Consider the following 72,089-nt stretch of genomic DNA (forward strand, 5'->3'; position numbering starts at 1 on the left):
CAGAAACTATATGAAGTTAGAATGAAATATCTAACTAAATATCTTAAGTATTTGAGAGGTCTTGCAAGCCTGTACGTCTTAATAGAGAAGTAAATATGATATTTGATGGTTGCTTTTTATAAAAAATAGTGAATACTTTTTTACTTAAGTATACAAAGACTGGTTAGTTTGGAAAATCTATTCGGGGCCTTTCTTTTTTCCTACTTCACAACCCAAAAACATGAAAGAAAAACACCCTGTGTTGCTCACATAGTGTTATTTGGGTAGAAATTCTTTCTCCTCATTTTTTTTTTCTTTACGGCAATAGGAAGATAACATGTTCATAATGATGGCTTTTGGTAATGTTAAATTGCATGTTTTATAGCCGTTTAGTCATGACAAGGGATTAACTGAGACCTTTTTAGGTATCTGCATTTGGTTTCTTCCTTTTTTGGTCGGTTGGGTTCTGAAGAATTAGATAAAAGAAGCATTTTGCTTTTTATTTTTTGTAAACTTTATTTATTGGAGAAATAGGGATGGGCATTGCTGGAGTTATGCTACTTTCAAAGGACTGCATTTGATGGTCTATTGTGAGGATAGAGCCTTGTAAATCTTGAGCAATAATATCCGGCACTGCTATTAACGAGATTTGAGCATCTACCAGTAATGGAAGAAGCAAAATTGACCTGCAAGCACATAAAATACAAGGAATACGTACAACCACGGATGTAAATGAAATATTAGAATGAACTGGTTTAGACTGATTGGATCAAAAGCACACCCTCTCTAATCACCCTCCAAAGGTTTATGAATGGCTTTAAATTGTGAACCTCTGACTAGGAAATGAATCGCATTGCTACACAGTTATAGTTCTCTTTTTTTCTTTTTAGTTAGTAGTTCAAAATCTCTTATATTTCTGCATCCATACAGGAAATAGTTTTTGTTTCATTTATTTAAACCTATTTTTACTCGACTAATTTGTTTGGTTTAATTCTTTTGTAGCTTGATTGAGCTGCACGACTATGAAGCTTAAACAATTAGTGATGGCAATTTTCTAGAAGCACTGAAATTAATGAACTTTACTCGAGATGGGTTCAAAGTGAACTACATGAGGTAACATGCTCGAATTAAAAATTATCAACAGTTGGTTTTGTTATATGCCTAATTAACAATTTATGGACTTGACTATTTACATCTGGGATAGATAATATTGTCAAAATTCACAGTGAAAGCACGCTTTTCTTTGTGTTTCACATTTTTTGCTAAATAGATAAAAGTGAAAGAATTTTTGTTATGCAGTTCACCTTTCTCTGTTTCTCTGATTTGAATGATGAAATGATAATATGCACGTATTTTCAACTTTTAGCTTCCACTATTTGAAATTTTCTGCGCTTTTCCTTTTGGTTTAGCTTGATGTTCTATTTTTCATTCATGTTGTGTTGGTAAAAAGGTGGCATGAATGATAGGTATCTCCATGATTTATAGGCCAAAATGTATAAGCTATTTTTTGCCTTTCTATTCTTTATTTATTTATCTACCATTCATGTTTTGAGGAAAAATTGGCTGGCAAGACGTATTATTCAAATATATGATGGTTGCTCAAAATGGATATGCTGTTTATTTGCTTTCGATTCTTTATTTATTCGTTGAGGATTAATGTTTGAGAAAAAGTTTGAGTGGCAAGAAGTCCTTGTTCAAATATAATGATAGCTCAAACTTAGGAGTATGGAATGTGCTCTTGATGGCTTTATTTTTTTCATTGGTACTTTAGTAGTTTCTTGAAATTTTGCAACAAAAACTGCTGACGCATTATCAATGGTTTAACTAGATTGTCATTCTAGTCGTGGTTGTTAAATTCAAATATGATTCTTTTTTGATAGGATTTGAATGATGTTTAGATGGTGGAAACTTGGAAGCTAATGAAGTTTTGTCATGAATGCTGGATACTTTCCCTTCTCTCTACTATCTTTAGCAAATAGTCATTATTTACTTCCAGAGTCACTTACTATAGTATAGATATCAAATTTTGTGATAGTTCTTTTTAATTTTTCAGCACTATTGCATAGTTCCAACAGAATTGGCTGACTGCTCGAGACGCTGATCAAGTAAAGACTAGAGGCATTTCTCTAGATATAGCTGCAAGAGAGCACTTTTCGATGAATGTATCTTAAATTGTGACTTATTTCTTTTTCACAATTAATGACATGCATAGTGCATTGGGAGAGCCTACCTCAATTATATGTGTTATTATACTCTTCAACTTTATTAGTATTATTATTTTTTAACTCTTATCTGTTTTGGTTTACACCTAAATTAATCACAACTGAAATGTCGACACAATGCTTCAATTATCAACCACACACAGAAAATTATATAAAAATGATTTTTAATTGGAAAATGCAGCCATTGAGGGCTCTGGGTATATTAACCTTGCAACCTCAGTTCTGGGTACACTAACCTTGCAAACTCACACCGCGCGTTGTGCGCGGTGATCCCCTCCTAGTATCATATCAATAGAACAAAGCATCTCGGCAACGAGGAAACGACGACACTGATGTCTGGACATATATTGGGGTACATAATTAGTTCGACGGTACATTTGGCATGTTCATGACGTACCGGTGGTTGAAAGCTTTTTTATTTTACAATTTAACAAGCCTTGCAGTCTATTTGAAAGCATAGGAGAGAGAGAGAGGAAAAATAAAAAAAAAAGAGTGTAGAAATTTCTTACTCTTTCTTTTTTCTAGACGCAATAAATTTTAAGCTATAAAACTTCTACTGCATATTAGGGGGAGGGGCGATCCAAGGAAGTCAAGAGAAAAATTGGGGGATTGAATCATCGTTGATCCAGATTGGTGCTTACGCGTTCACTGGCAAAATTTTTTTCAAAAAATTCTGAATCTAAAATGTAGGTAAAGGGATGGATTTGATCCCTTGATCAACATTCAATTAGAATCTTAAGATTCACCGGATAACCAACTACTCTAATAAGAAATTTCTTACTCTCTGGAGATTATTGAAGAAAGCCAACAAAAAAAAAAAAAGAGAAATCGAATCATTTGGGACGATTTTAAGTTAAAAGACAATTTCATGTTTCTGAAAGCAGAGAGAAATAACACTGGAAGAAAAGATTTGAAAATGCGCAACTGACCTTCCAGAAAGCCAAATAGCAAAGTTTTAACGACAAACGATTCTCGGCAGATATCTTTCTATCCTACACTTCCAAACTAGGCCTCAATCCAATGCATGTCACTCGCAAATTTTAATGTATGAAAATATTTAGTGAGTTTGTTTGGACAACAAGAATTTGGAATAAAAATTTCAGATTTTGTTTTGCTTGCATCAGACACACAATTTCCAATCACCTTTTTATCTCATATACATCACATCACAAAAAGTGCTACAGTAACTGGATCAAATAAATCATCCAAATAAATTCTTATCCAAACAAACTCAGTGTGTTTTTAACATTTTGTTACATTAATAATGCCTATATTTATTATATTAAACCGTTAGTGTCTATATCTATTGAATTTGTTTCTATATCCTAAGGTGTGGGGACAGAAGAAACTCCTGATCATGAAGTCATATGGCTGGCAATGGGTGACGTCACATAATTGGTCATTCAAAACGAATAAACGCAATCCAAGGAAGGGTTAGCCACAAATCCACGTTCTGCGGTAGTAGGTGCACCTGAGAAAGTCGGTATTAATTTTCCGTTTCTTTATTCCTATAAATCTAAATTGGTACCCTCTGACTTCTTCTCCTCGGCGTTCCCTTGTTATTTATTTATTTATATATCTTTTCACCGGCGGATCCTTTCATAGCTGATGCTTGAACGTAAGCTTGAAACGCCAAGGCCCTAATTTACAATTTGTGAACGAACAATGAAATAAAGGTTTTGGATAAGTAAGATTCATTATTATAAAGATATATTCATCGAGACAAATCACGCAAAAAACATTTTTTCTTCTTTTCATAAGTATCAACAGCAATTTCCTACTTATTTATTGATACTCGAATCCATAACCTAACCTATCAATTACCGGTGAAATATCTTAACAACTAGACTACGTTTCATTGTCACGTAATGTAATAACTTGACATACTACTACTTGAAAGAAGGATAACTACTAGTTTTTTTTTTTTCCATTGGATCACAAAAGAATGCCATATTAACAAGTTTGGATTGAACAACTATTTTTGTTCTTTTTTAATCTTTTTATAAATACAACGGGAAAAATAAACAATGCAATTACTTTATGAGTTTGTTTAACGAGTGTTCATCGAATTTTAACTAAGATAAAAATATACGAATAAATACCTTGAAAAAGTGAAGCTCAATCGGAAAGCATATAATTGTAATAGAGGATAATAATTGTTAGTATGTGCATGCATATAGCAGATAAAATCTGATTTAGGTGTATCAATAAGTCCCCACTAGACACATTTAGAAAAACTCTTACCCTAGCATTTGTGACATAAAAGTATTTTCAAGTAGAATGATCCTATTTAATGTTAACGATTTGATATATGTATGGTAAAAAATTTATTGAGAAATGTATTCAAGGAAAAGTATAAATTTCTTGGGGAAAAATGTTCCAAACAAGGGGTAAAAAGGTGATTGACAATTAACATGCTTTATGCATCTGGTGATGCTATGATTGTATGAAAATGAAATATTTGTTGCACTTGGAAAACAAACACTCCAATAATCTACTGTGTGGATGCGGTCGTTTACCGGAGGCAAAACATTGACAGAGCAAACACTTGTACTTGTTTTGGCAAAATACGGTACTGTGAGTTCTGCCGTGATTGTAGTTATTACCTGCTTCAATAGAGAAACTTTTATTTTTCTTTAAGGATCCGAATCTGTGATTTTCATTAATAGTGAAAGTATAGGAACCAAAGCGTCCGGCTTTGAAATTGTATCTGATATGATATACTAATTAGATGATCAAAGAAGGTATCTAAAATGTTCAGATCTGAATACGATAGGGAGCCAGACTAAGTTATAGTACGAAAATAGGCGCGTGAAACATGTTACGGCAGCAAATGATCGAGCATTCTACACTTGAATGTAATTTCCAAAGTTCTGCATCAACAATATGTATTTGACCAGAAGGAAGAAAGAAAAATGTGGAGAAATTTAGTGGCGAGCTTCTGTTTAATGACCTAATGCTGCTGCTACTGTTATTTGTCTTCTTCTATTTCTATTTCCAGGAAGGAAAATGTGGAGGAATTGAGTATGAAAATTCTACAATGACTATTGCTTATTGTGAATAGAAACTTGCAAGATTAAAAAGTGAAATTTACTTGTTTAAAAAGCTGCATGTGAAATTATGATATTTTATTAAAAAAAAAACTGAATGTGAGAACGAGATTTTGAATGAACAGAATTGAGTTAGACACTTAATAAATAATAAATAAAGATGGGCAATATAATAAAGGGTTAAATGCAAAAAACCCTCCACAAACTATATACCCAGTTGCAGTTTACCCCATAAACTATAATAATAGGCAATTTGCCCCCTTGAATGATATGTTTGGACAACACTACCCCTACTATCTTAAATCATTCTTCTTTTTTTCTCTATTAGATTTTTTAATTTTTTCCTTTTATTTATTTTCTCCATCTCTCGTGGAACTAGCCAACGTCTCTCTCCGATGTGAAAAGACTTACATCAAAATTTTTAATATTTTTTAAACCGCTTTTTTAATTTGTTTATTTGTTAAATTCATTCTTAATAATTTGTCATAAACTCTTTATTATTACAAAATATATGAAGCTTATATTGTAAAGTGTATTAATCTAGTAATTCAACAATTTAAGTACCTATAAACTAATTAGGAGTTCACAGTTACTCAACTACTTATAATAAAAGTAACATATTATATATCACATAAAAAAGAAAAGTTAGCAATTGTTATTGTAGTGAAATAAAAAATAAGAATAAGCAACAATAGTAGTTCATTTTTTTTTGTTATTGATACTACTAATAATTGATTAATCAATTTCTCTATTTTGTTGTTATATATTTGAAAAGTTCAATTTCTTAAATGACATTGACTTCAACATTTGGACAAAAAATCTTGTATTCCATAGATTTTTTTTTTATAAAATATTGACATACAAAATTAAGAAATAAACAAATTTTGACTAATCTAGTCTACTTATTTAAACAATGTTTAAAGAAAAAAAGGAAGAATTTAAAAAGAAAATGATAAGGAAAAAAGAAAAATAACAATGCTTAAATAAAAGGGGTAGATTTGTCCAAACATATCATTCATGGGGGCAACATGCCTATTATTATAGTTTAGGGGGTAAATTGTAATTGGGTATTTAGTTTATGGGGTTTTTTGCATTTAACCATATAATAAATAGCACTAGTACAAGACAATTCTCGAAACAAAAAAATATTTAGAATAAGAGTAGCTATGTCCAAAATCCAAAATCAACTATGTCGCTATTATTCATTTCTTGTGGCGGCTGGGGAGTTTGACTTTCTCTGTCTCCTTTGCTGCCTCATTTTTTTTTAACCTTCTTCTATCGTTAATTAATTGCTCAGGCAGGAGGGCCGTCGTTAATTAATTTATGAATAAATGGGAAAGAGTTTTCAAAAGGTCTTAACCAATTTTCAACGAAAACTGAACAAATAGATTGACAAGAACTTGGGCAGACAATCAGATAGTTTGCAATTTGGCTGAGAAATAAATACAATTTTTGGAGGGAAAAAGGTACAGTTTCGGAAAATAAAATGTTAAGTCATGACGACCAAGTGTGTTCAAAAAGGATATTACTTGTATATATATTTTTACAATAATCACTATAATATTTTTTATAATATGATATATTTTAAATAAAAAGATAGTTCAAAAAATAAAATTAATTTAAAAATATATTTGTGATACAAATAAATATTAATTTTTAATGGCCAGTTCAAACCTCTTTTGAATTGAAAAGGATAATTGATTTCACTATCTTCATGTTGCATCAGAACTTCTCAATATTACTGTTGGGTTTGGATTTTATCCCACCAGTCGTATCGGATTTGAATTTTATCCCACCAATCGTTATTTGGGATAAAACCCAAATCCAATAAAATAAATGATTAGTGGGATAAATCCCAAATTCGATACGGTTGATGGGATAAAACCAAGCCCAACACCTATCCCAATACCACATCTGAGTTTCCTATATTACCCTCCAAGGTCAACTTCGGGCAAAGGACCAATCATTGTATAGTAAGGGAGATTTTGGTAATTAACACTAAATTTGATACGGCATTAAAATTTGACAGTTTTCTTTTCTTTCATGTCGATTCTCCATGCAACATATTCTACGTTTCTGCTTTTTCTTCAATACCATGAGCATTTTCTTTTCTTTTCTTTTCTTTTCATGGACAGGGATCTAGTCCCTCTTCTCCTTCTCAACCAATTGTGTCATTTTGTATATATATATTGGAAGATATATTTGATCCGAGTGTAAGATAAATGTTTCACAATATGTTGAAAATGAAAAGATTTAAATTCTGTTCATATTCATTAGTGATTTTAAATGTAAATTTGAACTCTCTCATGAAAAGTTGTGTTATATATAACCGTACCCATTAGACTACTTCAATTCGTGTTATAAAATTTTCCTCTAAACCGCTAAAATTAAGTAGAACGTATTTTCTGGGTGATGTAATGAACGGATCGAGTCCAACCCCACATATGAACGACTGCAAAAATAAACCAATAAAATTTTTTACTCTTTTGACATCTACAGAACTTCTTTAATAATACACGCTATACAAATCTTTAAGGCATGAATTTTTTTTGTCGAGTCAATTCCGATAACTTCCACTTTCAAAAAACAAAAAAAAAAAAAAAAAAAACCCCACTTTCTCTTGGACCTTACATCTCTCTTTCACAGTGTTCAAGTGCAGTTGTATATGTTAACAAAGACACTGATTAAAGCAAAGAACAGCTCTAGCAAATTTTTGGTTTTGAGTTCCTTGCGATCAGTCGAGTTCCGCTTCTGAAATAGCATATATAGCCGCAGGGCCCCTTTCAACTTTTCATCATTCGGATGCTTCCACATATACATAATTATTCTTGTCACCTTCTGAAATTATTTTCTAGCTGCTGAAAACACGAGTCCTGTCCTGCTCTACGCTTGCACGGCATTGAAAATTTTACAATTTTGTAATTTAAGTTATTTAACGCGAAGAAGAATGCTGCCTCTTTTCCCGCGACGGATGGGAAATGGTGTTTGGTTGAAACAAACGTAGACAATTACGAAAATAACAGTTGATGCCATATGTCAGAATTAGAGAGTTTTGTGATGTAGGAGAGTGTGTAGGTTTCAACTCTGCTGTGGTGGAGGCCGGTATCCACTTATATGCAAGTGGAGAGACATTTGATTAGCTTTTAAATTCTGTTTCAACCTCGGGGGCTTGGTCTGGCGGTTGAAATTGTTGAAAATGGAGCCTTATGTCCCTGATTCAAACCTTGCTGCTAGCAAATTGTGGAGGGTAAGGAATAGTCTGCGGAGTTCACTCCCTGCGGGACACCCATAAAAAAAACGTATTATATTTATGGCCCTCCACCATACCAATACTAGGATTTCAACTTATCAAGTTGTACTTTTTTAAGTTCTAACTAGGGGTGGCAATCGGGTCGGGTTCGGGTTAAGGCTTAAGTATAACAAAGAACCTGCTGACCCGAACCCGACCCGCCAACCCGAAACGGGTCAGGGAACCTGACACGAACCCGAAAATTTCGGGTTGGCGGGTCGACCCGAAATGATCCGAAATTTAATTTTAATTTATTAATTTATCACTGTAATTTCTAATAAAATCAATTTTTCACAAAATTAATTACATCATCAAGTAATAAAAATTTAAATAAATAATTTCAAACCAAATCTAAAATAAATTAAACACCATAAAAGTGTTTTATCCCAAACCAAATATAAAATAAATTAAAACAGCATAAAAGTAAAAAATAACATAATATATTATTTGTCCAAATATAATAATTTTAACTTTACACAAGTTAAATAAATTCATTTAGGATTAAGTAATTAATGTCTTTGGAAAAAAAAATGATTTAGTTTAGTTAGATAAAATAATTTTTATGTTTATTAAATTAGTTTTAATTCATAAACGGGTCACATCGGGTCATATCAGGTCACCACGGGTTGATCCGAAATTGACCTGTTTTCTTTTCGGATTCATCAGGTTCGACCCGATTCTGACCCGAAGTCTCGAAACCTCAACCAAAACCCATTAATTTCGTGTTAGGTTCGTGTCGTGTTTTCGGGTCGTGTCAGGAATTGCCACCCCTAGTTCTAACCTAATTCTGGTTAAAGGATAAGCCGGGAACACAAATTTTCTTTTTCTTTTTTTTTAGTTAATTAGAATTAGAGAAACACAAATAAATTTAATTGGTAGGTTAAACATATTATCTCACTTGCTATGACGAGTATTCCATTTTCTTCAAACAGCAGACGAAAATATTTTCAGTACCTTTGAATCTTCCATTGTGCGGGAAAAAGCTTTTGACTATGGCCGGCATATTCTTGCCAGTTGACTTTTGGATCTAGACAAATGCTGCCGTCTTACGTGGGGATTCATGGCATTTGTGCTTCTGGAACTTCAAGACTCAAAACATTAGAATTGGTCTTTCTGTGGTGACAATTTACTATTTTTTAAACATGTTTACACCGTAATTACACGTCCTTAGTGACTTTTTTTTTTTTGGTCTGAGATTACAAGGAGATTGCAGCTCGTGTGCGTATGTATGTATAGGTTTGGGTAGATACAATTGGTTTTAGGTCCAATTTATATGATTATTGTATTTTGCTCTATAATTTGATGTATACACATAAATTATTTTACGGTAAAATACCAAAAAACCCCCGTGATTTTCCAAATGTATACTTTACCTCCCTATGATTTGGAAACCTACAATTTAACTCCCTACCATTTCAACTAAAGCGAAATCTAACAGAAAACATCTAAATTAACGTTTGAACAAAAAATGCCAAAATTGCCCCTCTATAAGTCAATTCCTCAGAAGAATGTTTCATGCACTTGAGAATGGGTAAAATACCAAAAATCTCTATGTAGTTTGCCAAATGTACACTTTACCTTCCTATAGTTTGGAAACACACGGGGTATCGCTGGCAAGTGAAAATATTATCGCAATCACAACTCTCAGCAGAAGCGCGTGGCACTCAAATACCGTTATTGTAGATGTTTTCTATCAGTTGAAATGACAGGGAGTTAAATTATAGGTTTCCAAATCATATGGAGGTAAATTGTACATTTGATAAATCATAGAAGAGTTTTTGGTATTTTATTCATTATTTTATTATATTTTATAACATACAACAAAAATTACATGATCGTACTTCAAACACACCAAACTTAGGTGAGTTTATATCAAATTACGAAGAGTGTACGATAAACTTGTTAGACAAAGTCGTACACTTATATCTAACGTTTAAACAACGAAATTTATTCCCACGTGAAGATATGTCTGACACATCCTTTTTATGCTATCAAATGCTATGCGATTGTACATGCCTGCGGTAAAATAGCAGGGAAACTATCGGTAGATTGTGAGTTAAACGTTACGGGTATTCAATTCCTGATGAGTGGATGTCCAAAGTGGTAGGGACGTAGGATTAACCTGTTTTGGTTCAACAGAAACCTTATACAAATAGTAGGGCAGTACTTATTTAGGACGTGTTACATATGATGATGAAATAATTTTTCCCACAATGATGTGTACCTAGTTAGATAAAAGTTATGTCTTAGAATTATGTCAAACGATACAATAACTCAAAATTTGATTTTAAGTGCTTCCTTGATTCATACAAAATGGTGAAGTTGGAAAAAAAAAAAGCATCACTTTCTCATTTATTTGTTGTTGAAATTAAAAAGCTTTTTGTAGACAATTAGACAGTGCATTACTTGGTAGGAAAAAATTCAAGCGAGTTCGACTCCTATTATCATAATGAGTCAAATCATGCCTTTGAAACTAAAGTCACTTATAGGAGTTTTTAGAATTCATTCATCAATAAAATGCTTACACCGACAACAAGATTCGAATGCACAACCCTTTACAAGGAAGCAGTCGGTCCTTATCTCGACTTATAGCCCGTTTGACAAGTAAATTTTTTAAATGTTTGTTTAAATTTTTACTATAATTGATTATAGAAGTTTTTTAAAAAATTTTTGAAATGTGTTTTTTTAAATATTTTAAAGTATATAGTTTAAAAACTTTAAAATATTTTTTGAGATTACTATAGCTAAAATTTTTAAAAAATTTATAGCAGATAAATTTGATAAAAAACTTGTTTGACAAACAAGGCCTGTATTGGCGGCAATGGTCCTTTTTCCTTCCTTGCCAAAGGCTTGTGAGCCCTCGTCAATTCGGTCTGATTCTGCCACGTTTCCGCATTTATGGCATGAACATTTGAGGCCTTACACTTTGCGTAATTATTTTGGCAAACTAATTGTAACACTAGTCGTTATTGAAAAAAGAAACCACAAAAAAAAAGCCAATTAGACAACTGCCCCCCCCTGCTATAAATTATAGTCACTCCGGCACCGATTCCACTCCATCACCCAACCCACTCAATCAAACCAAACCAAACCAAACCTCCCACTCTCAGTTGATTCCAACACAAACGCGCCCTCCACACCGTCATGGATCTTCTCCTGCTAGAGAAGACCCTTTTGGGACTGTTTGCAGCCAGCATAGTTGCCATCGTTGTTTCTAAATTACGGGGCAAGAAATTCAAGCTGCCTCCAGGCCCAATCCCAGTTCCCATTTTCGGAAACTGGTTACAAGTTGGTGATGATTTGAACCACCGCAACCTCGCTGACTACGCCAAGAAATTTGGAGAAATCTTCCTTCTGAGAATGGGCCAGCGCAATCTTGTGGTGGTATCATCCCCTGAACTTGCCAAAGATGCCTTGCACACCCAGGGGGTGGAGTTCGGCTCCCGCACCAGAAATGTGGTGTTTGATATATTCACCGGCAAAGGCCAGGATATGGTCTTCACCGTCTACGGCGAGCATTGGAGGAAGATGAGAAGGATTATGACTGTCCCCTTTTTCACTAACAAAGTTGTTCAGCAGTATAGACACGGTTGGGAGGCAGAGGTTGCCCGTGTCGTGGAGGATGTTAAGAAGAACCCTGAATCCTCCACCAATGGGATTGTCTTGAGGAGGAGGTTGCAGCTCATGATGTACAATAATATGTACCGAATCATGTTTGATTACCGATTTGAGAGCGAGGATGATCCTCTGTTTAACAAGCTTAAGGCTTTGAACGGAGAGAGGAGTAGGCTGGCTCAGAGCTTCGAATATAATTACGGTGATTTCATTCCCATCTTGAGGCCTTTCTTGAGGGGTTACTTGAAGATCTGTAAGGAGGTTAAGGAGAGGAGACTGCAGCTGTTCAAGGATCACTTCGTTGACGAAAGGAAGTAAGTTTTAGTTTCTGAACTTTTCTCTTCATACATTACTTATCTGAAACTCCATTGATCTAATGTGTAGTTCGATTAACATAAGTAGCACTTTTTTTTTTTTTTTTTTTTTTTTAAAAAAGTCTCCTAGATTAACTAAGGATATATTATTATTATTTGGAATAATTAATGTAGAGTATTATTTGGATAGAGTATATATATAATTGATGCAGTATTTAGGGAAACCCTTTTCTGGAGATGTGCTAATAAATAAAGAAAAGTTTAGGAGTTTCTGGATTCTGACCTGTGAAAGCATCTTAGGAATGATTTGTATTATTTTTTTTTCAACAAACAGAAATGAAGTATGATTATTAGTTTTCCATTTTTTTTCGTTCTGCCTTGTTTTGCAGCCCAAACTGGAATCAAATGAATAGTCATAGTCTTAATAGCTTGGCTTCTTACTTTGTATTTTTGGGTTGCAGGAAGCTTGCAAGCACAACAAGCATGGACAGCAACAGCCTAAAATGTGCCATAGATCATATTCTTGAAGCACAGCAGAAGGGAGAGATTAACGAGGACAATGTCCTTTACATTGTGGAAAACATCAATGTTGCCGGTAGGTTAACTTCTCACTTCATTGACTTTTTCATCGATGTTACCCAGCCCCAGTTTGGATCTTTTTATGAACTGTTTTCTTTGGATAAGCGCCCTTTCATCTTAGATTAGATGGCCATTAATACTTTAGTAACGATAGTTATGGTAACGAAACAGTTTTTTTACTGATGTAACAGGTTGTTGTACTTTTAGCGACCATTTGATTACTTGATGGACTTATCCACATAAATAGGATAACACTTAAAGATAAGAAAGTAAGTTTTCCATATAAAATAGTAAGTTAACCGTAATAAATTAGTAACTTTTATACTTCAAAAGGTAAATTGGAATAATTATTAAACTTACTTTTTAAATAAATAAATTACTACTTTATATCAAGTAATAGTAAATTTTTATACATAAATAGTAATTCTTACTGATAACATGGTAAATTTGATTAATAATCAAAACTTACTGATTTATAGGACACATGTACTATTTTACTGCTTAATGCTTAATGCTTACTGATTTATCCTTTTCTTCTTTTAATGCTTAATCTAATTCCTATCTAAGGCCTCTTTTGAGAAGCTCTGCGCGGCGGCTCTCCTTCCGCAGAGGAAGAAGAAGCAGAGAGCCTCTGCTGCGCTCCAGCCCTCCAGTAAAATAGAAGCCTCTGCCCTGCTCTCTTCTTTTGAAATTACCAAAATAGGCAAAAGTCTTCCTTTGCCAATAATGCCCCTAGGATAAGCTCTGTTATTTGGGCTCTTTCCTTGTTAAATTGGCACTTGTTATCATATTTTTGTTCTACTCCCTGAAATAAATGCAAAATATCAAAAGTGAGTAGAATCTAGCAATTAATCCACATTACGCCAGATAATAGGGGAAATTAATAATAAAATAAATGATAAAATTGCAACCTATCATTTACTTTAAAACATATTTCAAACTAGTATTAGGAAATTTATTTGAAAGAACAATAAGATGTTGTATTAATGATTAATGCTTAGTACCTTAGTTAGTAAGTACTCATAATATACCTGTATAATACATGATTATAGGTATAATTTAAACAATTTTTTATTATACATTTTAAAATACTATGAAAAATAGTTTGACTTTTCACATAATCTTGTAAAATATGTAATAAAATTTTGTCGTATTATAAGTTTTTAATCATTTTCAATTTTTGAAAAATTTGAAAGTTTGGATAAGAATAACAACAAATCTTCCTAGTTATATATAGAATATCACTTGTTTATATATCACAATTTTTATAATTTAACACCTATGAATATAATAAGATGATAAAGTTTTAATAAATTTACATCTGGGACACAAGAAATAATATGAGTTAAAGCCCAAACAAAATGAGAAATAATATAACAATAAAAATGACAAAATTAGTATAACAATTAACATAAGAAAATCAGTAAGATTTGGACTTTTTTCCTTGGGAGATTGTTCATAAAAATGGGATCCAACAATTATAAATGAAAATCACATGCATATATAATCTATTGTATAATTTAAATTAAATTTAGTTCACGTATAAAATGGTCCTAAAATAATTAGTACACTGTGATACAATGTTATTTTAACAACAAATTTTTTTTTTACTAAAAGTCTCAAATATCCATGACATATGTATGAGGGATATTTTACCATATTTGTATCTCACATCTAATCATTAAAGTTAATTTGAGGAAAAATATTTTTGACAATAGAATTATTTTGAATTTAGTTAACAAGTTGATATTTTTTAAACAATAAAAGTGAAATATTTTGGGAACTTAGTTGTTTATTTTCCCATAATTAAAAATTGGTATAGTTTAGCAATTGTTGCCATTGACTTTTCATTATGTAGACTAATTTTTATCAATGCAAATTTAATTTTATTAACAAGAATTGAAGTTCCATTGATCCGAGGATTGGCATTCTATTGCTATTATTTTATATGTAAATTTTTAACCTAAGATAAATAATAGCCACTTAAAAAAAAGAAATTGGTGCTCAATTGATTGTGGTGTAAAATATTAGTATACAATTAACTAGAGCTTGAAATGGAGTTAAATTTATTTAGTATTTTACTGCTAACAACTTTGACCCCATTTAATGGTTAAAGAAAAAATAAAAGAGACGTAGAGATTGGGATTGGTTCCCTAGTGTGAAAAAGGAAAGTTCCTCAAAAGTAATGCTGCATGAAATTCTGGATGCATATGAAATTAGAAATGTGATAACTTTGCAATTCATTCTCATTCATGATGAATTTCTTCCATTCTATATAGAATTGTAATTTTTTTCATTTAGCACGAAAATATTCTTTTTTTGTCATATTGATGGCTTTTGCTTTTAAGATTATCTATATGTCAGTGGTTAGTATTATTGACAAGGTTAGAGGTCATGGAAAACGTTACTAAGTTTAGGAGAAATTATGTATTGTAAAAATGGTTTAATAATTTTCTACTAAACATAACTATTGCATACAAAAGGAAAAGATATTTGATTTTATTTTGCTTTGATTAGAAGAACTTGTACCAGTAATAAAGGCAATTTCAATTTCACAATCAACGTACACATGATTGAAGTAATTTTTTAGTCAACTAGACTAATATATGCCATAAAGTAGTAAGATTTAGTCATTTGTGAATTGATGATTTTAACAGTTTACATAACATTCATCTATAAAAAATTATGATTATTATAAAATGACGTTTTATAATAATTTACATACCATTTTCCAATAAAAAAAGAGTTTGATAGAAAAAATATGGATACAAATCCGTAATGTTAATGATACAAAGTATATCTGAAAGTCACAAAACTTAACATATGGGTAATTTTACTATAATTTTCAACGATTATGCTACGTTAATACAACTTTAATTTTTATACGTGTGGCCCAGAAAATAAATTTACTAAAATTTTACCATTTTACTAAATTCATAGGCATTAATATATGAAAATTGTGATGTATAAGTAAGTGCTATTTTCTATACAACTCGAAAGATTTGTTGTTATTATAATACAACTTTAACTTTGCTTGTGACCCAGTAAATAAATTTCTTAAAACTTTACCATTTTATTATATGCATAGGTATTAATATATGGAAATTGTGATGTATAGATAAGTGCAGTTCTATATATAAGTCGAAAGATTTGTTGTTATTGTCATCCAAACTTTCTAACCCTTCACAAATTCAAAAATAATTCAAAAATTTTAATATGACAAATTATTCTAACATATTTTATAAGGTCATGTGCAAAAAAAAAAAAGTTTTCATAGTATATTTAAAATGCTTAAAGCATATAACATTTATAAATGATACGTACAATTGTGTACCATACATTGACATTACGAGTAATTACTAACTATAATACTAAGTTTCAATCATTAATAAAAAAAATCTTAGCATTATTTCAAATAAACTTCCTAATACTTGTTTCATATAAGTTTTTTTTAAGTAAAATAGTAAATTTATACTACAAATTAGTAGGTTTTGACCACTATCAACAATATTTACTATTAATCTATAAAAACTTACTATTATTTGAACTAAATTTACTCTCAAAAAAGTAAGTTTTGGATATAGAGTAGTAATTTATTTCAAAAAAAAAATAAGTTCCATATTTATTCTAATTTACTTTTTGAGACATAAAAGTTACTAATTTATCAAGTTAATTTACTATTTTTTATGTAAAACTTACTAACCAAATTTTTAGGTACTATCTTATTTAGGTGACCAATCCAATAGGTAATCAAATAGTCACTAAAAGTGTTTTTACCTGTTATATTAGGTAAAAACAGTTTCGTTATTATAACTATCGTTACTTCAGACTTTTCCTAGTTTATATTAGCGGTAGCGCACTAATAGAAGCATCCTACTCAGCCACCAACCACCAAACGTGCAAGTAAATGAAATCCAATGATTATGAACCACTTTTTATTTAAACCTTTTCGGCTGGAGTTGACGAATTGCTGGATAAGTAGCTAAGGTTTGGTATACCTTTTTAGTGTTTCCGCCTGTAAAAGCATGTAGTAGTGGATAAAGATCATGTAAATGAAGCAATCCTGCCACATTTTTATGCCAACATTCACCATTTCTGAAAAAAAAAAAAAGGTTTCTTAGTCAGAAGTAAAAGGTGAACATTCATTTCAGAGTTATGCTTCTCTGTCTGTCTCACTTTGGTAGTCTCGTTTTATTTTTTTAATTCATTCCAAATTATAATACACTTTTTAATTGAAGAATATATTCAACTTTTAACTTCTCTAAATACCTTTTTATTTAACGTACTTTGTTATTAGTTAGTGTAACATACCTTCTTCAATAATTACTTTGATTCATGCCGTGCAACCTTGGACTGGAATCACTACTTTACTAGGAGTGCTTTACAAATCTATAAAGAATTCTGCTCATCTTTATGCCCACAATATGATTTCCTTTTGCCTGAAATGAAATTTGATGAAAGGAGTAGAACATCAAAGCATGATTGAAAAAAGATCAGATGACACTCTTGAGATTTTTACTTTCCCAAACTTGAAACTCTGCGACGACTTTAAAGTACTAAATAACTTTTCATGAACAGCTATTGAGACAACGTTATGGTCAATTGAATGGGGCATTGCGGAATTGGTAAACCACCCACAAGTCCAGAGGAAACTGCGACAAGAGATTGATACCGTGCTTGGACCTGGTGTGCAAGTCACTGAACCCGACACCCTCAAACTACCATACCTTCAGGCTGTGGTCAAGGAGACCCTCCGACTTCGAATGGCAGTTCCTCTTTTGGTGCCTCACATGAACCTCAATGAAGCCATGCTGGGCGGGTATGATATTCCTGCCGAGAGCAAGATTTTGGTCAACGCTTGGTGGCTCGCAAACAACCCAGAGAACTGGAGGAAGCCTGAGGAGTTCAGGCCAGAGAGGTTTTTGGAAGAGGAGTCTAAGGTTGATGCCAATGGCAACGACTTCCGATATCTTCCATTCGGTGTTGGTAGGAGAAGCTGCCCTGGAATCATCCTTGCATTGCCAATCCTTGCTATCACTTTGGGACGCTTGGTGCAGAATTTTGAGCTGTTGCCTCCTCCAGGGCAATCCAAGATTGATACCGCAGAAAAAGGTGGCCAATTCAGTTTGCACATTTTGAAGCATTCCACCATTGTCTTGAAGCCAAGATCCCTCTAGACGTGATTGTAATTGTGTGATAAAATCGGGTTTATTGCAAATTATATTTTAAAATTGTCAGTGTGTGATTTTGAAACTCTTTTACTCTGTAGACATTCGTTCACAATCCTTTTTGTATTCGCAAAGACGTATTTTTACCGTAAATCTGTCGTACAATTCAGGATCTGATATAAGCATTACCGAAGTCAAAGAACAGCATGCCTACAGCCCATTACGTTTTAACTTTCTGAACTTTGTACCGTTTCATGTACTGCATCAACTAAATGACTAAAGATTTGCTGTCCACCAACCAGCCCCCAGCCCAACTATCACCCCCATAAAAAATGAAAATAAAAATTTAAATAGGAAGAAGAAGAAGATGATGATGATGCTGGGAGACGAGGTCTAGGATTTAAGTATTGGTCGTTCTATGGTTTTTTTTTTTCTTTTCTCCTTCGTCCTTTGGGTCCGACATATCATTTCACGCGTCAATATCATTGGACATAATTACGTCCGATATAATTGTGTCCTTATCGGACGGTTCTAAATCATTCTCAGTACCAAACTCTCGACTCATGACACCAACTAGGGGTCTCTTCCAAGTTCGTAAGGAATCATATGATCAACGAGTTTTCTCCTGCCACTCTTTCTCCTTCGGCAGTAAAATGGGCTATTATTGTCACCATCAGCTAGGCCTGTCAATAGGCCGAGTCCGGGTCAAAATTCATTATTTTAGACCCGAAACCGGCATAACATATGGGACCCGGACTCGACCCGTTTATCCGACGGGTCTTCTATTTTATGTTTCGGATCCGGATCCGACGAGTCTCGAGTCCGGGCCGAGTCTACCAGAAAAAAATATCAAAACTTACAATTTCTAATAAAAATGAGAAAAAATATATTTGTAAACTAATTTCTAACTAATACACAAAAAAAATCAAATAAGAAAAGAAATCAAATTGACTTTACTCAAATACATCACCTTAATCAAATTATATTGATAAATATACATATATTTTTTAAATTATTAATCCATTTATATCCGGATCCGGATCTAATATGGGTTGGAATACTATATTCCGTATCCGACCCATTTTTTTGTTTGACAAAACAGATCCGGATCCCGGTTCGGGTAATGGAATTAAATCCCTACCCGTACCCGCAATAATTTCACGGATCCAGTCCGGGTCCGAGTCTAAACCCGGACCGTTGACAGGCCTAGTGATAGAGTGCAAAATTACTATTCAATTTATGATTATTTCCCCTTGATTGTAGCCAAATATTGTATTAATTGATGGATTCTACTTATATTTGGTTAATGATACTCATTATAGGAACTTGATTGTAGCCAAATATTGTTTTAATTGATGGATTCTACTTATATTTGGTTAATGATACTAATTATAGGAAAAGGAGCAAAACGTGATCAAAAGGAACAATTCTCCAGTTAGTTTGGTGGTGACACGATCAGGACCTGCTTTTAAATCTAAAAGACTCGAGAATTTTCTACGCACAGGTTTCCTAATTCGAGTCAACTATGAACAGCTTTTGAAAGATTTGGGAAGACGTTAATTATATTTATTAGCAGTAGTATTACATTAGAAAACATGAAATATTATCTTTTGTATTTTCTTTTTCTAATTAGGCAATGTGCTTTTATTATTAGTAGTAGTTATCAAGTAGAAAATTGAGGGAGAGAAAAAGCCGGCATTTCGCGTGATTAATACTTCGGGAAGCAAGAAACGAGGGGGAGCCATCGTGGCTAGTCCCGTGTCAAGGAGGGGAGCCGCTTAGCTTTCTCTTGGTTTTTCAGTTTCTTTAGTTTTTTTTTTAATCAAAAACTTATGTGGCTGGCTTTGAGAAACATCGTGTGAATTATTCCAATTGGTCATGTGCAACTAAGTTCTCTTTTTTAGTCAAGAAATAACGAAAGATTTGGTTCATCTACATCTATGAGACCTAAGTGTTTTTATCTATTTCTCTTTTTTGTTAGTATTCGTATATTTTCCTATTTAATTTCTCATGGTTGTGTTTGTTGTTTGGATATCATGGGCACCCAATATTTAATTCAACTTAATAAACTGAAGCTAATTAAGATAATTAAATCTGTAATTGTTTAATTATCTTAAATTAGTGGCGACTAATGTGATTGGTGCCATGTTAGAAAGATATACGATCTGATTTAAATAAATCCTGGTAATGTATGTATTTATTGATTAGAACAAGGGTTTTCTAGTTTCTAACGTAATCAAGAAATTAAATTTTATGAGCATACCTAAGGTTGTTTCTTTGTTAGAGAAGTAGTTAACAGGCATACTTTAACTATCGAGACACTAAAGAAAAACTGATTGTTTATCATGTATATGACAACTATAATCTATTTATTAGCAAATAATTTAGATAATTATTGCATCGATGATCAGTTATTTGAACCACTTCCGGAGTTATGTCTTTGGCTAGAGCTTGTTTATTCTTAAGTTGAATTTAATTTGCTTTAGTTTAATTATTTTCAGTCACATTAATTATTTACTTTAGTTTTAATTCTCCAAACCTCTCCCCTCCCCCCCCTCCCAACAACACCAATTAGCTTTTACTTAGAAAGAAATAGATTTTTCTTCTAATTCTTGTGGAGATGACCCTACTTGTTATTATACTCATTTATATCTTTTTGTGAGTAGAAATTTATTATTGCACAGACTCGACTCTTGTCATCTAGCACTTTAAAACATCAGACATTTTGAAGCAAATGTCTTGTTTATGTACAATTTACAAAATTTAAATGGTGAAAATTTGAGGAGTTTGTTTATTATGAAAAATTGGAGATCCCTTGTTATTTGTATTCATCTTTGTTCCTCCATTTCACAATTAGTTTGCATGCATTTTAATGGTGAATTTGTCCACAATTTATAATCAGTTAATAAAACATTTTGTAATGACATCGAAAATACACTTTGAGGGTAATTGAGGCAACTCTCTTTTAAATAAATCATGAAAAAGAAAATGCTACAGCCGATTGACAGTTTGAACTTTGGAGGCACCATATTCACAGCAACAAATCACAAGCTTTGGTTTATCCAGCAGAGACATGAAGAAAAAAGATAGCGCCGAGATGTGATCCAGCTAAGAATCAAATGAATTTCAAACGGCAGTAATACTAATTAGGGGCCAACAAGGTTTATCCAATAAGCTTTCTCGATCGGCTTAGAAAAAAGAGTACTGCTTCAATTTCCTCCAAAGCTCCTACTCGGCGTTTCACTTGAAAGTTTCCAAGTCAGTGCTGGGCTTTTCTTACTGCTTCTTTTCCTTTTTCGAATTGTTTGCTCCTTTTGTGCTCGAATGCCGAGCCTTTGATTTGTGGAAAAATAATTTAGTGAGTAAATTCCAGCACTTGGTTTTCAATGTCAAAGACCTCGAATGTTCTGGTGATTCTTGGAGTAGAAATCAAAGAGGAAAACTATTACTTCGATCCTTAATTAATAAAGGAGAACAATTATCCTGTTTTGTGAGAAATTTTAAGTGGCATGGCACAAATGTTAAAATCCCATGTTTCACCTCAACTTCTAATGACTAGTAACATGTCACGTGCTTGCACCATGATCATATTAGCCTAACATATACCATCATTGAGATACTAAATTCTTTGTTAAATTTTGACTTTAAGCATCAAAATAGAGCAATTCTTTTGGTTTTCAGTTTCTTTAACTAGTTCTTTGAAAAATACTAGTTTAGGTGTACATGTATTGCACGCTGCAGTTGCTATGACTAATAACTTATTCAAAATTCTTTAAACAATTGAACTTTAAGTAAATGAAACAAACCTTCAACGAAGTACTCAAATTCATATATAAATCAAAATGCACTCTTCTAGTAACCACTCCAACACTATATAGTCTTGACAAATAGACCATAGAATTCAAACAGAACAGTAAAATGTAATAAGAAATAAATGGGCTAAGGAGGTTCTGATTTAATGATTAAAGTACTTCAAGAATAAAAGGTCCTAGATTCGATTCTCTGAATTTTTACTTCTCATGTATGAAAATAAAGTATGAACGTAAAAATGAGCTAACCTAGTGTTTCAAAAATAAAAAGAAAAAGAAACCACCTAAAAATACAAAGGATCCTCCGTTAAGAATTTATCTTCATACCCTTTGCAAGGTCATTGAAAACACACATTGAAGATACTTGACGTTAACCTGTTTTTAAATAAAATCATTAGACATTAGAAAATATAGAGGCAAGAATTATTAATGCCGGAAATTTAAGAGGTACTTTGAAGACATCAAAAATACGCTTTGAAGGTACTTGAGGCAGACCCTTTTTGTTAAATAAATCATTAGCATTAGAAAATTAAGAGGCAAGAATTATTAAAAATAGAAATATTAAAAAAATCTACCTAATATCCTTTTAGGATAAATTTTATATACACAGATAGTATATATATACAAGCGAGGCTGAATACTTTTACTGAATGCTACCTTTACTGTGGAAGAAATAAGTACATCAGCAATTCTTTTTGTTCCTTGGATACTTTTTGCGGTGGAAGGTTTTTGCACTGGGTGGAAGCAGTAAGGAACTATTCTTTGCTTTAGCAGAAGCAACAAGACTTTGACAAACTTGTATGCTTTTGCAACAGGGAAGAGGTTGCTACTTGATCCGGGGCCTCACAAATTATGTTTTATACAATTTCGTACAAGTTGATCTTTGGTGTAAATTAGTCGGATTTCGATGTGAATCAGATCCAGTTTAATTTAAATCAGGTGCAGTTCAGTGTATATTAATTTGTTATTATTTGGTATAAATCAGAGACACAAGTCGCCTGTCTGTGTTGTCACCTCCTCCACAGTTTTCCGTCTGCATTGGATTTTGACTCTTGTAATTTTGACTAATACCACATTTCAAAATAGTAATGCAATTCCATCTATATATATGGCTATAAGTGATGTCCTGAATCAAAAAACGATGGAGGAAATTGGACTGCGACGTGGGTTGATAAGAGAATTCTTGCAAAATCTTGTACATTTGGTTACTTGAAACAGGACATTGATAAACATCAAATGAAAACGCGAATCCAACAAACAAGGCTTGATAAGCTGTGATTAAAAATGCCATATCAACTAGAGTTTACTGATACGAATTCAATCATGAAGTTGATGTCAGTTTCATTAAATTAACAGAGTGGGCATTCAAGCAATAGCATTTGCTAATCATTTTGTTCAAGTTCTTTTTGCAGATCATATATGAGTTGACTTCACTGTCCACATTTCTACTTGTTTTTCTCGGCAAAGATGATTCAAGTACCTGCACACTTCCTTTGTGTTTAAATAGATGTCTCTTACTGCACCACAAATGTCCAACAGCCTGAAAGATCCATCCAAGACCTGTTCTTCTCATTTTGCAAGTCTTTCATCAGAGAGAGCTTGTTAACTGAAAGGGAGATCATCCAGACACTAAGACAAGTTGAGGCCATCCAATATTTGGCATGCCAATGGATGTGAACTTGAGGATGGCATCTCTGATGACTTCATCTTTACAGGTATTTCTCAGTAGTCACGATAAGAGGGTGAGATGAAGGAGACAAACTAACCAAACGAGAATGGTTAGAGAATTTTGGATTTGGAGCAGAGGTTGCCATCTTTTTCCCTTATGCAGAATGTAACAAGTAGATATAGAATGTTTCGTCTTAGAAGCATGTAGGTGGTAAAGAAGACAGATGGAATCTCATCCTCTGTTAATTTAACACGAATAGCCAAATATCTGAGGTTTGAGAAATGACAGCAATTGTTGCAGTCAAGCAATAGCAATGAAAGAAGGGGGGGGGAGGGGGGCACACATCCAAAAGAAGGCATAACAATATGATCAGTGTGGAACAAAATTTGCATTAAAAGCTAACTGATTTAATCCTTTTCTTTGGAATACAGGGATAACAACACTTTTCTGTGTCCTACTTGGCCCGACCAGGTACAAAAGGACATCTGGCCAAATTAAAACAGAGAGGTCGGAGCTGCAATCTTTGTGATTTCAAGACCACTTCATTATAAGTAATGTTCATTACTACCGGAGATAGGCTGGAAAATTTCTTTCCAATGCGGTTCAAGAACTAAGTAGAAACTGCTGAAACCAGTCACATTGCTCGAAAATTGGACTGCGACGTGGATTGATAAGAGAATCAGATGCGTGATAATTGTTGATTTCTTGCAAAATCTTGTACATTTGGTTACTTGAAACAGGACATTGATAAACATCAAATGAAAACGCGAATCCAACAAATAAGGCTTGATAAGCTGTGATTAAAAATGCCATATCAACTAGAGTTTACTGATACGAATTCAATCAGGAAGTTGATGTCAGTTTCATTAAATTAACAGAGAATGGGCATCATACTGGGAGGCATGACAATAATATTTAGCTCAGCATAACGACATTCAACACGAACAGCCAAATATCTGAGGAAATGATAGCAATTGTTGCAGTAGTCAAGCAATAGCAATGGAAGGGGGGCTACACATTCAAAAGAAGGCACAGCAATATGATCAGTGTGGAACAAAGTTTGCATTATAAACTAATTCAGAGCCAGCTACAACGTCACAGAAGAGCAGGCAATAGACATGAAACTTCCAATACTAGGCTAATTTGCAAGAAATTCCTGGGAAGCGTTTTGAATGATTTTTTTATATAATTATTTTTCAAATTGTCATTTCCTCTACTTATTTATTTATATATTTGTAAATTCACATGAAAAAATAGATGAATTAAGGTTTGATGCTATGTAAAATATCAGTTTGATGAACTAAGGTTGACCTTGTATGTTCCCATTTAATTCTTGATCATGGTCAATTGATTTCCATAATTTCATCTCTCCGACGTTCCCATCCACCAAGTGGGATCCTCTCTTGAATAGTAATTGGTGCTTCAATTCAGTTTTCTAAATTGCCCTCTGATTTAACATAAATAGAAGGGCTCAAGCTGGCTGATTCTTGTGCTCTGAGTCCTGTCTGAGATTTACAGATACAAAGAGCAATGGAAAAAGTATCAATGGGCACAACTTGTAGTCGACTGCAGAACAGTGAGAAAAAATATGTTGCCTGTTATAGAGCTAAGATACAACTTCAAGAAGGATGCAAGCACCTATCAGGGTTCAGCTAATCCACATCTTTCTGCTGCTTTGAACTACAAGCAGTATGGAAGATATGGCAAATTGAGTTCCAAAAGAAGTAAAATAGCACCTCATTAACATGTCTACAAATTGCTGAATTGGTTGGACAGTTTAACAGCACCAGACAGACAGGGAAGATCTCAGGCTTTGGCCATCCGAGGCAGAGAGCAAAAGGGAATTCCATCCCGGATGTTTTCATCTGATCTGATTGAAACAGGATCTGGTTCAGCAAGGGATCATAGGACTTTCATTACAAATGATAGTAAGACCGAGCTATCAAGGTTAATGTTGATCTCTGAGTGCAAAATCACTGCAAAACGCAAAAACTCAAACTTAAGAGACTCGAGACAGCACGTAGTCAAGAATAAAGCCAGCACATAGTTGCATGACATTTTTGTTGTATTTGAAACACTAAAATAAGAACTTAACATGAAGAGAGGAGCAACCAACAAGTATAGAAGGCAAAATGAGCTTAATAGCCTTCATCATAGCGAATGAAATAATTGCAGCAAGTAGCAGCAGCCAACCAGTATGCTTGGCAGCCTTGACTAACCATAGCAATATGCTTCAAAACTTGCAGCTTAGACTTGATTGTGTTAGAAGATACTATAACAAGTCTGTGCAGCTTCACTGCATGAACAGTACATCTTCCATGGCTGCTCCCAAAAACATTTCCATTATGAGAAGATTTCTCAAGTTTTGGTTGTAATATGTTCAGAATCAAAGTAGTTAAAAGTCAAATTTGAGTAGTAAAAGAAGAGCAATATATCTGAACTTACCGGACTCTTAGAATCAAAAACCAATTTGATGACCAACAGCTCTGGAAAACTCCTGAAATGTTTACGACTAGAAAATCACAACCAAGGAAAAGTGAGACAGAAACCCATCAATTACAAGACTTATCGAACAAATCACTAATCAAATGGTTCAACAAGCTTGATAAATGTGCCTTCAAGAGGCGATTAAACTCTGGAGCAACTATTTACTCCCTCTAGAATCATAAGCTAGGGAGCTGATCACTTTAGCAATCACATCTTACATCCACAAAAGCAGATATATGAAATCAACAAATTAAACTTCTATTGCATATTTCATATTGATGGGTAACTTGTAGGAAATGCAAAGCAAAAATTAATGAATACCAGCTATAAAAATCTAATCTATGTTCATCTCGGGGAGAGACACAAAAATCTGCCTGCTAAGTGCAGGAGGAAGGAGTGCAGTAGAGAATTGCTGGTTTAAAGTCTTATAGAAAAGGTTTCTAGAATTGCTGCATGTGGTGTCGAAGCTAAAATGTCCAATGCATTTTCAACAGTTGAAACTACAGAGAGAGCAATCTTTTCATCCTGGTGGAATCACAAGTTTAAAGAGAGCGCACCGATGTTAGCAATCATGACGCATAAAGGAGAGTAACTGACATGCATGATAAACAATCTAAATTCTTAAATTCCACCCACATTAGTGCATTTGTTTCACTGCTGGTTCATCCAAAACATGATTCAGTTAACCCAAGAAAATCTCGCTCATTTTGGTCACTGAAACAAATATGCAACAAAAGCATGTTTGCCTGCATTTTTAGAGTACTTAGTTGGATGAGGAGCTTTTAGATTGAAAATTTCAGGAAGGCATGTTTGCCTGCATTACAATTAAGATAGAAGAGCAAATTCCATGTCATTTTTTACTAGGAATCTTACAGAAAGAAGGTTTTTTTTTTTTTGTTACGTTTGTTCTAAAACTAATGAGCAGGAAATAAGACTTGATACTAAGTACATCTACTAATCCATTTAAAACAAATTCGCTAACCTTACAATACTTCTTGAAAATTTGCAAGCTCCTCATTGTCAATCTGTTTCTTTAATACAAGCTCTATCGCCAACCATACCCCCCATGATCATTAGCAGAAATTCATGGTAATGATGGCTTTTGATCTTGGAAGACATTACATAAGCTTGGGAAAGAAATTCTGGTGGGCAGTTTGTAGAGGCCAGCTGACACAGATAGAGCATTTTATCAGGTTTTACACACTAGGAAGAAAGAAAAGTGTGCCTGTAGTGTGCCATCCTAATCATTTCTGTCCAACTGAAACAGGATTTGATTCAACAAAGTTTTCAAAAGTTTCAAGCTGTGTAATTCAATCAGTAAGCAAGTAAAATTGTAGATTCTAGTTCACATTTGAGCCTGAAATCATTGCAGAACAGAAAACTCGAGTTGAGACAATATGTGAACAAGAAAGCTAATCAGAAAGTTCAGAAAATTCAACAATAATTTTGTTCTGTCATTCCTACAAAAGGCTAAAATATGTCTTGTTTGTTATGAAACTAAATAGATAAGCAAGTACTAAGTCGTGTTTACAATTACAGTAGTTTGGTTCCAACCATAAAGCAAGTCATTACGGCTCATAAAATGAAAATAATAATGGACAATTTGTAGTGCGGGCAAAGCATTTCACATTGAGGCATTGAGAAACAATAGAGCTCTGGGCCACTGAAGCACAATAGATATCCACATTTAATTGCTACCAAAACACGAGTTAGTTCTAACCTCTAACTCTGAGCAGTATGCTAGAGATGACAATTTGAGTTCTAAAACATGTAAATCAGCTCCTCATTATCATGACTACACATCACTGAATCATTTCGATAGTTTAAAAGAACCATACCCCAATAGATATCTCAGACTTTGACCATCTGAGGCACAGAGGAAAAGAGAATGCCATCCTAGATGTTGCCATTCAGCCGAAGCAGGATCTTGTTCAGCAACGAATTGTAGGACTTTCAAAAAGTAAAGACAGTAGGTAAGAGCCATCGATGAGGTTCCCTGTTGAGGTTTGTGCCCAAAATCACTGCAAAGCACAAAAACTCAAACTGAAGGCGGTGAATAGCATAGAATAAAACTAATGGAAATTTTCAGATAATTGTAGTTTTTCTGTCATTGTAACTGAAGCCTCTATCAAGATGGATTCATTAAGAGAAGCAATTCACAACAAGCAGACTTGAATAACTACCAGAATGCTTCAGAACATTGCACATAGAGTTGTTCAGTTGGAAGATACTCCACCAAGTTTTGTGCAACTTCATTGCTCAAACAGTACAAACCTTCCTTTGCTACCTCAAAAATATCTTCGTGATGACAAGATTTGTTTTTTGTTTCATACGTAATAGATTAGATATTGAAGGGGTTAAAAGTCAAAATTGAGTAGTGAAAGAAGAGAAGCATATCTAAAATTACTAAAATTTTTGAACCAAAACATGAAAGTGATGACCAACAGCTGCGAAAACTCCTCAATTAACCACATTGTCTTCATGGATAAAAAGCCAAAATCAAGGAAAAGTGAGCCAGAAATCCATCATATACGACTCTGATAGACCAATTACTAGTCAAATAGTTCAGATAAGTATGCAAGTTCATTATCAAGAGACAAGAGGTAAAAGTTCAGTCCCCTTAGAATCACAATTTTAAACAGAGTGAGATGACTTTAGCAATAACAACTTAAAATCCACAGAAGCAGAGCATGTAATATAAACAGAACTAGACTGCTAGATAGGCTATTTGTAGGAAATGCAGGCCAAAAGTTATTGCGGTCTAGCCATATAGACGGTGCTGAAGAAGCTTCAAAATTCTAACCTCTGTTCGTGAAGCTATTCTTCTATCAATCCTACAAAAACAAAGCATAGAACAGAATATGAACAGAGATACAGTAAAACATCAAAGCACGAAACAGAACAGGTGCTTGGGGTCATTCTAATTGATAGTTTCAAGAGTATTACTATTATGTTGTAAGGAGTAAATGAAGAGCACCAATATTTTGGACCTAATAAGAAATGCTTATGCCGCAGCTTTGAAAGATAATAAATAGGATGATAAAAAGGGAGAAGAGAGAATTGTGAAGAAAAACCATGGGGACTTTTTAGGTTTTCTCACGAGAAGGTTAATCAGAGGGGGAAGTGAAGAGAAGGGGAGATTGATTGATTGTAAAGCAAATTAAGAAAGAGGTTATTGAAGGCAATCTTACTTGATTGAATTTGATCTGAAGATGAAAGTTGGTTATTAATCAACGTATGCGTAGGTCTTGAATGTGAGAAACTTTGGACCACTGGGAGTCGGGGCCGCTGCTCTCAGGAGTGCATCTTTCTTTTAACAGAGGAGAACCAAAAACCCACAGACGTTTTAGTTTGGTGAGACTTCTCATGGCATCCTCAGAGGGTAGATGTCCAAGCTCTTTGAAACCAAATAACCGCAGCTCTTCAAGAGCAGCGAAGTTTCCGAACCAATCTGGCAGAGCTTTTATACCTCCAAAGTCGTATAGCCATAGTGACGTCAGAGCGGTCAAGCATTGGATCTGAGGTGGCAGGGACTCCATGTGTGGCAACCCACATAAGTCTAATCCACGGGGTGCGGATGACGAAGAGGAGGATATCAATCCAGACCAATCAAACTCATTGTAAATTGAAGAATTTTCATGATCATCACCATCTTCTGAGAAGGGACCAATGCTAAGCTCCCTTAAGCTGGTTAGGAAACCAAATCCTTTGGGCGTCATGCTTGTTTTCAGTTTGGGACACCTGTATAATTCCAGCTCCAAGAGAGAAGGCGTTTGTTGCAAATTGAGCGGAAAGGAGATAAGATTGTCGCAATAAGCCACCCGAAGCTTCTGGAGAGAGGTACAAGAGTGTAGCATGTCACCTGGCAGATTCGTCAACCCATCGAAACGAGCAATCACTAGCTCTTTAAGAGACGCAAAGTTTTGCAGGGGAAGGAGTTCTCTGCATCTGTCGCAGCTATAAAATCGCAAACGCGCTAACTCGGGGAGTGTTATTGCTGACTCGGGGAGTGTTGTTGTTGTTGTTGGCAAATCCATTAACCATCGAGGAAATTGATCGCCCATAAAATTGCAAATTGCCAACTCCTCCAAATTTGGGTGGGCTTGAAGGCCATCTAACACATCTTCGTCGTTGTAGTCGTCGCCTTCTCGATCATCTGCCCACTCAAGTACCAACTCAAATAGATTTGCCTTTTCAGATAGTTTTGCTTCCTCAGCTCCTTCCTTATCCTTTACTAGTTCCAGATTGCATATCCTCAAACTGCCTTTGAGGTTCTTCAAGCTTCCAAACTCTCCAATTCGTCGACCCTTCTCTCGACCCACGTTAAATAACTCTAGTGTCTGAAGGCAAGTCAGCCGTCCCATCTCTAGCGGCATTTGAAATTTTTTATCAAAGGTGTGAAAGTGGAGATGTCTCAAGCTAATCAAATCGCACATCCCCTTCGGAAGAACTTTAAGAAAGTGACTTAGCCTCAGTGTCTGCAAATTATAAAGTTTGCAAACAGATTCCGGCAACGTTTGACTTCTAGAACGCTCAAAGTTGATGTACCTCAAGTGTCTCAGTTTGCCAATTGAGATTGGCAGATTCTGATTTTCTTCACCGGACAAATTCAGAACGTGCAGATTCTTCAACCTCATTAGCATATCATCAGATAAGCTACCCTGACTCAGAAACAATGTATGAAGCAAATTTGATGGACTCTCAAAAAGATTTTTTGTGCCTTCTCCAAATGAGTCTATTACAAGACAACGAACCTGATTACTATTGTCTTCTGAACCAGTCTCCGAATTAATGACTTTAGCAGACTTTGACATTATTGATGTTGCGACGTCGTGCACCATATCATGCATTTTATAATACCTTCTCCCATATTTTCCTATTTCTTCCAGCAAAGAACTCTGCAATAAAATTTCCAAGTAATACTCTCCAATTTCCTCCATTGTTTTGTTCTCGAGACCTGCATGGAGGAAACCTTCTGCCATCCAAAGTTCGATCAGCATATCCCGTTCCATCTCAGTATCCTTGGGAAAAATAGAACAATATGCAAAACATTTCTTAATGGCTGGTGATGGTAGATTATCAAAACTCAACTGAAGTATTTGCATGACACTGTCTTCATCTCCGCTCAAATTTGAAAGCTTATTCATCAAAATCAATTTCCACTCCTTCCTTCGCAATAAACCTCCCATTACACTTGCAGCTAGCGGTAGGCCACCACATTTTTTTATAATTTCCTTTTTCATGACTTGCAGTTGTTCGGGAATTTCTCCACCTGCATTGGCTTTCTCTGTTAGGATAGACCAACAATCATCATCAGATAGCTTTCCTAACACATAAGGATCATGTGTAGCCAAAATGGATGCAGTTTGTTGTTTACGAGTTGTCACAACACACCAATTTCCATTAGTTGCATTCAGGCCCCGTAACAAACGTAAAAGATCATCCCACAAGATTTGGCTTTCGGTCCAGACGTCATCAAGAACAAGAAGATATTTTTTTCCCACAAGTTGTTGTCTAATTTCCTGGACAATGACATCCCTACTGGTCATTTCAACATTTCTTCTCGTGAGTGATTCTAAAATCATTTTCAAAAGCCTTGTCACTTCAAAATTGTCGGACACACAAACCCAAATTTTTTTCTCAAAATGGCTATCAACTTGGCTATTGTTGTATACAGATTGAGCTAAAGTTGTCTTTCCCAATCCGCCCATCCCAAGGATGGGAATTACAGAAACGGCATTTTCTGACAAGCTTAGCAAGATCTCCACCAGCCTTGTTTCATCCTTAGCTCTTCCTACAACATAATGGCCAGCAATAGAATCCGTCTCTCTATTTAGTGTGACTTTAGCACTAGTAGAAGGGGGGAAACTTGCCCTTTGGAATCTGATCAGTCCAAAATCATTGGCTTCTTTATTGATCTTATACAACTTCTTGTTGATGTCCCTGATCTTAGAAGCCATTCTCCGTCGGAAAACAATATTAATGTCAGAGGACAGGATGAAGGAGCGCACCTTGCTCACAAGTTGGCGACGAAGAGCTTCATAATTCAGCTCGTCCAACAAATTCTCGGCATCAAACGCCACGGCTTCTAGCCTCTGGAGCCACAGTTGCACGGCCTTGTCATGCATTTGCTTTTCCTCAGCATCAGCCAAGACAGCTTGGATCATGGCAACAGATCCTTTCAGGGTCTCCAAATCCTCCTTGAATTGGAATAACTTGCCAATCCTTTCATTGGCAAGGGAAAGTGTCTTCTCCAACGCTACCTCTATTGTGGAAGCTATAATTGCATCAGCCATTCTTCTTGTTCCTTGGTACAGTCTTCAGATAAGAATACTCTTTTGCAATGGAAGGTTTTAGCTGTAGTTAGAAGCAGCAAGGAACTGCTTTGATTCCAATGGAAGTGACGAGTTATGCTGGGTCAGATGACAAACTGGGTCATAAACAACAATTTTGCAAACTGGGTCAGATGCTTTTGCAACGGAAGTTGCTTGGCATTTTCAGTTGAAAACAAAATATAGTCATTGCCGGGATTCTACATCTACTTTTGATCCAACATGCCTGGGGCCCCTGGACGTGGAAAATTCCACCGAAGAAGGATAAGAAAATGTGCTGAACAATGAAAGGTCCAAAATAATTTTTAGATAATTCACATTAATGTTAAGTCACAAAATGGTTTGGTGCATTAGCAAACAGAAGGGTACATCTACGGTTACTACGACATGTTTTACGTTAAAGTGGGAGATTTGTAAACCACTTCAGAGCAAACAAACGGTGTTGAGGAAAAAATTATGTTAGTTGCAACGCAATCATAAAAGCTATGATACATTTGTGAAAGCAAGAAACATTTATTAATTTGGTGCAGTCTAATTGGAAACCTAGAAAAAAATAAATGAATGATCCGAAAGGGTGAAAGGTATCATTTTACTCAAATAAAAGTGTGACCGAATAGGGGATTAGTTAAATAAAAAAAATTAGATTAATAATGTAACACTTTTTGTATTTTTATATAATGCATGTGAGACAGGATGGTGGCTGGAAAAATAAAAAAAATAGTGAGTGGAATAAGTATAAACTGTTTTTTCATATATTTATCTAATGATAATAGTGACAGGGTAAAAAAAACAAAGGTGATAACAATGATAAGTGTAGAGAGTTGAGATGGATAACGCACAATTATTTCTTGCAATTGACTGCACCATGCAATCTATATTTTACATTGGGTAAATTTGAAATTGGATGAATAGAATTGATTAGCATGAAAAACTTTTAATGAATAAAACATTTATTGTGCTTTTGTGTATTGTTATTTTTTTCTACATTTAATATCTTAGTGTATACGTCTATTGTGCCAGTACCTGAATTTAAAATTCCTCCTTTCAATTTTAAAATAATACTACTTATCTTACTTATAAACTTCCATAGTTACAGTTGGACTTTTGATGCAAAAAGATGGGGAAAATGGCAATCATAATTGCTACCGAGGCAACCATTTTTTTTTTAATCTAATTTGGTAATTCTTGGGACATAAGGATAGAATTGACTTCATCTAGATTAATAATTCGTTGACAAACTTGGATGCTATTAATTGCCATAGAAGATGCTTGGCAATTTCGATACGTGGCCTTTCTTAGTCAGTGCATGATGCTTACATCTTGGACAAACTTGGATGCAATCTCAAGTGGTCATTAGAATGGTGGTTTGACCCAAGAATGACAAATAGCTATGTTCAACCGCCAAAATGTAAGAGAGAAGGGAAGTGGGATATGAAGCCGAGACAGTCATCAGGCGGACCGACTCTGAGCACTCCTCACACAAAAAAGAATGAAAGGACTGCAATAGACCACATATAATGGGAACAGTAGTAAAGGAAAACAGTACTGTTTTACTAAGTGAGTAGGGAAAAAGATTTTTAAAAAAAAACATATGAGGGGCTAACGGACTCCTTTTAAAAAACCTCAGCTTCCGTTTCAAAAATTTCCCTCAAATTAATGAGGCACGACTATTCTTGTGAAATCTTCAAATGAAATAAACTTTTGATCTCCCTCCAAAACTTATCTTTTGAACATTCCTTCACAATTTCAGAGTATCAACAGAATAATATCCCTGCCCCAAATTGGGAAGTTTCAGATGAGATTCTATTTATAAGTATTGTACAATTAGTTAGTATTTAAGTACTATTTGTTATTAATTTTTCATTGTTAGCTCGATCTGTTTTACAATATATCCAAAACAATAACTTCTATTCTATCGATTGGTTAAAAAAGAAAAAAAATTTACAATCTATTGCTAATTAGTACATACCGATGTTGTACCCCATGTTGGTATTTATTGACTTTCCATTGCTAATGCCTTACAAACTATTTAGTCCATTTTATGATATGTTTAAGGAAATAAAGATTTTTGTTTCACAAATTGGCGAAAACTAATGACATTTGGTTACTTATAAGTTCGTGTTGATTGAACAAAAATTTAACTAGTCATTTACCACTATTATGAAAGTAGTTGCTTTAGGTAAAATTTTAGTTGTCAATATATTACAATCTCAAAAAGTAGAAGTTACCATCAACACATTTGTAACATCCAATCCTAGTATGACTCGTTTCCATTTTTATCAAATCCCAGACTAAAAGTCTTAGAAAAGTTGTTGGGATGTCAATTTTGGCATACTTCTATCATTTAATTGCTCTTTGAACAAATAGCTTTGGGTTGGTTGAGATGTCAATTTTGCATACTTCTATCATTTAATTGCTTTTTGAATAAATATTCTTGGGTTTATTAGATATGATGCATATAAAAATAATATATACATAAAGAGGGATGATGTGTGACTTAAAATGAAGAATGGATTTCTCAAAAAAAAAAAAATGAAGAATGGGGAAGTTTGTTAAGTTTATAAATATAGCAAAGTGCCTCTTTGTTAGATAATTTTATTACTTATAAATATTTCTAAAAATTGAACAAAAAAATTAGCCAAATGTACACAATCATAGTTGGTGACGTTGGCAACATCAATCATGTCATCTCTTAATCCAAAAATAATTTTGAAAAGAATAATAAATTGGTCTTACTAACTATCTTTGAGAATTAGGCTTATTTTGGGAGTTTAGGATAGACAAGAAAGGAAGGAAAACTTAAGTTATGAGAGAGGAGAAGAGAAAAGAAGGGATTGTTATGTTGTTTGAGAGTTTTGAAAATTAGTGGAATGTTTTTGGATATGGAAGTTATTAAATATTTGTTCAAGACCTTTTTAAGGACAAAATAGGCATTTTGAAAAAAATTGACAAGCTTTCTCAAAGTTTCCTTCCATTTCTGTCCAATTTAGGAGGAAAAGTTTTGGCTATTGTTGCACTGCATTTCATCCTTTTGAATCTTCCCATTTCTTTCTTTTATTTCTTACTAAAAACTAAAGGAAAGCTAACTCTCTCTTCTTTTCCTTTCATTCCTATCCAAAATCCCAACCCCCAAACGAAGCCTTAGACTAACAGCATAACCAATATTTCATTTGTAAATTAGAAGCAAAATTGATTTTGTTTTCCTCAACTGGCACAACGAGGAAGACCTGCAAAGGCTAGAAGAGCAAAGAGGAGAGTGACACCTGCTAGACAATTTATCATTGCACAGAATAACAATGCAGTTTCTGAATCTTTTGGAAATGTTACTACCATTGGTGACGAAAGAAATCGGTTTTGAGCATATAGAGTCAATTTGGTACAAGTATATTTCTTTGCAAATATCTTTGTTGTTTTTTAAATTTATATTTTTATGGGTTATTGCATTATGATGTAGTTACTGCTAGAAATTATTTTTTATGTGATGGTTTTTTTTAAGCAAATAAAGCTGTTTAGGAATATTTTTATTTAGCAAGTAAAAGGGTAATTTAGAATTTTTAAAAATTTTGTCACACAAATAACAAAGTAAGGTAGGTAAATTATATTTTTAAAACTTTAAAAGTATTAGGTGATATTAAGAGAAATATCAGGGAAGGCTTTGATATCATCCCATATCTCAATGGTTGTTGCATCGACAAAGGACAACCATTTACGTCCAAGATAAAATTGAATTCAGAATTCCCTACTTAGAATTCATCCCATCTTAGCATCCAATCCAATCTTCCGCCAACGTGAATCATAATTTGGTCTTAATTACTGATCCTCAAGAATTAAAATTAGAACATGCATCTTATTTTGTTTGGTTTCCTCAAGTGCTAGCAGCAAGAATTTTTATAGGATCAGCTAATGGTTAGTTTTTTTATTAATACAAACATTCTAAATAAGCTTGTGAAATCAATTGATTTCATATGCAATCCAAATAAGATTATGAACTCCTTATTTGTTTGATTAATTTCATATACTAACGACTGTACTTGCCAAATAATTGATGGTGACCGTAATAAAATTTCTTTGTTAGGGGTCAAAGTTCTTCCTTTCCGCACTGACTACGGTGCATGCTGCTTCTTGGCTAAATAATCCGGCTTTGTGACTTCCAATTTCATATTCATTAACACACAAACACAGAAACTCTCCCTAATTATTAATGAGCGAGAAATTTCACTTGTAGATAATATAGTCCACGTTCTGCCCATCTGAAACTCCCCATATTATTTCTAGGTTCCAAACAATTATTTTCTTTTGTTTTCGAAAGAAAAAGTTTGAGTGATTTCAACTCTGGTTATCACCAGGGCTGAAACATGATAGACTTCTGTATTTATTTATTTTTTTACAAAAAAAAATACGACTAAGAATTAGGCTAACTGACAAGAAAAAAGGCACAGTTGATTGATTTAATTCTAGCCCAGGGCCTGGTTAACCAAGAAAAGTACATAGCGGTTGAATGTTCACCCAATAAAATGAACACTTGAGAATCTGAAAGAAGAAGCAATGATTCTTTTTCTTAAACCTGAATCAATTTTCTATGCTTAGACATGCTTTAACATAAAGCTTCATTTCTTTTAGGATAAATTAACTTTTACCTTCTTATGGTTTGTTGATTTATCACATAACCTCTCTATGATTTAAAAATTTATAATGATATTTGTAGTCGAAAAAGATTTTGTTTTTTATTTTTGTATTTAATTTTTTTATATTTTCCTTCTATCTTTTTGTTTCTTATTTATTTATCTTTTATTTCCCTTCCATCTCTTTTGGATTTAGAGAAAATTAAGATTTTGTTGGCCAGAGTATAGATTTTCAGAATCATCTCTTCTTTTCCCCCAAAAAAAAAATGTGAGAAAGAAAAGGACAAAAGAAAAAAGAAAGGAAAAAAATAGTGAAATGGTGAATTTATCAGTTTATTAGTTTGATTTTGACTTTTTATTATTGACCATTAGTTCTAACTAAAAAACTAAACATGACACGTTAACCTAAACTATGAGGAAATTATATATAGGTTTTTAAACCATAGGAAGATTGTATTGTAAGGCATCAAATCACAAGAGAGAAAGGTAATTTACCCTTTCTTTTATGTGAACTCAGTTTACAATAAAACCAAACTTTTTCTCCAAGAGGCCTTAAGACATTGGCAATTGTAGGTAGCACGCGCAAAAGCAATAGAACATTCAATTCCAGCCATAGATGTACATGGCGGCAAGAGTTGTTGACCTGAGAACAATGAATGTGCTACTGGCTACATGCAATGTCCTGAATCGAAAAATGATGGACGAAACTGGACTGCAAGAATCAGATAAGATGATTGCTGATTTCTTGCAAAATGGCGACCCAAGAAAATCTTGTACATTTGGCTATTTGATTTCTTGCAAAAGCTCAATCAATATTTGTGTTCGTTGTTCTTACTGACCTAAATCAGTAAGCAGACATCAAATCTTTCTGCTCAGTCTACAAGTACCAGAAGTGCCATAGAAACTATATTAGCTTTTGTTCAAAACACTGAAAAAAGAGAAAGTGCTATAAAAATAACGATAATGAGTGGCACCCACAAGCATGAGAGGCAGAGAGCTCTAGAATTGCCATGAAGGCCAACTCTTTGAGACAGCAAGATGCAACAAGTAGAGCTAATCACAACTATTTGACTCTTAAAATCTCAAATCATCGCACTTGAACATAAACTTCAGTAGAATGAGATTACTCGTATTATAAATTATCAGACTACCAATCTCACAACCATTGGGTTTAAGTCCAGATCATAGCTGAAGAGAGTCAACAGAATCCCATCATTTAAGAGACACAATAAGAAAGCCAATAATCAGATAATTCGGAGCAAGATGGTGAATACATTTCCATGAGGTGGAGGTTCAGAGTAAGCATTTCCATCCCAATAGAATCTCAAATTTAAAGAGGTTTAGCTACCTTCAGCAATCATGATGTACAACTAGAAGTAGCAAACATATGAGATGAGCAAAAGCAAAGAATTTTGTACTGTATATGTAAATACAAAAAGTTTTCAGCTTTGACATTGTGCTTGACTGTCCACATCAATAATCTGCTCTTGAACATCCGTATTCCATAATCGAATTTAACATATGGTTAGTGATATTGTTTTCTTCCCTGAACAGCACTTGTAAGTTTGTAGAAAATGTTAGCATTGATTATTACGCTGGAGTATGTTGTCCAGAAGAAACAAAAACTAGAATTAACTCTTAAAGTCTTTGTCCATCATTGCTTATTCATAATTTTCTGTGCTCCATCAAACTTTGATTTAACAATCTATTTCATGAATGTAGACACATTACCATTCTTTTCTAGCAAATGAACTTTTAGCGTGCTTAGTTGGATGAGGAGCTTCTAGATTCAAAATCTAAGGCAGGCATGTTTGCCAGCATTGCAATAAAGATAGAAGAGCAATTTCCATGTCATTTTTGAGCTGGGAATCTTACACAAAGAAAGAGCTTCTTTTTGTTGCCTTTGTTCGAAAAGTAATAAGCAGGATAGAAGACTTGATACTAAGTACAGCTACTTATCCATTTAGAACAAAATCAATAACCTGATGCTATTTCTAGAAAATTTGCAAGCTTCTCACGATCAATGTGTTTCTCTATCACCAACCAAACCTCTCAGGATGATCACCAGAAATTCACGTTAATGATGTCCTTGATCTTGAGAGACTTTACATATGTTGGGGAAAGAAATTTTAGCGAGCAGTTCATAGAGGCCAGCTGAAAAAAATAGAGCATCTTATCAAGTTTTAGACACTAAGAAGAAAGAAAAGTGTACCTGTAGTGTGCCATCCTAGTCATTTCTCTCCAATTGAAACAGGATCTGATTCAACAAAGTTTTCAAAGGTTAAGAGCAGTTGTAGATTCCAGTTGACGTTTGAGCCTGATATCATTGCACAACAGAAAACTCGAACTGGGACAATATGTGGTCAACAAGAAAGCTAATGAGAAAGTTCAGATAATTCAACAATACTTTGGTTCTGTCAATCTCACAAAAGGGTAAAATGTTTGTTTACAGAGTTGTGTTTACAGTTATTCCTATGACCATTACATTAGTTTGGTTCCGACCGCAATGCAACGCAAGTAATTACAACTTAAAAACTTGAAAATAATGATAGGCACTTTTCGTAGCACATGCAAAGCATCCCATATTGAGGCATTGATGCACAATAGAGCTATGGGACAATGAGGCACAATAGAGATCCACATTCAACTACTACCATAACACTGGGTAGATCTAACTCCTAACTACAAGCAGCATGCCAGAGATGACAAATTGAGTTCTAAAACATGTAAATCAGCACCTTATTATCATGACAACAAATGTCTGAATCATTTGCTAGTTTAAAAGCATCAATGAGGTTCCCTGTTGAGCTTTGGGCCTAAAATCACTCCAAAGCACAAAAACTCAAACTCAGGATGGCATATAGCGTAGCATACAACTAAAGGAAAATTTCAATAATTGCAGGTTTTCTGTCATTGTAACCAAAGCCCCAAAAGAAGAAATTTACCATACAAATACTAGCAACCAACAATCATAAAAACAGAGAGAGCTTGAGAGCCTTTATCAAGGTAGGTTCACTAAGAGCAGCAAGTAGCAACAAACAGGCTTGACTAACTACCAGAATGCTCCAAAACATTCCGCTTAGACTTGAATGTTGGAAGACACTCCACCAAGTTTTGTGCAACTTCATTGCTTGAACAGTACACTTCCTTGGCTAACTCAAAAATATCTTCAGGACGACAAGATTTCTTTTGTTTTGTGGATATCAAAGTGGTTAAAAGTCACAATTGAGCAATGAAAGAAGAGAAGCATATCTAAAATTACCAGACTTTTTGAACCAAAACATGAAAGCGATGACCAACAGCTGCGAAATAATCCTTGGTTGACCATAGTCTTCATGGCTAGAAAGTCAAAACCAAGGAAAAGAGACTCAGAAAACCATCATATATGACTCTGATAGAGCAGTTACTAATCAAATGGTTCGGATAAGTATGTAAGCCCATTATCAAGAGAAAAAAGTTCAGAGAAACCATTTCATTCCCGTAGAATCACAAGTTTAAACAGAGTGAGCTGACTTTAGCAACAATAACTTACAATCCACAGAAGCAGACATGTAAAATCAACAAAAATAGACTGCTGGCTGTTTTAAACGTTGATGGGCTATTTATAGGAAATGCAAGCCAAAAGTTATTGAGTTCCAGCCATATAGATCGTCCTGAAGAAGCTTCAAAATTCTAACCTCCGTTTGTCTAAGCAAGAGACCACCAAAATCAGTTTGGACAGTATTGAAGACAGGAGTGTGGTCAGAATTGTAATTTAAGGACATATAGAAAAAGTTCCTCAAATTTTCTACATACCCTATGGAATATAAAACGCATTTGCATTTTAAAGAAAACTCATTTCATCCTGATGCACACCGTGAGTTTAAAGAGAGAGCTAATCTTAGAAATCATAATATACAACTGATTGGCTGACATACATGATAAACAAAGTAAAGTCAAATCTTAATTTCTTTTATATTGTTACTTGATTAGTTGATTTGTTTCATTTTTCTTTTATGCAAAACTTGCTTTGGTCATCCAAGAAATATGAAGACATGTAACCATCGCATATTGATGGTAATTTTTATGAACTACCTATAACTTTGAATCATGATTCTGAAACCTAAGAATGACATTAAACAAAATTGAAAAGAACCACTACATGCAATTCTTCATTTTTGGTTAAACGACTACCAACATAAGATGTAGTACTCAACATCATATAGACCAAGTAATATTGGAATAATAACAAATCTTAAAGTAACAGAATCATTCTAGACATGCCATTTTTAACTGCAAAAAGAGAACATGAAAACTCAGAAAATCATGTTGCATGTAATGGCGCAAAGATACAGCTTCAAGAAAGGTGGCGAGCAACTTGTGGAGGCTGGCTAATGGAGAATAAGCAGTCACAAGACGGACCAATACTTTTCTGCAACTAAGTTGCAGCTAACTTGAGAGACAAGCAGTCTGAGATAGAAAAACAAATTGAGGTCCATAACCAATGAATTACTAACTCATGTCATGACCACAAAAGCTACAGCTGATTTACAGTTTGAATCACCACATTCACAATGTAGATCTCAGGCTTTGGCATTGTTTTCTAACATAAACTGGCATGCAGATGTGAAATCTTTCTGCTCAGTCTACAGATACAAGTAATGTCACAAGAACTATCCTAGTTTGTGCCCGAAACTCTGAAAGATGACCAGTTGAGTAATTTAGAAAAAGAGATGTGGCGGCCAACAAGTATGACAGGCAGAGAAAGCTAAAGAATCTTCATGAGGCGAATTCCCAGAGCAGCAACCAATACATTCTGTAAGGTCATTGAAAACACACTTTGAAGGTACTTGAGGTAGACCTATTTTTAAATAAATCATTAGAAATTAGAAAATATAGAAGCAAGAATTATTAAAGATGGAAATTTAAGATAAATAGGCATTTTTTCCAAGTAAAGTTTGTTACTATCATTTAATAAAACCTTTTGTAATGACATCGAAAATACACTTTGAAGGTAATTGAGGCAACTCTCTTTTAAATAAATCATGAAAAAGAAAATGCTACAGCTGATTGACAGTTTCAACTTTGGAGGCACCATATTCACAACAACAAATCACAAGCTTTGCCAGCCAAGATATGAAGAATAAAAAGACTGTGCCCAAATGTGATCCAGTTAAGAATCAAATCAATTTCAAAAGTAAAGGCAGTAATACTAATTAGGGGCCAACAAGGTTTATCCAATAAACTGGAAACATAATTTATTCGTTTAGGAAGGGACCATCTATACTGAGTAAAATTCCAGCACTTGGTTTTCAATATCAAAGACCTCAAATCTTTTGGTGATTCTTGGAGTAGAAATCAAAGGGAAAAGTGTTGCTTTGATCTTGGAGTACAATTATCCTGATTTGTGAGAAATTTAGGTAGCATGGCACGAATGCTAAAATTCCATGTTCCACCTTAACTTATAATACCTAGTAACATGTCATGCGCTTTGCACGTAATCATACTAATCCAACATATAACATTATTGAGATACTAAATTCTTTGTTAAATTTTGACTTTAAACATCAAAATAGATTAATTCTTTTGGTTTTCAGTTTCGTTAACTAGTTCTTTGAAAAATTCTAGTTTAGGCGTACATATATTGCACGCTGCATTCCACCCCAGTTGCTATGACTAATAACTTATTCAAAATTCTTTAAACAATTGAACTTTAAGTAAATGAAACAAACCTTCAACGAAGAACTCAAACTCATATATAAATCAAAATGCACTCTTCTAGTAACCAATCCAACACTATATAGCCTTGACAATAGACCATAGAATTCAAACAGAATAGTAAAATGAAACAAGAAATAAATAGGCTAAGAAGGTTTTGATTTAATGATTAAATTACTTCAAGAATAAGAGTTCCTAGATTCAATTCTCCGAATTTTTACTTCTCATGTATGAAAATAAAGTATGAACGTAAAAATGAGCTAACCTAATGTTTCAAAAAAAAAAAAAAAGAAATCACCTAAAACTACAAAGGATCTTTGTATACTCTTAAAACTTATGCCTATATTTCTTCTTGTTAATTTGCAACCTAAACCTTTTAACTTTTTGAGTATCTTTCCATTTCAAAAATTGGAGATCCTTGATATTTGTAGTTGTCTTGACCAATTCAATTTCTTTCCTCCATTTCATAATTAGTTTGCATGCATTTTAATGGTGAGTTTATCCACGATTTGTATAGAATACACCTAGGGCTGTCAATCCGTCTTTGAGCTTGGGGTTGCTTGATTAATTTTAAAAAAATCTTAGGTCGAATGAACTTTAGCAAAGAATAATTTGAAATATGCATTTGCAATCCCGTTAAAAATTTATCTTCATACCTTTTGCAAGGTCATTGAAAACACACATTGAAGGAACTTGACGTTATCCTATTTTTAAATAAAATCATTAGACAATAGAAAATATAGAGGCAAGAATTATTAAAGATGAAAATTTAAGAGGTACTTTGAAGACATCAAAAATACACATTGAAAGTACTTGAGGTAAACCCTTTTTTTTAATAAATCATTAGCATTAAAAAATTAAGAGGAAAGAATTATTAAAAATAGAAATATTAAAAAATCTACCGAATTGTCCTTTTAGATAAATTTTGTATACACAGATAGTGTATATACAAGTGGGGTTGACTGCATGCTACCTTCATTGTGGAAGCAATTCTTTTTGTTCCTTGGATACTTTTTTCAGTGGAAGGTTTTAGCTCTGGCTGGAAGCAGCGAGGAACTATTCTTTGCTTTAGCAGAAGCAACAAGACTTTGACAAACTTGTATGCTTTTGCAACAAGGAAGAGGTTGATACTCGATCCGGGGCCTCACAATTTATGTTTTATACAATTTCATACAAGTTAATCTTTGGTGTAAATTAGTCGGATTTCGGTATGAATCAGGTCCAGTTTAATGTAAATCAGGTGCAGTTCATTATATATTAATTTGTTATTATTTGGTATAAATCAGAGACACTTGTATATAAGTTGATTATTATCATTTAGTGTAAGTTAAGATTAATTTGGTGTAAATTGAGAGTAAATTGTTAATTTATACCAATTTATGCGTAATGGAACTTGTGAGGCCCTATTTCCTGCATAGAATTTTCAGTTGAATTCTTCAATACTTGTCGTTGTTCGGGCCTTCATGTGCTTTTGATCCACATGCTGGAGCCTTGGGTTGCATAAAATATGACAATACGACAAAACAGGAAAAAAGAAAGGGAAAATGGCAATCATAATTGCAACTCCGGCAACCATTTTTTTTTTTGGTTAAATACAAAAAAACTCATTATGATTAATTGAATGTTCAAGCTAACTCCCTATGCTTTCGAAATCTATATAAAATCCCCTTATACTTTTGATTAAAATAAAGGGCAAATTACACTTTACCCTCCTGTGGTATAGTTGATTTTCACATAACCTCCCTATAGTTTTAAAAGTTATACGTAACATTTTTATAATTTAGACTAAAGTATCAAAATGACGGAAATAATAACAAAATCTATGAAAATGTCAAAATTACTAAAATATAGAAATATAATATATATGGCACTCTAACCCTGTATGATTTTATATTTAACATATAATCCCGTTATGGTTTAGTACTTTATCATATTACCCCCTCATGGTTTTCAATATATATACATAACTTCCTGTGGTTAATAAATAATTTTCAACTTTATATAGGGGTATTTTTGATATTTTAGCCATCTCTATTATGGATTGCAAATTCCGTCATTTTGATACTTTAATCCAAATCATGAGGGGGTTATCTATAACTTTTGACATCATAGTGAGGTTATGTAAGAAAATACTAAACCACAAGGAGGTAAAGCATAATTTGCTCTAAATTAAAATATTAAGTTTTTTGTTATAGTTAACCGCCGTAAAGGGTAAGTTGGTTATTTGATTATAAGGCAATTTATATTATATAGAATGGGAAAATAGAAATTTTTTTTCTCTTCTTTCCATCCATACGCCTTACAATGTCTCTCTTTTTTGTATTTTTGGTTATTGTATCTCCTTCTCACCACCTGACCTTCCCTTTTCTTTCTCTCTCTTTTTTTTTTTTAACTTTGTCCCTATTCACCTCTGAATCACCCATAAATTAGTACTATTCAAATCCAAAATCTTATGACCCAAAATGATGACGTCTTCAAAATTTTGGAAATGGATGGAGTGGTTGATCTACTCCTTCATTTGTGCATATATGGTATTTCTGTCCATGGTGCCAGCCTATTTATGTCAAGTAATTCCGTGCGGTGGCTGCTTGCGGTGCACAAGAGCGGTTATCTGCTGAAGATGATACAAGAAAAGATGATCATACCTGTGATTTGGTGTTTTACTACATAACCCTTCTATAATTTAAAAACTTAAATATAATTCCTTCATAATTTGGATTAAAGTGTTATCATCATTTTTTTCCATTAAAACTAACGGTCAATAGCAAAAATCAAAGTCAAACTAATAAATAGACAAATTCACATTTTCACTACATTTTTGCCTGAGAACAATGAATGTACTACTGGCTACATGCAATGTCCTGAATCGAAAAATGATGGACGAAACTGGACTGCAAGAATCAGATAAGATGATTGTTGATTTCTTGCAAAATGGAGACTCAAGAAAATCTTGTACATTTGGTTATTTGATTACCTGCAAAAGCTCAATCAATATTTGTTTTCGTTGTTCTTACTGACCTAAATCAGTAAGCAGGCATCAAATCTTTCTGCTCAGTCTACAAGTACCAGAAGTGCCATAGAAACTATATTAGCTTTTGCTCAAAACACTGAAAAAAAGAGCTAGAAAGTGCTATAACAATAACGATAATGAGTGGCAACCACAGGCATGAGAGGCAGAGAGCTCCAGAATTGCCATGAAGGCAAACTCTTTGAGACAGCAAGATGCAACAAGTAGAGCTAATTACAACTATTCGTGAAAGTTCCATGAATATTGTTACTTGATTAGTTGATTTGTTTCACTTCTCTTTTATGCAAAACTTGCTTTGGTCATCCAAGAAATATTGTGCATTTGGTTATTAACTACAAAAACAAGATATTAACTCAAGCTTCCAATGAAGACACATTTTTATAATTTGGGGATTAAAACTGCTTGTGTTAAAATTTGGGTACAAAAACTACATTTTTCTCTACTTATCGTTGCTCGGGCCTTCATCTACTTTTGATCCACATGCTGGAGCCTTGGGTTGTGTAAAATATGACAATCAAGGATTTAAAATACGACAATCAAGGATTTAAAATACGACAAAAAAGGAAAAAAGAAAGGGAAAATGCCAATCATAATTGCAAATCCGGCAACCATTTTCTTTTTGGGTTAAATACAAAAAGCCTCGCTATGATTAACCGAATGTTCAAGTTAACTCCCTATCCTTTTGAAACCTACAAAAAACCCCCTTATGCTTTTGATTAAAATAAATGGCAAATTACACTTTACCCTCCTGTGGTATGGCTAATTTTCACATAACCGTCCTATAGTTTTAAAACCTATGTATAACTTTTTTATAGTTTGGACTAAAGTGTCAAAGAGATGGAAATAATCATTTGTAACAGAATTTATGAAAATGTCAAAATTACCAAAATATAGAAATATAATATGCATGACACTCTAACCCTGTATGGTTTAATATTTTATCATATAACCCCCTTATGGTTTAGTGCTTTACCATATAACCCCTTTATGATTTCAACATCTATACATCACCTCCCTGCGGTTAATAAATAATTTTCAACTTTACATAAGGGTATTTTTAATATTTTAGTTGTCTCTGTTATGGATTGCAAATTCCGTCACCTTGATATTTTAATTCAAATCATGAGTGAGTTATGTATACCTTTTGACACCATAGTAAGGTTATGTAAGAAAACATTAAACTACAAAGGAGATAAAGTGTAATTTGTCCTAAATTAAAATATTAAGTTTTTTGTTATAGTTAACAGTCGTAAAGGGTTAGTTGGTTATTTGATTATAAGGCAATATATAAAATGGGAAAATAGAAAATCTTTTTCTCTTCTTTCCATCCATACGCCTTACAATGTATCTCTTTTTTGTATTTTTTGGTTAAAACATATTGTATCTCCTTCTCACCACTTGACCTTCCCTTTTCTTTTTTTTTTTCTTTTTTTTAACTTTGTTCCTATTCACCTCTGAATCACCCATAAATTAGTACTATTCAAACCCAAAATCTTATGACCCAAAATGATGGCGTCTTCAAAATTTCAGAAATGGATGGAGTGCTTGATCTACTTCTTCATTTGTGCATATATGATATTTCTGTCCGTGGCGCCAGCCTATTTATGTCAAGTAATTCCGTGCGGTGGCTGCTTGCGGTGCACAGGGGCGGTTTTCTGGAGAAGATGATATGAAAAAAGATGATCATACTTTGTGATTTGGTGTTTTACCACATAATCTTTCTATAGTTTAAAAACTTATATATAATCTCTTCATAATTTGGATTAAAGTGTTACCATCATTTTTTTTCCGTTAAAACTAACAGTCAATAGCAAAAATCAAAGTCAAACTAATATATAGACAAATTCACCTTTTCACTACATTTTTTTTCCTTTCTTTCTTTTTTTTCTTTTCTTTTCTTTCTTTCTCTCTCTTTTTTTTGGAAGAGAAGAGATGATTTAAAATCTGTACTTGGCTTATAAAATCTTAATTTTCTCTGGATACAAAAAAAAGGAAGGGAAATGAAAAATAAACAATTAAGAAATAGAAAAGATGGAAGGAAAGTGAAAAAAATAAATTAATAAGAAACCAAAAATGGAAGGGAAATATAAAACAAATAAATAAGAAACAAAAAATACCAAATCTTTATTGACTGCAAATATCATGATAGGCTTTTAGACCAAATCTTTTATGGTATTTTCTACTTATTATTTATCTATTCTTTATTTAAATTTCTTCTTTTTTGTATTTGGATGAAAAAAAACGAAAATAGTGAAAGAGTAAATTTGTCAATGTATTAGTTCGACTTTGATTCTTTTTTTACTATTGATAACTTTGATGGAGAAACTACCGGTGACCCATTAAGTCACACCATGAGAAGGTTATATATAGGTATATTAAGTCAAATCATGAGGGCAAAAGGTAATTTGTCCTAATTATTATTTTGTTTGCTTAAAATCTTTGAGAATTTGGGCAAAGTCCAGAGACCACAAAGTGATAATTTCCATACTACTTATCTGGCTGGTTGGTTCAGTATGGAGGAATATGTGTACTGGATGTCCACCTCAATACTCAGACTTGGTCATACACCATGTAATTGGCCACGAATTGGACTCTTTTCTTTGCATTTTAACTTGTGAAAGTTGTTCAAATATTCTCTCGTACTTTAGGAAGTCTTCTAAAGCATCAATGATACTTGAAAGAAGGAATTTAACAACTCATATCTTAGACCGTATTCTTCTATTAGCCTCCTATCCCATTTATAATTAGTTTTCACACTCAATATGTCTTGGTTATGTTTCATGTGCAAGATTTAAGTGGTGAAAATTTGAGGAGTTTGTTTAACCAAAGTACAATATGCTTTTCCCAGGGAAGCTGCTTGGCTTTTTACTGCAAAATAATTTCCCAGGTCAATGCTGGGATTCCCTTTTTTTTTTTTTTTTTAAGTGGCTTGTTTGTGTTGTCATCCTGCACTTGGTTTTGTGAATTGGATTTTGACTCTTGGCTGGCTTGTTCAAACTTCCAAGTTTCTTAAACACAAGTACCTCCCGGAATAGAGAAAATACCAAATTGAGGGCCGGCTTCTACTTTGTGTATTATCCGCAATCAGGTTTGGTTAGGCAGAGCCAAAGAAGAAGTAAGATTTACAGCAACTAGTAGGCGTTGTTCTGAAGCCGCGGATTAAAACGCATACACAGAGTCATGCCAGTAAAGAGAGAGCATTGGCAATCAAATATCAGAGGGTGAATTACACACAATCCCCTTGTAGTTTTGAATAATACCACATTTCAAAATAAGAAGATTTACTTGTATTGGCCGTCAAAGTCTTAGAGGCATAGAAAAGTAGAAATGCATTCCTTGTTACATATCCTGAGCTAGCAATGAATAGGATTTGAAGCCAAGAGACAAGTTCACATAGAAGTAATTTTACAAATAGATGCTATGTAAAATATCAGTTTGATGAACTAAGGTTGACCTTGTATGTTCCCATTTAATTCTTGATCCTGTTCAATTGATTTCCATAATTTCATCTCTCCAACGTTCCCATCCACCAAGTGGGATCCTCTCTTGAATAGAAATTGGTGCCTCAATTCATCTGATTTAACATAAATAGAAGGGCTCAAGCTGACTGATTCTTGTGCTCCGAGTCCTGTCTGAGATTTACAGATACAAAGAGCAATGGAAAAAGTATCATTGGGCACAACTTGTAGTCGACTGCAGAACAGTGAGAAAAAATATGTTGCCTGTTATAGAGCTAAGATACAACTTCAAGAAGGATGCAAGCACCTATCAGGGTTCAGCTAATCCACATCTTTCTGCTGCTTTGAACTACAAGCAGTATGGAAGATATGGCAAATTGAGTTCCAAAAGAAGTAAAATAGCACCTCATTAACATGTCTACAAATTGCTGAATTGGTTGGACAGTTCAACAGCACCAGACAGACAGGGAAGATCTCAGGCTTTGGGCATCCGAGGCAGAGAGCAAAAGGGAATTCCATGCCGGATGTTTTCATCTGATCTGACTGAATCAGGATCTGGTTCAACAAGGGATCACAGGACTTCATTACAAATGATAGTAAGAGCGAGCTATCAAGGTTAATGTTGATCTTCGAGTGTAAAATCACTGCAAAACACAAAAACTCAAACTTAAGAAACTCAAGACAGCATGTAGTCAAGAATAAAGCCAGCACATAGTTGCATGACATTTTTGTTGTATTTGAAACACTAAAATAAGAACTTACCATGAAGAGATGAGCAATATCAACAAGTATAGGTTGTAGAATGAGCTTCATAGCCATCATCACAGCGGATGAAATAATTGCAGCCAACAAGCATGCTTGGCAGTCTCGACTAACCACAGCGATATGCTTCGAAACTGGCAGCTTAGACTTGATTGTGTTAGAAGATGCTCTGAAAAAACATCTTCCATGGCTGCTCCAAAAAACATCTTCCATTACGAGAAGATTTCTCAAGTTTTAGTTGTAATATATTCAGAATCAAAGTATTTAAAAGTCAAAATTGCGTAGTAAAAGAAGAGTAGTATATCTGAACTTACTGGACTCTTAGAACCAAAAACCAATTTGATGACCAACACTCTGGAAACTCCTGAAATCTTTCAGGCTAGAAAATCACAACCAACGAAAAGTGAGACAGAAACCCATCATTTACAAGACTTATCGAACAAATCACTAATCAAATGGTTCAAGAAGCTTGATAAATGCGCCCTCAAGGGGCCATTAAACTTTGGAGCCACTATTTACTCCCTCTAGAATCATAAGCTAGGGAGCTGATCACTTTAGCAATCACATCTTACATCCACAAAAGCAGATATATAAAATCAACAAAACAAAACTCCTAGTCACTTCAAAACAGAAAACTGGAAATTGCATGACATTCTTGTTTGGTCAATTATTCAGAAAGCTAAATCAATATTTGTTCTTGTTGTTCTTTTCTAACCTAAATCAGCAAGAAGATATCAAATCTTTCTGGTCAGTCTACAAGTACCAGAAGTATCATAGAAACTATATTAGTTTTTGTTCAAAACACTGAAAAAGGAGGAGTTCTATAACAATAATGACAATGAGTGGCAACACAAGCATGAAAGGAAGAGAGCCTCAGAATTGCCATGAAGGCGATCTCTTTGAGACTGCAAGATGCAACAGGCAGAGCTAATTACAACTATTTTACTTAAATCTCATATGACAACTTCAGTAGAGGATAGTCTACCAACTCTCTACCGCTTGAAAAACATCTTAACATCTTAACCCAACATTAAGTAATGGAAGAAGATTGTTGGTATTATAAATTATCAGACCACCAATTTCACAACCAAAGGCAGTGAGAGTAACTCGATTGACCATTGGATTTAGGTCAAGAGATCATAGCTAAAGAAAGATGATAAATATATTGGAGCAATTATGTCGAATCCCATCATTTAAGAGACATAATAAGAATACCAATTATCAGATAATTTCGAGCAAGATGATAAATATATTTAAAAGAGATCAGAGCAAGCATTTCCATCCCGGTAGACTCTCAAGTTTAAAGAGAAATAGCAGTCATGATGGAAATACAAAAGTAAACTGGAAGTAGCAGACATATGAGATGAGCAAAAGTAAACTGCTAGTTTTTATTTTAAAAAAAGAATTTTGCACCGTAGATGTAAATACAAAAAGTTTTTCAGCTTTGGCATCGTGTTAAACTGTCCACACTCCACATCAAATAACTTGCTCTTGAACATCTGTTGAGCTTTTAGCTTTGACAAACTAAATTTCTAAAATTGCCAATTTACTTCGATAATTCACAGCTTATAAGGTAGTACAATTAATGATTGAGATGTCTATTTGCAACCTGCAATCAACTTGCAAAATGATAATTCTTCAGTCCTTACTGTTACATTACTAGACAACATCTTGGAAACAGACGTTTTAAAACTTCAGATATTTTGCAACAAAATCATCTTACCATACAATATTTATCACCTGATATTGGATAGATTTAAAAGAATTTAGTAATGATTTTACTGGAGTATGTTGTCCTGAAGAAACAAAAAATTAGAAATTGACTCCTAAAATCTTTGTCCATCATTGCCTCTCTATAATTTTCTGTGTTCCATCAAACTTTGATTTTGACAATCTATTTCATGAATGTAAACGCATTATCATTCTTTTCTAGCAAATTGATAACCAAATGAACTTTTAGAGTACTTAGTTGGCCGAGGAGCTTTTAGATTGAAAATCTCAGGAAGGCATGTTTGCCTGCATTCCAATAAAGATAGAAGAGCAAATTTCATGTCATTTTTGAGCTAGGAATCTTACAGAGAGAAAGGGTTTCTTTTTGTTGCCTTTGATCTAAAACTAATGAGCAGGAAATAAGGCTTGATACTAAGTACATCTACTAATCCATTTAAAACAAATTCCCTAACGTTACAGTACTTCTTGAAAATTTGGAAGCTTCTCATTGTCAATCTGTTTCTCTAATACAAGCTCTACCGCCAACCAAACCCCCATGCTCATCAGCAGAAATTCACGGTAATGATGGCTCTTGATCTTGAAAGACATTACATAAGTTGGGGAAAGAAATTCAGGTGAGCAGTTTGTAGAGGCCAGCTGACAAAGATAGAGCATTTTATCAGGTTTTAGGCACTAGGAAGAAAGAAAAGTGTGCCTGTAGCGTCCCATCCTAATCATTTCTGTCCAATTGAAACAGGATTTGATTCAACAAAGTTTTCAAAAGTTACAAGCTGTGTAATTCAATCAGTAAGTAAGTGCAATTGTAGATTTCTGTTGACATTTAAGCCTGAGATCATTGCAGAGCAGAAAACTCGAGCTGAGACAATAAGTGAACAAGAAAGCTAATCAGAAAGTTCAGAAAATTCGACAATAGTTTTGTTCTGTCATTCTTACAGAAGGCTAAAATATGTCTTGTTTGTTATGAAACTAAATGGATAAACAAGTACTGAGTCGTGTTTACAATTACAGTGGTTTGGTTCCAACCACAAAGCAAGTAAGCACAATCATAAGCTTGAAAATAATGATAGGCAATTTGCATTTTACATTGAGGCATTGAGGAACAGTAGAGCTATGGGCCGCTGAGGAACGGTAGAGCTATGGGGATTCACATTTAACTGCTACCAAAACACCAGTTAATTCTAACTTCTAACTGTGAGCAGTATGCCACAGATGACAATTTGAACCCTAAAACATGTACATCAGCCCCTCATTATCATGACTAAATATCACTGAATCGTTTGGACAGTTTAAAAGAACCTACCCCAATGGATATCTTAGACTTTGGCCATCTGAGGCACAGAGCGAAAGCGAATGCCATCCTAGATGTCACTATTCAACTGAAGCAGGATCTTGTTCAGCAAAGAATTGCAGGACTTTCAAAAAGTAAAGACAGTAAGAGCCATCGATTAGGTTCCCTGTTAAGCTTTGTGCTAAAATCACAGCAAAGCACAAAAACTCAAACTTAAGACGACTTTCAGGACAGAATAAAGCTAATGGAAATTTTCAGATAATTGCAGGTTTTCTATCATTGTAACTGAAGCCCCAGAAGGCAAAACTTACCATAAAAAAAAAGAAGCAACCAACAATCATAAAAGCAGAGAGAGCTTAAGAGGCTTTATCAAGGTGGATTCATTAAGAGCTGAAAGTCGCAACAAACAGACTTGACCAACTACTGGAATGCTTCAAAATATTCCACTTAGACAAGAATGTTGGAAGATACTCCACCAAGTTTTGTGCAAGATTTCTTTTGTTTTATATGTGATATATTACATATTAAAGTGGTTAAAAGTCAAAATGGAGTAGTGAAAGAAGAGAAGCATATCTAAAATTACCAGAATTTTTGAACCAAAACATGAATTCTTCATGGCTCAAAAGTCAAAATGAAGGAAAAGTGAGTCAGACAACCGTCATATATGACTCTGATAGAGCAATTACTAATCAAATAGTTCAGATAAGTTTGCAAGTTCATTATCAAGATGTCAAAGTTCAGAGAAACCATTTCATCCCCTCAGAATCACAATTTTAAATAGAGTGAGCTGACTTTAGCAATAATAAATTAAAATCCATAGAAACAGACATTTAAAATAAACAAAACTAGACTGCTAGTTGTTTTAAACATTAATAGGATATTTGTAGGAAATGCAGGCCAAAAGTTATTGAGTTCCAGCCATATAGATGTTACTGAAGAAGCTTCAAAATTCTAACCTCTGTTTGTCTAAGCAAGAGACCACAAAAATCAGCTTGGAAAGTTTTGAAGAAAGGAGTGTCATCAGCATTGCTGATCTAAAGACATATAGAAAATGTTTCACAAATTTTCTGCAGATGCTATGAATATAAAATGCAAATGCATTTTCCACGGACAAAAGTGCAGAGAACTCATTTCATCCTGATGCAAATCGTGAGTTTAAAGCTGAGAGCTAATCTTAGAAATAATCTTTTACATTGTTACTTGATTAGTTAATTTGTTTCACTTCTCTTTTATGCAGAACTTGCTTTGGTCACCCAAGAAAATCTTGTGCCTTTGGTTATTCATACACAGACAAGATATTAAGTCAAGCTTCCATTGAAGACATGTAACCATCACCTATTTATGGTAATGTTTATGGAGTACCTATAACTTTCAATCAAGATACAGAAACCTAAGAAAGACGCCAGACAAAATTGAAAAGAACAACTTCATGCAATTCTTCGTTTTTGGTCAAGCGACTACCAACATAAGATTTACTCAACATCATATAGACCCAGTAATTTTGGAATAACTATGAATCTTAAAGTAAGAGCATCATTCTAGACTTACGATTTTTAACTGAAAAAGAGAACAGGCAAGCTCATAAAATCATGTTGTATCTAATGGAGCTAAGATACAACTTCAAGAAGGGTGGTGAGTAGCTTGCAAAGGCCAACTAACAGACAATAAGCAGTCATAAAGACAGACTGACAATTTTCCGCAACTAAATTGCAGCTAATTTGAGAGGCAAGCAGTATGAGACAGAATAGCAAATGAGGTCCATAATTGATGAATTACTACCTCATGTCATGGCCAACAGGTTGAAGGCATCACATTCACACCGTAGATCTCAGGCTTTGGCCATCTCAGTCACTTAGGAGCGAAAGAGAGTGTCATTCTATATGTTTGTCTCCAATTTGAAAATGATGTGGTTGAAGAAGGAATAATGGGATATTGATACGTATGGCAGTAATTAAGCCATTGAGGTCTCCCGTGAGCTGTGAGCATAACACCACTGCAAAATAGAATACTCAAAACTCAAGACAGTGTATAGAAAATCATAAAGCTAACTAGAAAATTCGGGTAATTGCAGGACATTTCTGTTCAACAAATCTTGCAGAAAGCTTAAGAAAAAGAGATATTGTCATTGATTTCAAACCTAAATAGCAGATACAAAATCTTTCTGCTCAGTCTCAGGTACCAAATTCTTATTGCTAGACCTCGTGACTGAAATGGCAGACTGACAGTGTGCAAGCTTCGACAATAAGGATATTTGGCTATTTGAGGCAGCAATATGAAAGAAAAGAGGGCCATCATAAACATTTCTGTCCAAGATACTGGGTTTGCAATTGAATGAGCAATTACTGCTAGTTGTTCTAAACGTTGATAGGTCATTTGTAGGAAATGCAGGCCAAAAGTTATGGTGCTGAAGAAGCTTCAAAATTCAAACCTCTGTTCGTGAAGCTATTCTTCTATCAATCCTACAAAAACAAAGCATAGAACAGAATATGAACAGAGATACAGTAAAACATCAAAGCACGAAACAGAACAGGTGCTTGCGGTCATTCTAATTGATAGTTACAAGAGTATTACTATTATGTTGTAAGGAGTAAATGAAGAGCACCAATATTTTGGACCTAATAAGAAATGCTAATGCCGCAGCTTTGAGAGATAATAAATAGGACGATAAAAAGGGAAAAGAGAAAATTGTGAAAATAACCACGGGTACTTTTTTAGGTTTTCTCACGAGAAGGTTAATCAGAGGGGGAGGTGAAGAGAAGGGGAGATTGATTGATTGTAAAGCAAATTAAGAAAGAGGTTATTGAAGGCAATCTTACATGATTGAATTTGATCCAAAGATGAAAGTTGGTTATTAATCGGTTATGTCTAGGTGTTGAATGTGAGAAACTTTGGACCACTGGGAGTCGGCGCCGCTGCTCTCAGGAGTGCATCTTTCTTTTAACAGAGGAGAACCATAAACCTCCAGACGTTTTAATTTGGTGAGACTTCTCGTGGCATCCTCAGAGGGTAGATGTCCAAGCTCTTTGAAAAACCATAAGTGCAAGTCTTCAAGAGCCGCAAAGTTTCCGAACCAATCTGGCAGAGCTTTTATACCTCCAAATTGATATAGCGTTAGTGACGTCATAGTGGTCAAGTATTGGATCTGAGGTGGCAGGGACTCCATGTATGGCAACCCATATAAGTCTAATTCACGGAGTGCGGATGACGAAGAGGAGGAGGAGGATATCAATCCAGACCAATCAAACTCATTGTAAATTGAAGAATTTTCATGATCATCTGAGAAGGGACCAATTACAAGCTTCCTTAAGCTGGTTAGGATACCAAATCCTCTGGGCGTCATGCTTGTTTTCAGTTTGGGACACCAATATAATCCCAGCTCCAAGAGAGAAGGCGTTTGTCGCAAATCAAGTGGAAAGGAGATAAGATTGTCGCAAGCAAAAACCCGAAGCTCCTGGAGAGAGGTACAAGAGTGTAGCATGTCACCTGGCAGATTCGTAAAGTTGAAGCAATAAAATGCCAAATGAGCTAACTTGGGGAGTGTTGTTGGCAAATCCATTAACCATCGAGGAAATTGATTGCCCATAAAATACCAAATTACCAACTCCTCCAAATTTGAATGGGGTCGAAGGCCATCTAACACATCTTTGTCGTTGTAGTTGTCGCCTTCTCGGTTGTAGGCCCACTCAAGTTGCAGCCTAAATAGATTTGCCTTTTCAGATAGTTTTGCTTCCTCAGCTTCTTCCTTATCCTTTGCTAGTTCCAGATTGCGTATAGTTAAACTGCCTTTGAGGTTCTTCAAGCTTCCAAGCTCTCCAATTCGTCGACCCTTCTCTCGACCCACGTTAAAGAACTCCAGCGTCTGAAGGCAAGTCAGCCGTCCCATCTCTAGCGGCATTTGAAATGCTTTATCCATGATGTAAAGGTGGAGATGTCTCAAGCTAATCAAATCGCGCATCCCCTTCGGAAGAACTTTAAGAAAGTGACTATTTAGCCTCAGTGTCTGCAAATTATAAAGTTTGCAAACAGATTCCGGCAAAGTTTCACTTGTGGAATCCTCAAAGTTAATGTACCTCAAGTGTCTCAGTTTGCCAATTGAGATTGGCAGATTCTGATTTTTTGCACCGGACAAATTCAAAACGTGCAAATTCTTCAACTTCATTAGCATATCATCAGATAAGCTACCCTGACTCAGAAACAATGTATGAAGCAAATTTGATCGACTCTCAAGAAGATTTTTTGCACCTTCTCCAAATGAGTCTATTACAAGACAACGAACCTGATTACTATTGTCTCCTGAACCAGTCTCCGAATTAATGAATTTAGTAGACTTTGACATTATTGATTTTGAGACTTCGTGCACCATATCATGCATTTTATAACATTCCTTCTCCAACCGTCTCTTATTTCTTCCAGCAAAGAACTCTGCAATAAAATTTCCAAGTAATACTCTCCAATTTCCTCCATTGTTTTGTTCTCGAGACCTGCATGGAGGAAACCTTCTGCCATCCAAAGTTCGATCAGCACATCCCCTTCCATCTCAGCATCCTCGGGAAAAATAGAACAATATGCAAAACATTTCTTGACGGCTGGTAATGGCAAATTATCAAAACTAAACTTAAGTATTTGCCTCACATGGTCTCCACCTGCACTCAAAAGCCTATTCTCCAAAATTGATTGCCACTCCTCTTTTCTCTTTAAAGATAATAGACCTCCGATTACACTTGCAGCCAATGGTAGACCGTCACATCTTTTGATTACTCTCTCTTTAATTGCTTTTAGTTCATCAGGTTCTTCTTCCCTTCCAACTACTTTTTCTTTTAGGATAGACCAGCAAAGATCATCAGGTAGCCTTCCTAAGGCATAGGCTTCATCATCCATCCTCAGAACTTTCAACACAATATCTGCCAGTTGACCAATACGAGTAGTGACAAGACACCAGCTTCCATCAGTTGGATTGAGCCCCTTCAAGGTGGTGAAAAAGTCATCCCACAATGCCTGATTATCATCCCACACATCATCAAGGACAAGGAAATATCTTTTTCCCTCTAGTTGATTCTGAATTTTTTCAACGATGACATTCCTATCATCCACTTCAACCTTTTCTCCCGTCAATTGCACTAGTATGAGTTTGAAAAGTTCCACTACTGGAACTTTTTTTGATACGCAAACCCACAACTTTTTCTGAAAGTGCCCATCAATTTGGTGATTGTTGTATATCGATTTAGCCAAAGTTGTTTTGCCTAGACCTCCCATACCAGTTATGGGAAGACAAGAGACAACCTTCTCAGATGGGCTCAACAGCATCTTCACTATCTTTGATTCATCATCGGCTCTTCCAGTCATTGGAACAGCAACCGAGTCGGTCTGCCGATTTCTTCTGTCTCCAGCATCAGCAGCAGCAGGGAGGGCAGCTGTCATCACTAACCTACTGACCAGCTCCAATCTGTTGGCTTCTTCATTTATCTTATTCAACTCAAGGTTGATGTCCCTGACCTTAGAAGCCATTCTCCAACGAAAAGCAAGATTAATGTTAGAGAAGGAGAAGAAGCAGCATACCTTGAGCTTGTGTCGGTTTCGGGACTCCACCTGTTGACGAAGGGATTCATAGTGGAGCTCATCCAACACATTGTCCGCCTCATAAGCCACCTCCTCGAGACTCTTCAACCATTCTTGCACTACCCGGTCCTGGTTTTGTTGTCTTTCCTCAGCATCAGCCAAGAAAGCATTGATCCAGCGGAGAGTACGTGTCATGCTGGCAACATCCTTCTTGAACCCAACTAACATACCAATCCTGTCAGTGGCAAGAGATACTGCCGTCTCCAAGGCAACCTGAATAGTGGCACTGATAACAGGGTCGGCCATTTCTTCTTCCGTGGATATACAGCTCTGAGATCAAGATGGTTTTTTTTTTTGATGGAAGTGTTTTTGCAGCGAGGAACTGGTAATCTTATCTAGGCTAGTATAATTGGTTATGAAGAAAGGAGCATTAATAATTATTGCGCGTAGACGTGGAGTTCTTCTCTGACAAATTTGGAAGCTTTTGCATTGGCATGTTTACAGAGTAACTTTCTCAATAACCATTGTTTTTGTCCACTTACATGCATGTCATTATTGTTAATCCTTGGAAAATGAATTTATGACATACAGTAATTTGGTCTGAATTTTGTTCGGTTTTGGGAAGCAATAATTAATGTTCTCTGTTTTCGCACTAGCTATGATGCATTTTGCTTCTTGGCTTAGTAATCAGGCTTGAGATTTTAAATTACCTTTTGTACTTTAGCGTTTCAAGTACATAACATGATCGGTATGAAATCCCAACTTATGTTTCCTTGTTGCAAATCTTGCCAAAACTTTATAAGAAATGTCTTATCAATTTCTTTGATACCTGAAACACTAGAAATTTCTCATTCCTTATGCGTATTCTTGTTTAATTATTTAATTTGGTTCCTGAAACACAAGAAGTTAGTAAAGAATTTCGATCCAATTTGGTGCAACGTTTCTTTGACAAACTGAATCGGATGCTCCTGCAATGAAAGTGTTTTTTTTTATAGCAACAATAACTTTCCTACAACCTAATCTAATCTATTCTATAGAGAAAGGGAGCCTAATCTATTTTATTCTACATGCCAGAGAGCCTAAAAAGACTATATAAGTGAGTTGGTATACAGACCTAATCCTAATTATATCGTATTTTGACGCTTTTTTTAATTTTTTTTCATTACGTAGAGTTCGAACTCCACATTTACAATCCAAAAAAAAATTAATCTCTTTTTTGTTACCGCTGAGCCAAATCTCCCTTGTTTGTAGCATAGTAGTTGCCGGGATTCTTCATCTGCCTCTGATCCACATGCCACTTGCATGGGGGGGCCATCGGATGTGGAAAATTCCACCCAAGAAGGAAAAGAAACCGAGTTGAATGATGAAGAAAAGAAAATGGCAATCATCATTGAGACTCTAATAAATCTCACTCCTCAGTTCCTGGGACGTGAACGTACAATTAATAATTCCATCTAAATTGCTGATCCTAGGTGGATCAGATTTGAAACATATTAATCATTTGGAGACTCCTTATTTTGTTTGCTTTCTGCAGGGGATTTGAAACACATTAATTTCTTTAAAATCCTCCAATTTCTTTAAAATTCACAGACCCCCAAAGTTCTCCATTTCCATGCTAGCTATATATTTTCTTCTTAGGCTAGTTCAGAATAGCTAGAAATTTACAGTGGATGCTTTTGTCAGCTCTTTAACCACTGGTAGAAAGAAGTGCTGCAGTGGATACCATTATTAATTGCCATGCAGAAGTTTGCATGCCATTATTGACTTGGCCTTTATTGATCAATGCTTAGCTGGGTATTTTACCTTTTTCTGATTGAAAGCTGTCTGGGGCCTTTGGTCGTGGAAAATATCTCAATGGTTTGACCCAAGACTGAGCCCCGCCAAAAAAAAAAAAAAGAAAAAAAACTATGTTCAACGATAAAAATGTAAAGGAGAAAGAGGAAATGACAGCCATAGCTGGTGACTTTGCAACATTAATTGCCTCAGTCATTAATCCTTGAGAAATAGACTAAAAACGTTATTTTGTGGGGGAAAAACTTTAATAAAAAATAATCCTTGGTTCACTTATCAAAAACATGAAGTGGAGTTAGCAATCAGGTTTGGCATATAGCGACATAATTGGGCAATGGTTGGGTGCTTTCTTAGCTTTTACACTTGTGAAATTGCCAAAATAATCACTCATAATTCCACAAGCTTTCTAGCACTTTAAAATTTCAGACATTTTGTTTCAAAATGTCTTGTTTATGTATAGCATGCAAAATTTAAGTGGTGAAAGTTTAAGGAGTTTCTTTATTACCAATTTTTTTTTTTGGAGTGCAATATACAATCAACTGAAGTTAGAAGTGAAATAGACCTTTAGCTCACACTATGATTATACACTTTGACTGAATTGGGATGTTTTGGGAAGGGGGAAATGAGCATGTTCTTGTGGATTTCAATTTTTACAATTGAATTATTTGCCTATGATATGTTCACAAGTTTAATTTAAATCGAGTTGTGATAATAGAAGATTGTCGAAAGAAGACTTCAAAAGGTGGAAATTGATGGGGAATTAACTGGTTATTTGGATACTTGAGTTTTCCCCATTTTTGTATCCGATTCTTTTATAATTAATTTTTCTCGTCCTAAAAAATTTATCTTTTTAGCTAAATTTGAATTATTTTTTCTTATGGTTCTTCTTTCTTCTAACAATATGATAAATTTGTTTAATTTTTTTTATCCCTATGGACTAACTTAGTGTCAAAAAACTTTAACTATTAACTGATAGATTTATTAATATTGCTAGAAATTGAATATTTGTTTATGCATAAATAAATTGCTAAATTTTTCGTCCTTAATTAAGTAGGAATATGTAACTATGTTTATGGTTAATATAAAAATTGCAATAATGTAAAAACTATACATACACAAAAGGGTAGAGAGAAGAGCATTGATATTTGGTCGCTTAAAAGTGCAGAGTTATTCTTAACTTTGATGCCTTCCTTTGCAATGGAAATATATATTCCTTGCATGGCATCTTCGCTTTAAGTTTCTTGGATGCTTTGAAATGCAGAGTTATTCTTGGCTTTGATGCCTTCCTTCGCAATGGAAATATATATTCCTTGCTCGGCATCTTCACTTTAAATTTCTTGGATGCTTTGAAATGGAAATTCCTGGCATGGGATTTTCACTTTAACTTTCTTGCTGGGGCGGGGCCTTCATCCTTACATTTGCTGTTTGCTTAACATATATTTCATTCATTCGTTAATCCCTGAAAGATGAACTAATTAGAACATAATTTGGTCTTAACGCACACCTTAATCTGTTAGCTAGAGACGTATATTAAGTGAATAGTCAATACAAAAATCTATTAGGCTTCTAATTATTTGTTAATTCAAATTTTGATATTGTTGATGTTGAGCATCGAGCCTTTTCAACTTTGCATAATCAATGAGTACCCCACATTCTGAACTGTGGTGAATGAAGTTTGGCAAAGAATAACTTCAAATGTGGATTTGCTTCAAACGTTATATTCTGAAATGAAGTTCGGCAAATATAGCACCTGTGGAGCTCCAGTCCTTAAAGTTTTGACAAAAACAAATTTAGTCCTCAAGCACGATTGTAGTCCCTAAAGTTTCTATAAGAACAACTCTGGTCTCTAACGTATCCAATATAAAGTAGATTTAGCATAACTGAATATTTTTACATTATTGACAGAATTTATTCATGTTTCCATTATATTAAATATAAAAAAAAAAAGAAAAAATAGTGGCTAACTCTAAACAACAGTATTAAGGACAAACAACTCATTAGCTAACTAATTAACTGGTAAAAATTTGTTAAAAGTACAAAATTCAAATTAGTTGAATCACTTAATTCATCAATTTAAAACTTACTTTTTCTCTCTATCCCTACCAACCCTAAGAAACGAAAAAAAGCCATTGAATTGCATCTTTGCTTACAAAATTAATTTAATGTACACATGACTGAACGTTACTAAATTCCCATAGTAATTAAAAAAAAGTTAGTCGATTATCCTAAATTTGCTTAAAATTGGAAACATTTTGGGACAAAAATTATTTTTGATCAAACTTTTAGAAGTAAAATAGTTCAAGTGCCAAAAATTGAGGACCATACTTGTTTTTGCTAAAACTTTAGAACTAAAACCGTGCAAGTGCAAAACACTAAGGACAAAAACTACATTTTTTCCAAAAGTTAAAAGAAACTTCAAAAAACTAGAAAAAAATATTAGCAATCGGCGAGGTGTGAGATTTAAGAAACCAGAGTTTTGAATTTAGAACTTCTACTGTTTATATAGTTTCAAATACAAAAAATTTGCTTTTTATGCTATCTAAAAGAATTTGTAATGGAACTTGATGAGTTTAAATGCTTTCGCTACAGCACCATTTTGATTGCATTGTATTAATTCATTTACTCATAATTGTATGTTGTACAATGATAAATAATGTTTCTTGATTTGATTGAAGCAACTATTATCCATAGTTCAAACGAGTCAATTAAGTAGAAATGCTATATTGGATACTTATAAAGTAAACATTGAAAAATATCATTAAGCAGTTTCTACCTATAGTTTGCAATTCGAATTCATATGAGGAATTTCTTCTGATTTTAGTTACCATTTTTCTACAATTTCAAATTTAGAAAATATTATTTGCACCAATTTTTTATAATCAAGATAGTTTCAATTCAGATCTTTAACAATTATGCAGATTTGAACTTATTTATGAGATTATAAAGAAATGCCCCTAGCAAAAAACACCAAATCTGAATAGTTTCTACAAAACTTTGAAAAAGACCACTTAAGTTTCTTATCTATCTATCACTTTTGGGCATTATTATCTCTGTAAGAAACATGTGATTAAGTCGTATTATGCCCACCTAATTATATAAATAGTTAGTCAAAAATAAAATTATTTTAGTATTGTCTCCTGAACCAGTCTCCGAATTGATGACTTTAGTACACTTTGACATTATTGATTTTGCGACGTCGTGCACCATATCATGCATTTTATAACACCTTCTCCAACCGTCTCTTATTTCTTCCAGCAAAGAACTCTGCAATAAAATTTCCAAGTAATACTCTCCAATTTCCTCCATTGTTTTGTTCTTGAGATCTACTTGAAGGAAGCCTTCTGCCATCCAAAGTTCGATTAGCATATCTCTTTTCATCTCAGTATCCTTAGGAAACATAGAACAATATGCAAAACATTTCTTAACGGCTGGTGATGGTAAACAATTAAAACTCAATTTAAGTATTTTCATGACACTGTCTTCATCTCCGCTCAAATTTGAAAGCTTATTCATCAAAATCAATTCCGACTCCTCTTTTCCCTTCATGCGCAATAAACCTCCCATTGCACTTGCAGCTAGCGGTAGGCCACCACATTTTTTTATAATTTCCTTTTTCATGACTTGCAATTTTTCGGGAATTTCTCCACCTGCATTGGCTTTCTCTGTTAGGATAAACCAACAATCATCATCAGATAGCTTTCCTAACACATAAGGATCATGTGTGGCCACAATGGATGCAGTTTGTTGTTTGCGAGTTGTCACAACACACCAATTTCCATTAGTTGCATTCAGGCCCCGTAACAAACGTAAAAAATCATCCCACAAGATTTGGCTTTCAGTCCAGACGTCATCAAGAACAAGAAGATATTTTTTCCCCACAAGTTGTTGTCTAATTTCCTGGACAATGACATCCCTACTGGTTATTTCAACATTTCTTCTCGTGAGTGATTCTAAAATCATTTTCAAAAGCCTTGTCACTTCAAAATTGTCGGACACGCAAACCCAAATTTTTTTCTCAAAATGGCTATCAACTTGGCTATTGTTGTATACAGATTGAGCTAAAGTTGTCTTTCCCAATCCGCCCATCCCAAGGATGGGAATTACAGAAACGGCATTTTCTGACAAGCTTAGCAAAATCTCCACCAGCCTTGTTTCATCCTTAGCTCTTCCTACAACATAATGGCCAGCTATAGAATCCGTCTCTCTATTTAGAGTGACTTTAGCAGTTGTAGAAGGGGGGAAAGTTGCCCTTTGGAATCTGATCAGTCCAAAATCATTCGCTTCTTTATTGATCTTATTCAACTTCTTGTTGATGTCGCTGATCTTAGAGGCCATTCTCCATCGGAAAACGATATTAATGTCAGAGGACAGGATGAAGGAGCGTACCTTGCCCACGAGTTGGCGATGAAGAGCTTCATAATTCAGCTCGTCCAACAAATTCTCAGCATCAAACGCCACGGCTTCCAGCCTCTGGAGCCACAGTTGCACGGCCTGGTCGTGCGTTTGCTTTTCCTCAGCATCAGCCAAGACAGCTTGTATCATGGCAACGGATCCTCTCAGGGTCTCCAAATCCTTCTTGAATTGGAATAACTTGCCAATCCTTTCATTGGCAAGGGCAAGTGTCTTCTCCAGTGCCACCTTTATTGTGGAAGTAATAAGTGCATCAGCCATTCTTTTTGTTCCTTGGGCGAGTCTTCAGATCAAGATACTCTTTTGCAGCGGTAGGTTTTAGCTGTAGCTAGAAGCAGAAAGGAACTGCTCTTTACTCAAACGGAAGTGACAAGACTTATGAGGATTTTTTGGTGCTGCACTTCTTTGACAAACTGGATCGGATGCTTTTGCAACGGAAGTTGCTTGGCATTTTCAGTTGAAAACATAGAGGTTGCTGGGATTCTGCATCTGCTTTTGATCCACATTCCACACGCTTGGGGCCCCTGGTCGTGGAAAATTCCACCCAAGAAGGACAAGAAACTGTGCTGAAAAATGAAAGGTCCACAATAATTTTTTATAAGAGAGAAAAAGCAAAAGAGAATGACAATCATAATTGAGACTCCGACAATTAAACATAGTATTAATTCCTTGGGGATCAGAATTAAAACATATACAAGTACACCTTATTTTGTTGGCTTTCTGCAAAGGAATACGCTAACACTATGGCTTAAAATCCTTGAATTTATTTACGGCCCAGAGACTTCAAAGTCCTGAACTTTTTTGCTTTTCCACAAAGTGTAGAAGTGTTGCAGCAGTACATCTTTGAGAAACTGGGATCCCTTTAATTGAAATAGAAGTTTGGTTGGCAATTTCACTGGGCCTTGTTAATCAATGCTTAGCTGAGGTTTTCATCTGTTTCTGATTGAAGAACGCCAGCTGGGGCCTTCGGTTGTGGAAAATACCTCAAATTTGAAGTCGAATCAGTAAGCAGACTTGGTATGTAACGATTTAAATTGTCTAGCAACTGGATGCTCTTCTTAGCTCTTTACATTCGTGAAATTGTCAAAATAGTCCCTCGTATTTCCAAAAGTTTTCTAGCTCTTTGAACTTACAAAGAAGGAATTAAGAACTCACATTTTGACGCAAAACGTCTTATTCATGTCCCATATACGAAATTTAAGTGGCGAAAATTTTGAGCAGTTTCTTTATTATATATTATTTATTTTTTGGCATACAATATACAATGGATTGGAATTAGAAGTGGAATAGACCTTTTATCTTACGCTATATTTATACACTTTTGCTGAATTTAGATGTTTCAAAGGGAGGAAATGAGCATTTTTTGTTGAATGCTTTGCTGAGGCGCCAACTCTTAAACTGCTGAGGCATTCTATTGTTTGTGCAAAAAATTCTGAAAAGAATGATGGTCTGACCCGAGAAGCACAAGAAATTATTGTCCTTAACAATTAGAATGTTAAAAAAAAGGGGAAAATGACAATGATGTTGTGATTTTGGGTACATTATTCATCCCATTTTTCTAGTTCTTGAGAAATAAAATAAAACCACAGGTGGTGACAATCACAGGTAAATGGGAAGGGAAATGACAATCACGGGTGGTGACATGGGCAACATTAATCATGTCATCTGTTAATCCAGAAATAAATTTGAAAAGAATAATAAATTGGCCTTACAAACTATCCTTGGGAATTGGACTAACAGCATAACTGGAGTAATATTTTGTTTGCTTAAAAACTTTTAGAATTTGGTCAAAATCAAGAGACCACAAAGTGACCGCAAAGTGATCATTTCATACATCACGTAATTGGCCAGAAATGGTTTGCATTTTAACTTGTGAAAATTGTTTAAATATTCTCTCATACTTTAGGAAGTTTTCTAGCGCATCAATCAAACTTGAAAGAAGGAATTTAACAAGTCATATCTTAGACCGTAACTCTTCTATTAGCCTCCTATCCTATTTATGATTAGTTTTCACACTCAATATGTGTTGTTTACGTTTTATGTGCAATATTTAATGAAGTGCTGAAAATTTTGAGGAGTTAGTTTAACTAAAGCACAAACTTAAATGTTGGGAAGTTGCTTGGTTTTTAACTGAAAAAATTTCCAAGGCCAATGCTTGGATTCTTTGTTTTTTTTCTTAATTTCAATCGCTTGTTTGTGTTGTCATATCGATTCCTTAAAACATATTATTTGGATGTTTTGAAATGGCTGTGGTTGTTTGACAAATTTGGATGCTTTTGTATTGGCATTTTTACTTTAACTTTATCAATTATTTTGATTGTGGACAATATCTCAACGATTGTTGCATTTATGAGGAGAATCATTTATGTCCAAGATAAAATTGAACTCGGGATCCCTTACTTACAACACCTCCTACCTTATCACCCACACCCAACCCTCCCCAACTTGAATAATAATTTGGTCTTAATTACTGATCCTCAAGAATTAGAATTAGAGCGCGCATCTTATTTTGTTTGGTTCCCTCAAGTGCCAGAGCAAGAATTTTTATCGGATCAATTAACGGTCGGTTTTTGGCTAATGAAAATATTCTAAATAAGATTGTGAAATCAATTAATTTCATATACAATCCAAATAAGATTATGAACTCCTTATTTGTTTAATTAATTTCATATGCTAATGATTGTAACTCGCCAAATAATTGACGGTGACTGTAATAAAATTTCTTTGTTAGGGGTCAAAGTTCTTCCTTTCCGCACTAACTGTGTTGCATTCTGATTCTCGGATAAATAATTACGCTTTGTGACTTCAAATTACATATTCATTGACACAAAAAACACATAAACTCTCCCTGATTATTAATGAGTGACAAATTTTATTTGTAGAGCATATAGTCCACGTTCTACCAATCTCAAACTCTCTATATTATTTCTAGGTCCTAGACAAATATTTTTTTTTGTTTTTGAAAGAAAGAATTTGAGTGATTTCAACTCTAGTTATCACTACAGTGAAACACGATAGACTTTTGTATTCATTTATTTATTTTTTTACAAAAAAAAAAGAGGTCCAACTAAGAATCAGGCTAACTAACAAGAAAAAAGCAATGTCAATCGATTTGATTTTGGCCCAAGGAAAGTACATAGCGGTTGAATGTTCACTCAGTAAAATGGTCAGATCATTGAGAATCTGAAAGTAGAAGCAATGACTCTATTGCTTAAACCTGAAACAATTTTCTGTGCTTAGACATACTTTGGCATAATGCTTTCATTTTTTTATATAAACTCATTATCTTCCCTTTTCTGGCAAATCAGCAATAAAACTCAACATTTTCTCCGAGAGGCCTTTAGGCATTGGCAATTGTAGCACAAGCAAAGCAATAAGATGTTCAATTCCAGCTATACATATGGTAGCAAGAGTTTATGATCTGAATCCGCATAAAAAATGAATTGAGATGCTAATTTGAGACGAATGAATGTACTACTGGCCGCATGTAATGCCCTGAATCGAAAATGGCTACCACTTCAATCCATAGAATCCACTAGCGTAAGGAGCAGAAATATGATGAAGGAAACTGGACTGCAACATGGACTAATAAGAATCAGATATGATGATTCTTGATTGCTTCAGAAAATCTTGTATATTTGATTATTTGACACAAGACGTCAATATGCTTCAAATGAAAGAGTGAATCCAACAAATAAGGCATGACAAGCTGTGATTAATGCCATACAAACCTGAGTTTATCTATACGAATTATTCAGGAAGTTGCTGTTAGTTTCATTGAATTAACAGAGAAGATAGTGAAGAGTGAAGAGTGAAGAGCAGAGCCATTCCAAAATGCCAAAGAGACAGAGAGATTATAAAGATGATCAACTAATCATAATCAGCCACACGCCCTTCAAGAAGGGCATCATACAGGGAGGCATGAAAATAACATTTAGTCCAACATAACGACATTCAACACGAATAGCCAAATATCGGAGGTTTGAGAAATGACAGCAATTGTTGCAGTCAAGCAATAGCAATGAAAGGGGGGACTACACATCCAAAAGAAGGCACAGCAATATGATCAGTGTGGAACAAAATTTTCATTATAAACTAATTCAGAGCCAGCTACAACATCACAGAATTGCAGGCAATAGACATGAAACTTCCAATACAAGGCCTTTGATAGGTTGCAATTCATTCACTTATTTTATTATTAATTTCCCCTATTACTTGACCTGATGTGAATTAATTATTAGATTCTACTCACTTTTCGTAATTTACATTTATTTCAGGGAGTAGAACGAAAATATAATAACAGGTGCTAATTTGGCAGGAAAAGAGTCCAGATGATAGAGCTTATTCTAGGGGCATTTTTGGAACAACAAACGTGAGCCCTTGTTGGGCGAATTGGGCCGAAGTCTTCACTTTCCTGCACAGGAGCCGCCGCAAGGAGTATTCCTTTATATAGGAAAATTATGCAGGAAAAAGGGGGCTTCTTCTTCTGGTGCGGCGGACGCCGCACAGGAGCAATAGGCTAATTGGAATAGGAGTTGCGCAGAGGAAGAGCAGTGACTCTCTTCTTAGTTTCTTTTGTCCTTTAGCTTAGTTTCTTTTGACTTTTCTTTCTTTTTAGCTTTTAGTAGTTCCTTGTCTTCCTTCGAATGTTAGCCAAGAGTACAAGCAATCAATCAACTCCTGTAGCTTACTTTTCTTATTGATTTGAGCGAATTGAATTTGCCTAATTCATGGATACGAAGGTCGCAGCTATTGCCGCAATTTCTGGTGGGTTTAGTTCATCAAACATGAACTAATTTCACCACTCTAGTCAAGAACAACGGGGGATTTGGTTCTACTAAATTTGTGAGATCGAATTGGTTTTTATATATTTCCATTATTCACTGGTATTTGTCTATCTTCTGCTTTATGTTCATATGGTTGTTTTGTTATTTGATTATCCAGGGCCCGGATTCTAGATTAATTCAATAACCTGAAGCCAATTAGGGTAGTTAAATCCATAATTGTTTAATTATTCTAAACTGGTGGTAACTGGCATGATTGGGTTTGTGTCAGGGAGATAGACAGGCTAACTTAAAGAGACCCTCGTAGCGTGTTGATTGGTTAGAATTAGGCTCTTCTAATTATTCATGCAATTAGGGAATTAAACTTCTATGGTCGTACCTAGGGTTGTTTCCTGATTAGAGAAATAGTCAACGGTCGTACCTTGGCTATCGACAAATTGAGGAAGAGTTGGTTGTTTATCGCATGTATGACAACTATAACTAATTTATCAGATAGTAACTGGAATAATCCTTGCATCTGTGATCGAATTAAGTGAACCATCTCCGAAGTTGTCTCTTGGCTAGAGTTCGTCCATTATTATTTTTATTGTGATAATTAGTTATTTGAGTTGTAGTTATTTTATTTTATTTATTCCAAGTAATTTAGTTACTCTCATTTTCAAAAACCCCCCATATCTGGAACTTGAGAAGAAATTAAATTATCCCCAGTCCCTGTGGATTCGACCCTGCTCACCGCTATATACAGAATTTGTATTTTATTTGAGCAGGTATTTATTATTGCACAGGTTCGGCACCTGTCAATTTTTGGCGCCGTTGCCGAGGACTGGTGTCAGATTAATTTGTTTCTTTTCGAGTTCACCTTGTTTTCATTTTTAATTTATTTTTTTTCCCTTTTTTTTATATATAGTTTATGGCTGCTAACATTCCATATTTTGATGATAGACTGGACTTTGTTCCTGAATGGGGTTATGAAACTCATGTTTTTCCTAATGATCAATGGGCTGTTGCAAATTGTGGAACTTATTTTGATTCAGGTTATTCAACTAACACATGCCCCGCATTTCAAGATAATCTAAGCGTTCCAATTGATACTTTTGGAGATTTTCCACCCCAATATCAAACGTGGTATGACCCTTATTCAAACGGGTATGATCAAGGATGGTGGGATAATTCCAATTTTGATTATGCGACCGGGCCAATGGATTTTCAACAGCAAGAGTCTCAGCAATCGTCCTCCGTGTCAGGTATGTCTCTTGAAGAAATGATAGGTTTACTAATTGCTAATTCAAATCGATTTCATCAGGAGACACAAGCGAGCCTAAATCGATTTCATCAGAAGACACAAGCGGGCTGTCGCGACCTGGCGGATCAACTGCGTCAATTGACAGCCAGGATAGAGCGATTAGAGGCTCACCTTGAAGAATTGCCCTCACAAACCAATATCAATCTTGAGGAAGATGAGAGTGCAATTGTCCGGCCAAATGACATGGAACTGCAAGAGTTTCAAGAAAACGGATTTAAAGATGCAGTTGAAAAGGAAGCTGAAGTGCAAGAAATGAGACTCCAGGATCAACTCATTCAAGTGAACGATTCCAGTGAACAATCTCCAAATGCGGTGACATCTTCTCCACTCCTTAATCAATATTTTCCTGACTCCTATTCTTCAACTCCTGTTACTGAAATTGATTTTATTATACCAGAAAATTTAATATTTCATGACAGGAATAAGTTAAGAGTGGAGATGGCAAAATATCTTGAACCAATGAATGTGTGTGATGGAGGAGTGAGTAGAGAATGCAGATCATTGTTGACTTGTTTAGCGCCATTTACTAGTCCATGGAATCCCGTAACTCGTGTGCCCAAGAATTACTCCATCTATGAGGGTTACCAGGATCACGTTGAAGATGAACCATTGAAGCGAGCCACAAGATTCTATCCTCCATGAGCAAAACATGATAATGTCTAGCCAAAGACATTAAAGAAAGGCGCTCATTGGGAGGCAACCCAATTGTTTCTTTCAATTGCTTATTGGTTTAGTGACATAGTTTAAATCTGTTTTCCCTTTAATTTGACTGATTTTGGGTGTTGATCTTCGTCTTTGCTGATTTGTAAGTGACCTTCACCCATGACGCGCCCACGTGATGATGTGCAGGAAGCTCACGATCAGGAATTTCTGAACTTCTGGGAGCTCTCTTGCCCTCATGACGTGCCCGCGTGATGATGTGCAGGAAGCTCACGATCAGGAATTTCTGAACTTCTGGGAGCTCTCTTGCCCTCATGACGTGCCCGCGTGGTGACGTGCAGATAGCTCACGAGCAGAAACTTCTGGGAGCTCTCTTGCCCGCATGGCGTGCCCGCGTCACGTTCGCGGGAAAGGTAAAAAAAAAAAAAAAAAGAGAGAGAAATTTTTTTCAACCGTAGCTAGGTTTCTCAATTATCAAAAAAAAAA

At 34.6% G+C, this 72,089-nt stretch overlaps 4 protein-coding genes and 2 long non-coding RNA genes across 29 annotated transcripts in view; 2 read left to right on the forward strand and 4 right to left on the reverse strand.

Annotated features, from left to right (window-relative positions):
• Window positions 1-2,214, forward strand: part of LOC113691221 (uncharacterized) — a 5,243-nt gene extending 3,029 nt beyond the window's left edge. For all 7 annotated transcript variants that reach the window (XR_011839974.1, XR_003448688.2, XR_003448665.2 and 4 more), the window contains 2 exons: window positions 982-1,092; window positions 2,033-2,214. This is a non-coding gene — a long non-coding RNA (uncharacterized lncRNA). The remainder of the gene's footprint in view (window positions 1-981; window positions 1,093-2,032) is intronic.
• A 9,381-nt stretch (window positions 2,215-11,595) lies between these two features.
• On the forward strand, window positions 11,596-18,369 carry LOC113736913 (trans-cinnamate 4-monooxygenase-like). The gene is made up of 3 exons (XM_072077474.1): window positions 11,596-12,469; window positions 12,931-13,064; window positions 17,627-18,369. Exons 1-3 carry the CDS (start codon window positions 11,685-11,687, stop codon window positions 18,223-18,225), a joined length of 1,518 nt encoding a protein of 505 aa, XP_071933575.1. The 5' UTR covers window positions 11,596-11,684; the 3' UTR covers window positions 18,226-18,369.
• A 6,902-nt stretch (window positions 18,370-25,271) lies between these two features.
• On the reverse strand, window positions 25,272-32,640 carry LOC113691436 (disease resistance protein RGA2-like). Of its 5 annotated transcripts, none has more exons than XR_011840322.1 (7): window positions 29,373-32,640; window positions 28,985-29,015; window positions 28,020-28,224; window positions 27,164-27,348; window positions 26,140-26,206; window positions 25,790-26,016; window positions 25,272-25,670 (listed from the first exon to the last, which is right to left on the reverse strand). XR_011840322.1 is itself a non-coding variant. In XM_072079512.1 (2 exons), exon 1 carries the CDS (start codon window positions 32,475-32,477, stop codon window positions 29,412-29,414), a length of 3,066 nt encoding a protein of 1,021 aa, XP_071935613.1. In that variant the 5' UTR covers window positions 32,478-32,639; the 3' UTR covers window positions 28,264-29,015; window positions 29,373-29,411. The 5 variants fall into 5 exon arrangements, 1 of the variants encoding a protein (XP_071935613.1); XR_011840318.1 differs by having other exon boundaries at window positions 28,020-28,202; window positions 29,373-32,639; XR_011840324.1 differs by lacking the exon at window positions 28,985-29,015 and having other exon boundaries at window positions 28,020-28,202.
• Window positions 32,641-38,969: 6,329 nt separating this feature from the next.
• Window positions 38,970-40,917, reverse strand: LOC140006121 (uncharacterized). Its single transcript, XR_011813743.1, has 2 exons — window positions 40,668-40,917; window positions 38,970-40,474 (listed from the first exon to the last, which is right to left on the reverse strand). It is a non-coding gene; the product is annotated as an uncharacterized lncRNA (long non-coding RNA).
• Window positions 40,918-49,124: 8,207 nt separating this feature from the next.
• On the reverse strand, window positions 49,125-59,257 carry LOC113692526 (putative disease resistance protein RGA3). Of its 14 annotated transcripts, none has more exons than XM_072080857.1 (7): window positions 55,916-59,257; window positions 55,237-55,558; window positions 54,879-55,092; window positions 53,112-53,223; window positions 50,395-50,459; window positions 50,081-50,270; window positions 49,125-49,962 (listed from the first exon to the last, which is right to left on the reverse strand). In XM_072080857.1, the coding sequence occupies exon 1, from the start codon at window positions 58,959-58,961 to the stop codon at window positions 57,435-57,437; it is 1,527 nt and encodes a 508-aa protein (XP_071936958.1). In that variant the 5' UTR covers window positions 58,962-59,257; the 3' UTR covers window positions 49,125-49,962; window positions 50,081-50,270; window positions 50,395-50,459; window positions 53,112-53,223; window positions 54,879-55,092; window positions 55,237-55,558; window positions 55,916-57,434. The 14 variants fall into 14 exon arrangements, with proteins under 14 accessions (XP_071936958.1, XP_071936846.1, XP_071936760.1 ...); XM_072080745.1 differs by having other exon boundaries at window positions 50,395-52,447; XM_072080659.1 differs by lacking the exon at window positions 53,112-53,223.
• Window positions 59,258-63,533: 4,276 nt separating this feature from the next.
• On the reverse strand, window positions 63,534-65,117 carry LOC113737249 (putative disease resistance protein RGA1). Its single transcript, XM_027264533.2, has one exon. The coding sequence runs from the start codon at window positions 65,115-65,117 to the stop codon at window positions 63,534-63,536; it is 1,584 nt and encodes a 527-aa protein (XP_027120334.2).
• Window positions 65,118-72,089: the final 6,972 nt, after the last annotated feature.

The sequence above is a fragment of the Coffea arabica genome, chromosome 1c, assembly GCF_036785885.1.
Source record: "Coffea arabica cultivar ET-39 chromosome 1c, Coffea Arabica ET-39 HiFi, whole genome shotgun sequence".
Classification (NCBI taxonomy): Eukaryota; Viridiplantae; Streptophyta; class Magnoliopsida; order Gentianales; family Rubiaceae; genus Coffea; species Coffea arabica.

Bases quoted from the DNA above. Each gene is read 5' to 3' on its own strand.
- LOC113736913 (XM_072077474.1), top strand. From the start codon at position 11,685: ATGGATCTTCTCCTGCTAGAGAAGACCCTTTTGGGACTGTTTGCAGCC. The intron at 12,470-12,930 runs GTAAGTTTTAGT...TTTGGGTTGCAG, and splicing joins CACTTCGTTGACGAAAGGAA to GAAGCTTGCAAGCACAACAA. The intron at 13,065-17,626 runs GTAGGTTAACTT...TTTCATGAACAG, and splicing joins GGAAAACATCAATGTTGCCG to CTATTGAGACAACGTTATGG.
- LOC113737249 (XM_027264533.2), bottom strand. From the start codon at position 65,117: ATGGCTGATGCACTTATTACTTCCACAATAAAGGTGGCACTGGAGAAG.
- LOC113691436 (XM_072079512.1), bottom strand. From the start codon at position 32,477: ATGGCTGATGCAATTATAGCTTCCACAATAGAGGTAGCGTTGGAGAAG.
- LOC113692526 (XM_072080659.1), bottom strand. From the start codon at position 58,961: ATGGCCGACCCTGTTATCAGTGCCACTATTCAGGTTGCCTTGGAGACG.